The following is a 72089-nucleotide window of genomic DNA, read 5'->3' as shown; positions in this document are numbered from 1 at the left end:
GTAATTTCATTTTCCCTATGCAAAATCTGTACTTAATTTACCTTTATCTACTAAATGCACGAAAACAAAATCAGACCAATTAAGCGGAATGCATTCAAATAATAATTAACATTTTCAGATGGCAGCTTCTGAAACATTTGCAGCCTCATCGATTCTATACTTCAAGTGAATTGGACTAGGATAATTTAACATTGACGGAATAACCTCGATATTTGTTGACTATTCTATGACTGCATTTTCATCTTTGCTTTGATAATGATTAAAATAAAATGATATTGTAAGTTATTATTGGATACTTTCCCCATACGGCAAAGCTAGTACATGCCATGGACTCTATATACCAGCACGAAACGCTCGTTGCTAAATATGGTCACCGGAAATGACATCAATGGATTTCCACTGCAAGACGGTCACAAAATTTGACACTTGCAGTCTATCATACGAGTAGGGGAGTGGAGCTTCAATCACTTTCCATGCTTATTATTCTGGTCCACTTTCTACAACTTTTATTTTAGTCTCACCCTTAGTGCACAAAAGAAAGTTCTTGCATTGACAAAAGTTCGATAAGTCTCTTTCTCAACATTTTAGCTGCAGGTGCTCCTTCGCATGATCGCTGTGAATTACCGAATCGATTGCCATTCAGCAGGGTATTTAACTTCATGCATGTACTTGAATGGCAGGTTTTCCAACAGCTTTCTTTGTCTTACGGCGCACGTTCGCCGAACACGATAGCAATTTATCAGAGTTACTTCATTCTTTCTTGCTTAGAAAATAGCTTTCTAAACATACGAGTCGAAGTAATGAACTCGTTGCATATTTACATCGCATGAGTTTGGACATTTCAACAACTAAAATCTCGTTCCTGATCTCCGCACTAAATCTAAAACCATGCATATTCGTGTTGCAATTGAAGCTTTATTCCATAATGTTAGCTTATCGTATGATGTGCTGAAATTTCAACTTTTTAAGAAACATTTTATCATGAATTTAACTTTTTAATTTTCTCTAGATCTCACATTATTCCCTTTTCTTAATTTCTGATAATAAATAATTTTTTAATTTACTACTGAATCATCAGAAAATATAAGGAAACACTGTGCCCATTTATGTGATATCAGATAATCCTATTTCCATGGCGCTATTTTCTCGCCTTTTCTTCAAAAACGCTGAAAAATTACCAATCCACATCCTGGCGAAAATTCCTGGGAATTTTTCCGGAACTTCGCATCGCTATTAGAACAAAATTAGATGCACGTAGCGAGAAAATACACCAGGTTCAATATTAAAATTCCAAGCAAGGGCGTAACAAACTAACAGATATCTCATGATTGTTATACTGTTATGAAATGTATTTTTCGCCCCCAACTTAATTCGAATATAAGTAGCCACCTGCAGTTGATATCACTCCCTGTGCCCCAGAACCTAATGTTGCGAAGCCAATATTTCATTCAACATTACTACATCACTTGATCATGCGATTCGATCTATTGACGTAAAGTATATGTAAATCAGTTTAATCATCCTTAGCGTAACTACGATGTTTATCACTAATCGAGGAGGTGAGATACCTCCGTGTATAATCGGTGCATTGTCAGAATGTGTTGAACATCATACGCACAGCAAAGCGAATTTAAGGTTAAAAAAGTATTATAAAATTATTGAATATTCTTACCAGTGCAAGCTTTATGCAGTGACCAAAGCCCTTTGAATGAACTAATGAACCTTAACAGAAAATTCGCTTTCTTCAGATCTGGCGCAGATCAACTTACTATTAATAGTCAATTATCCTAAAAGAATAAATTAGATTTGAATACAATGTTGATCCTTTTCCGCCCATAATTCGATGCATGTTGTCAGTACATTGACGACGAAATCATTGCGGAAGCGCAGGGAAGCGATTGAACAGTTCCCACGTGATATTGAGTGTTGCGTAGTACAACTTCACTCTCAAACTTCTCCCTGGCATTAGGTCATATCGTTGCTTCAGACTGTGTCCCTAGCTATCGCTAAGAATTGATAAAAACATATCTTTACTCAATTCTCACCAAGAGAATCCACAATGCACAGAGCAGAGCAATAATTATAATCAAAGTGACCTCACAACGTATAAATTAAAATTTTGCTTCATTGGGTCTGCTGATTGTGTGACTGAAATAAAAATATTTAATGACCAATTCCTCAATTTAATTTTGTGAGATTTCATTTATGAAACCAATCTTAAAACAGCAATCACAGGAAATCATTAATAATATTTTCGTAGCAAACTCATTGTTTAGAAAAAACGAATATTCTCGGAAGGATCACAATGTAGGAAATTTTATAATGAAAAGACTTATCAGCCTGGGAACGACATAAACGTACACGACCAGCCTACGGGATATTTAGCTACATTTTGGTAGCTAATAGAATAAAATATCAATAACACAAAATACAACTGAAATAAACTCGAAGCTGAACTTTAATAATGACTATGAATTGCCAAGCATATGACAAATCAATTAAGATCAGAATCATTAGATGTAAATTTGTGAAATTCAAATTATTAACAACACGTATTGCCAGTCCTACGATTAACTCTTAGGCGGAATCAGTAGAACAAATTCATATTCAGGTCTCGTAGAAACCTTCTATCTATACTCGTATTGATACAACTCCGCCAAAGGATCTCATTCCACCATCATTCGACGAAAGCAAAATTTTCCCCTACCTTCTACAGACTCATTCATTCTAAAAATAAGCTTTAGGGTTAAATCGAAAATAAAAGTAAAAATTTATCTTCAACTTAAGTGGCTTCCACGTACCGTGATTTCTTTTCATGCCTTTATAAACAGTTTCATTTTAAACTTACAGTTCCCAAACGCTTCCAATGTTGTGAGGAATCACAATGTAATGTTCGGTGTTGGTGACCGAGCAGACGACTTGCTTCCGTTGCCGCGCTGGCGAATCAAATGATCGTGACAACCGGGGACTGATATATATGCACGGTATTCCGGTCGCATGGAATCTTCATTCTCGCGTTTCACTTTCTATGAAGGATATTACAGGCTTAAGGGTGTGTGTGTGTGTCAAGCGCTTGTGCAGCGCGTTACGGAAGGCGTTAGATCGTAAACAGTTAACAGTTATGTTAATAAAAACGGTTATCAGTGATTTTCGATCATTAACTGAGAAGAGCATATCAGAGAATTTTATTTCGTGTGTGAATAACGATATTTAATAATTCTTCTCTGTCATGTTCTATATTATTGAGTAGCTCTAAGCGAGAACAAATGTTTTGTGTCATAGTCGCTAAATAGAAGAATATGAAGACAAATATTGGAATTCTCGAATTAAGATGACCTTACTAGTCCATCCTCTGGACAGAATTTCGGTAATTTCCTCTGCAGAATTGCGTCATTCAGCCCAGAGAGCCGCGGAAGTTTCTTGTAAAGTCTCGAGCAATAATCATCACTTGCTGACGATTGCTGGCGGCTTCTAAGAATATCATCACGTAGGCGAATGATTTGTCATGGTCTATTTAGGAACTGCCGGGGCCGTGATGGGATGTTACGTTCACATCATACCGAGCGCCGTATGTGTTGCAATGTGTCCTCACTGCGGTATTATTATAATACGCGTATTATCTTACACGCAACTGACGTTTTAAACGAATGCGCAGTACAAAGATTTTTTAGAGTCAAATCAATCTGTTCTCGATGCAAGGCTGCAGATATTTCAAATTGTACTCAAATAGAGAAATGACTTTATCATCAAAACTGTTATATTTTATATGATATATGTTTATTCATGTATATTTACATTCCATCAGGAGTAATTTTACGGCTCTAATCCTTGTCACTTCAGACCCGAGAAAATACAGAAGATTAGTTGCTTATTAAGAAGTGGGATGAATTCACGAACGAAATAAATTCATCCAGAATGGGATTAATTTTAATACATAATTTTACTGTTTGTTTCTCGTTTTATGCTACATTTGCAAAAAAATGCGGTAAAATTCATGATTTTGTATAAGAGTTGTTGTTAAATGGTACCTACTAAGGGTACTGTTTAGTGTTTAGTCAAATAAATTTTTTACATTGACCGTTTCAGAAATCTTGCTTGAACTGTACATCCTCGATACGCGCTGTGACAGAAAAATGCATCACATTTTAAAACTTCCTTTGTTTAATTAAGTAGACATCCAAAACCAAAGCAGGAAACGCAGTCGTACTTCATCCATGGTCGTACTATTGTCCCAATCATGAGAGCAAGTCGGTAATTACATTCTGCAACCCAACTGTAAATTTTTATTTAATATTTTTTTTGGTAGGGTCATTATTTTTTCACTTGTTCACGGGTTAGAAAGGGAGGCTCTATGATACGTCAAATATCTTTATTTAAATGTAGCAAAGAACTTTCCATGTCTCGCATTTTTAACTTTCTCTTGGCAAAACGTTCATACTGTCACACAAACGCGAAGTTTTGCCTCAACTTAAATGGCAGGTAGATTGAAATAACAAATATAATATTGTGAATATTTCATTTGCTCGCAATGCGAATCATTAATTCACAAAGATGAATAAGGTGACACATATGAGCATGCTGCCATTTGTTTATAAACTGAATGGCTAGTAAAGCTTCAGTGGCGGGTAAGCGGTCCATTCAACACCTACAAAGATCACCGATACCATAAGGCAGAACAAAGGCTCCTTGGCTTCCACTACCAGGTATTGATCGATTAGTTTTCAGCAAGTGAATGAATTCACTATAAGGTTTACTAGGAAAATGTTGAAAAATTTCCTTCACGGAACTGAGAGGCCATAAGGGTACGCACACAGTGAAAGTAGGTTGCCGGCGTGCTGGTTACCTGCTCAGGCTGGCGCCTGAAACCATAGAATACAGAAGCCTATTCGTACAGGTTTTCACTGTGAACACTTACATTATTATCCTATGTTCATTCTTGTGGCAGGTTGAAACCATAGCATACAGAAGCCTATTCGTACAGGTTTTCACTGTGAACACTTACATTATTATCCTATGTTCATTTTGTGGCAGGTTGGAGCAAGTTGCCCGCGCGGGCAAATCTGCTTTCACTGTGTACGTACCCTAAGACATGGCCTATTGGAGCATATGCTCAGCGTTCGCACCACCGATTGTTGTCCTGATGCAGGGCAGTTAGAAGATCCAAATAACGTCTTGACTGCAACATTGTGAGATTACATGCGCAGTGAGCACGCAGGTTAACGCAACACGTAATGTGTGACGTCATGTACAGCAACGCAATAGAGAAGAGAGCCCCCTTGTTGCTTTACCTACATGATATCTTCAGCTGCAGGGAATCAGAATGAGAGCGTATTTTAAATTACACTCCATATATCGGACAGGAAAGTGAAAGACAACCGTACTTTTTTAAAATAATCTATTAGTGTTCTTTTCTATAACAAAAGTTCCCTCGCATTCTGTCCACTTTCATGAGCAGATGGACGCATGAAACACACGAACTTTTCACAATATAATTACGGTACACCGACGGAAGTTGGGCCTCACGTTTGCGTATCGAAGATACGAGGCGTTCGGCATTGCTTCCTTTGGGTCGTCCACTCGTCCTTACATATATATTTTGACAAATCAACTAGTTACGAAGTAAAATGTTCAATTGGCCAAAGAAACGAACTTTTGTAGAAATTTGATCCCAAAAGGGGATAACGATTAATAGAATGATTAATATCGAAACACTCGACCACAAACTAGATAGAAGAAACAATACCTTCATCGTATCCAGGTTCGTCATACAAATAAATTGGAATAATAACATAAATGTGTTTCATTCCAGTTCAAAACGATTTACAAATTATTTCATGAGCAAATAGTGATGTCAATTAATAGTGGAAGTGTTTCGACAAAGGATAGATCGCTTCTAAGTTAATATGCAAATAACGAGCAGTCACATAAAAAAAATTAGGGAACGATCGAACCATGATGTGCAATATTAAGATTGACGTAATATTTGAAGATCATAATAAAAATGGATCGACAGTCGCGACAGCAACGAAGATCAAGCGAATGAGTATGGGAGGTATAGACATCAAGATTTTCGTCATCCACAATTAGTCTGCGGAGCAGCTCGCCCGGATCCAGCAAGTGCTCAAGATATAAGCGGCTATTACAAATAGACGTTCGAACACAGTAAAAATTAATCATAAATAAGGAAAGCATTTCACGATAGGCCTCTTGAATTACTTAAACTAATATATAGTGTAAAAAGAGAACAATAGAGCTTGAAAGCAGTGAGATTTGTACTGATTATTATCGCTTCACTTGCATCACCTCTAAGCACGCCTGAGCTTCTAGTAAGAACCCTCGTTCAATCCAGTAAAGATGGCAGTATCGGCAGAAATATCAAGAACTATATTAGCAACACAGTTCAACATAATTATTAAACGATAAACGATACGATTTATACACAATACGAAGCGAGCACTTGCAAAGACAACTCAAATACCGATATCGTCAAATGTATTTACTATTGAAACAGCTTGATCGCGAAGCCGATGAGATAGAAATTTTCACGAATGTAGAAATAATTTTACCCTAACATTCAATAACTTTAAGAATAGATAAAACTTGCTATTAGCTAGTAGCGTCAAAGCAATGGACGTCTGTAAATTATCATTAGCCATTGTTATCTATCACAAATTATTTGTCTGGTTTATTTCAGGGAATAGGCACACAATCATACAGACTATGCTTGGACTTCTTAAGAGTTTCTAAGAGATAAATTATCTTAATAAATAGTCACGAACTTGCATCAATTTCTTCTGTCTGCAGTTAAGTGCGTGAACTTCCAAGGAATGAAATTCTAACAAAATGAAATTGAAAGAAATGATTTGTTTGCACTATAATTTGAAGAGAAATAACACAAAATTACGGCAGGTGCATACGAAACAAACCAACAAATTTAACTAAAAATTTCAATCATAGCAGCAAACAATCTACTGAGCAGTCTGAACAAATAGATCACAAAATTCAAAATATTGTTCTTAAATTCAAGAGAAATTTATGAAAAACCAAGCAACGTGCAAAAAGAATTGAGAAACGTCTCGTAAAACAAAGTCTTTGCCAAAAAAGCCCTGAACATAAGAAAAGATATCCGTAAACAAGTCAACGTATGTACAGGTAATTACAACTCACCTAGACCAGGAGCAAAAAGAGCGACTGCACGACTACCACAGCAAGAAATGTACCTTAGAATTTGTCGCATTACGGCTATGGTAGTAACACCGTGAACCTCTTGTCATAGCCAAATAAAATAGCAAATTGACGGGAATAATACCAATAAACAGTCGGTTCATAATATACACGCATGAAACTGTCTCCAGTACCAGCGCACTTCGCAGCGAGTATTAAATAGCAGCTGCGGTGACGAGGAGTGTCAATCATTCACAGGATTCGGCTGTAGTTTACGCCGGTTTCTAACTAACAAACACACCACAACACAACTCAATATTGAAATTGTTCTCGTCACTCTTTTAACAACTCTGGAATCGAGCCTATTATCAGATCAATTTAAAATGAATAATAGTGGTCAAATCTCTGCTATAAAAATAGTTCAAAACATAGTATTTGTCAACCTAAAAGTACAGCTACATAGAAACACTAACTCAATGCCCTTTATTTCGACACTTTATACAAAAATGTGCTCGTACCAATCACTTACAAACATTAATGTTGATATTTTCGACACCCAAAGAAGAAAATATGAAACCATTAGCTAGACTTCCAGAAACCTGGAGGTTAAATACCGTATAAATGGCATGCCATGCCACCTTGGAGATAGATCACAAGGAGATAAATGCAATGAGCAAATCGTTGCATTTCAATGATACAAGCCATGAATAAAACATTGCTTCAATAAAGATTCATCAGAACAGTAACATCTGCGATAATGAAGTGCGCAGAAATTCAGAATTGTTCCCGTCTCGCAAAAAGCAGACAGGAAGAAGTAGAACTTATTGATTCAATTATTTAAGCGTCATCGCAGTGAACAAGCTCATCTTAGTTGGATCTATTAATAAATGCGTAAGAAGCGCATCAAGACACTGTTAAACTTCACCTTACCAGTTAGAGTTTCGCAATCTATGCTCGCTCTTCTTCAGTGCAGGCTATTTTCGGACTGCAGTCAGATTTATATAATATATGATAAAATTTTCTGCCAACGTCCAGGGATTTCAATCACAATCAATTTACGATAAGATTGGCTCCGGTTGAATTCAATCATCAAGATCGAGAGGAAGAAACAAGATGCAGTGAACATAGTAGAAATATAAAATAAATAAATATGATATGCAGAAACCGATTGGCATATCAATCAAATTTCTAATAGGGAACTATAATAAAGGGGCAGTTTCATTAACCGCTCTAACAGCCCTCGTAGAGGACAAAATTGTAAGTAGTATCAACATCAAGATCTTAAAGTCGGACGACAGAATTAAGCGACACGCTACTTAGATATATCTAATATGAAACGCCGTTCATCTGAATTACAGTTGGGCTTTCTACCTGCTGTAAGAGTTCAAGAACGAGACAAGGTATTTTTTCAACATAATAAAGTGTGAAATCTATGAGAGTTTCTTCAGCATAGTACTGATAGTACAACTACAGCGATTTGAATTCACCAAAATACATTAATATCATTTGCACACAAGTTTCCTGCATTATCAACGTAAAAAGCACAGTCGCGGAAAATTTTTCTAACCAAGATGGAAACATGGATACAATGAAACTTTTTGTAAAATCGTGTATAGATTTTTGAACCCGATAGTGGATTTCAATTTAGTGCATTCATTTCACACAGACAGATGACGGTAAAATTGGCGTTCAAATAGACGAGATAATAAGTTAGGGATTCCTCGCTCGGTAAGTGGTATCTGTAGGCTGAATGATATAGGTACTTCAATTAGATTAGTACTAGAACCAGGTCTAATTAAAGAAAAATTTAGAGGCGAGCTAAAGGACGGCAATTTGATTTAGAAAACATGGAAAATAATGTAATTTGAAGCACAAACAAATATATATATATATATAAAAAGAAAATATAGATGAGGGACTTTGTCGAAGATCAGCTTCAGGATTAAAATGAAACTAATGAATGAAAGCTAGAAACGGTCAACAAACGGCTCTAGCAAACTTTGTATCTACGGTCTGTTTATATTCAAACTAACATTTTCATACAACACTTGGCGGAGCTCAAATAAAGTCGAAGAAGTCAGAGAGGCCCTCCGTTGTGTCAAGTGAGAAGGTGTAATCATTGTGGTCCATGGGAGGCTCTAAGGTTAAGAAGGGAGGGGGAGTGCTCGCTGAGCCGAAGCCAAGATCTTCAGAGCCTGGAAAAAAGAACATAGGTAAGTCATATTTACAACGCACACAGGGTCCTGGCAACCAACAACAACAACAACAGCGCACATTTGACCTAAACGAGATCGTAATCAATACTTCACAACAGCTTTCTTGCAATGCTAACAAGCAACGTGAGCAACTTTTGCTTGCTATTAAGAATCAAAAATACACTATAGCGTCACCAAAAATAATCGGAAGCCAAGAAATTAAGGTAATCCCGTTCAAGAATAAATTGCAGGCACGACTCCTCGACCTTTAGTTATCATTTCTTCTTTGGTTGAAGTTTCCATTCCGATGTAGAAAACGATTTCAATTCATTTTCTGGCTTCATCCTAGTGCTAAGACTTAGTAAAATGTCGCAAAATTCAAGGCTGTGGCATCTGACGCGGTAGGAGATGGCGAGGTTCATGCTAGGAGATCAGCTGGGGTGACCATGCTGAATCCACTGGTGCTACGGAAGCAAGGCACACACCACCAGCAGATACAACGCGGTCACCGCCAGCAATTTGATCCAGCGCGATATTTCTTGGAGGACTGAGCGCCATGCAATCCAGGAGCTCAGTCACGTGTCGACGACTTTCTCTTCAAATAATATTTTCATTGCATCTCGAAGCTTGATCAGTGACGGGCATCGATCAGATTGATCACTCAACATGAATTGACATGATGTCATCAGTAAACGAAGAGCGTTACTATCGTCATTTCAATGCAACACGATTGTCAAATAAAGCTATTTCTAAATGCAAGACAGTAGACTGTTGGCTGTGGCAGCAAGCATGAAGGTACAGTTACTGTGATATGGAACAGCACACACAGCACAGAGACTGTACCCGCACACTCATTGTCTGGAAGTTACACAAGAAGAGGCAGTAGCGTTGATCGAGTAGGAGTTCTGGATACATGCAAGGGCCAGAAGTCATAGATGCCGGCAAAATTTTCAAATACGAGTAGACCCTCCCGAGTTCCAGAGACTATTGGGAAGTCAATTGACATTATCCTTTTATTCCAGCGATGATCGAAAAATGTTCACTGAAGCATGTGTGATGATTTGCTTCTTTTCAAAACCTTCTGGTCGCCAGCGCGTCGCGAGATTTCATCAATTCTCTCAAACTCCAAAATCAACAGGAAGATGCTCACTAAGTAATCTCCGTCATGATTAGGGAGAAATAGAGCATAAACAATATAAAATAAATTAGAAACTCTTCTAAAAAATACTTAACATTCCCTTTTTGTGTACATATTTTCTTATATTTCACCTTTTGCAAAAATTCTTTCGTAATTACAACATTCAGACAAGCATGATGCTTTTAGAAGCTAAGATATTTTGGTTTATCCCACTTACCAGGATCGTCTGAATTAAGAAAGCCATAGGGTTCAGGAAGGAGCAGGTCGAGGGCATTAGAATCACCAGCTCCGAACATGGTCGCGAAGACGTCGTCGGTGAGCAAGTCATCCGCACAAACGCCCTCGTCCTCCGCCAGCTCTACCTTGACACAGCCTCCTTTGGACGGCGACCACGAACTCTATAACAGGAGATGAGACATCACACCAGAGCCGATTTTTAGAAACTAACATATTAGGCAATATAAATTAACGATACACAAGTTTCAACATCTTGCGCCGTGAACCTGGAACCGAGGCGGCATTTGAATAGCGAATGTAAACTATGTAAAAATAGGCGGAATTAGATGAGAATCCTCCAGTCATTGAGATTTACATTTTAAGTAACTTTGAAAAATCATAATAAAGTTATGATAAAAATACTGTAGGCTTTCTGAAATAAATTAATGAACAGGGTCAGTAACGGACAAACTAGCTGAAAATTTTACAATAGACTATACAACATGCATTATGTATAGCTATATAGTTACTTTACATATGTTAAAGATATGAGGAGCTGAATAGAAGAGGATACATTAGACTGGAGAAAATACGCACAAAAATAAAATCTTGTAGATCAATCATTGTGGAATAAATTCATTCAAAACATGCCCAGACTCAAAAAACATTTTGAATCACAAGAATTCACGATTTAACTTTATAATGACGCATCGCATACATACGGCATCACATCATTGCATCTAAATATTATTCAGTTGAAAGGACAATAGGAAAACATTCAATAACAGGCATTCTACTAAAGACATTCATTGCATCTGTTCACCTTTTTGGGTGTAACTCTTCTCCTGCAGGGCTTTTTACTGGGCGGCGTGAACGCGTCATCAGGAATCAATGAACGTTTTTTGGGAGTAATGCTAGATGGTGACGGGACAGGCAAGCCAAAAACAGCGTCGCTGGAACCAGCCATCCCAGGCAATGCTCCCGGTGAACGAAGTGGCGATCTTAACGCCAAATCACCAGATCCAACATTAAGATTTAAATAAGCGAATGATGAAGAGGCAATAGGAGAACTTTTCGGTGACTGTATACAGTCATCAATACGAGACGAAGTGGATGCTTCACTGGAAGCTTTGTCTTGACATCTCCGAGACTCGTCACTGGTTGGTGAAGCAGTGCTAGCATTAGGTGCGAGTTGTGACAGGGCTGTGAGAGTAGCGAAGTTGTGCTTGTAGGAACTCATGCCTTCCAACCAACTAGGCTTGCCTTCATACATGTGCACAACAGTTGGGCGCCCGTACGTGCACAGTTGCAGTGATAAGGGCTGAAGAAATAAACAAACATTCATTACTTTCTGGAGGTATTAAAAACAGAGTTGCAAATTAAGTACTGAATCGACTAAAATGATTTTGCTCATGAAAAACATTCATACATTAAAATGATACATACTTATAAATAGGCATCAAATGCTGACATCATCATATGGGTATTACACTTAGATCATTTACTTGCTGGCATATATACTAGAAACTTCGCTGTGCAATGGGAACTTGCTGGCATATAAACTAGAAAGTTCTGTGTGCAATACAAAGCGGATTTATTTTAAGTTTCCATAAATACTGACGAGCTCTTGTAAGTTGGCCGAGACTCCCAAGGTACTGCCTGCTGGTGGGCTGACCATGAAGACGGTGCTGTTATGATAAAGTTGCTTCACGTCGCAGTGATCCATGTAGGCGAACCGCCGATCCGTTTCAAAGTCCGATGCTAAATTACTGCCTGGAATATCAGATGTTGAGTTGAATTGGAATGGCAACTCTAGCAATAAAATTATATTAGTAATATTGACCATTAACTGAGTAATCATGTGACCGGGCAACATGGTCCTACTCGACACTAGCACACGGTTACACAGTTCATGTACTATTTATATCCGCCTTTTAAAACAGCTGGAAAAAGTTGGTAGAATGGTTCCTTTATCCACAAGGACGAATGAAGGTAAAAGATCAGTTATTCTAGTCCTATATGTTGTCTTTAGAACGTAGAAACATCAAATCCAACGTAAGGAATTAAGGACAAATAAATATATACTAATATGAATGCAATGATGCAGCGATGATTACAAGGTGACATCTCAGGCCCACAGAAACCAAATGCGTTGCTACAAAAGCTTAGAGTGAATAGAAAGACTAACACTGAAACTTACTCAGCTGCTGAATTAGGCAATCAAGCTTCTCTTCTTGTTTCCTCAATCTCTCGACATCAGCTTCTACTTCTCTGGTATTACTAGGAGCCGACCTAGGGAAATGCAAATCAAAAAATCAAATGAATCAAAAACCGAGTAGGTATATTAAAAAATCAATCAACATTCAGATAAATATTGTCAAGTACGAATATATTATAGTCATGAATGTGAATTATCTAGATGGCACAAATTATAGGTTTGCATAAAGTTAGATCTCCAGTGGAACGCTATAAATACAGCATTATTCAATCTAATTAGTTGTAGACCAAGTAAACCTGCCTTCAAAGCCCTAAGACAAAAGCCCCTAAGTTTGATATTCCTACAACTAAAAACTAATATTTCCGTAGACGATTCCAACGCATACATAATAATATTTCCAAATACCTCAACAACTGAAGAATTCCACGTCAAAATCTCAAAAACATTAAGAGCACAGACGAATTTTGTTAGGCTTCACCTCTCCTAAGAGGTTTTTGGGATCATAATTCATGTCATGACAAGCTAAAAGGTTCCATTTTATCTTAAAACGTAAAATTTAGATGAACTCTGGAGTGCCACATACGAAATAAATGAGACGACAAATTAGTCAAAACAAAATTGTTTGATGAACAAACAGTCAAACTTCAATGATGGTGGTCTGCAATAATATATATTTATTGAAAAAATGGTAGGAGTTCAATTGAGTAATGAGTAAACACGAGAATGTCAGGACATACCAATTATTTACATACTCACATTAATTGTACATTATTTTTGAATTTCTTATTGACTAGTCCAATGCCTTCCAGCACATTGGTGATGTCGTAAATTCTCCTTTTCTGAACCTGAAGAACTTCGGAAGCCTGTCGAAGGAAGGATGAATGAGTTTTCAGGAAAATTTTAATGGGTTAGATTACAAAAAAAAATCAATTGCCAGTGTTGCTCATAAAAAAAGTCAAAGAGTTAGCAAAATTTTTCAAAAATAAAATATGCCAGGAAAACCGAGAAAAAAATTATTGTTGGAAAACAGCCAAAATAACATAAAAGTAGCAGGGGAATAACCCTTAAATCATGTAAAGTGAAATTAACGCTAACTTACGAGTGCAGTTGTCTAAAAAAAAAAAACGTATAATGAATATGAAAAACACTGCTTCATATACATTACAAATATGAAATATTTGTACGAGGACGCTAAATATACAAGGCAAAACAGTACGCCCAATACATAAAGAGAATAACCGAGTTGCATGAGGATATTACCAGCTTGAGATCAACGGTGCCGTCAGCGGAGTTGTGAAGTAAGGCCAGGAACTCTTTGGTAAGTTTGCCGAGAGACGTGTCATAGCGAGAAGGCTTGCCAGGCGAGGCTGTTCAAACAAACATAGATCACGACATTCAGTGCTTGTGCAATCATGGTAGTAAGAGTATAAGATATGAGGCAGCATTTCCATGTTACTAGGCATAAATAATAAGCTTTGTCAATTGAGGAAACAGAATGTCTGTAATATGAAGCTGCCAGAAATCTTTATGCACAAATGGGATCATACCCAACACTCTAAATACACCCTATTGAGTAATAGGTATTTATTACTATTTAACAAGCATAAATGTGAAGAAAATACTAAATGTTCATTTCTATTACTTCTTTGTGCATCTAGCAAATTCAATCATAAAAATTTTAACGCTAATGTCAGCTTGTCCTAACCATTGGCAAACATTACATAACAATTACGAGCGAAATATTGCGGTAACTATAAAGAAAATCATTAATTCACCAAAAAATGTTTTTACCCACACACGACGACGACCCTCACCGTTATTTTTTGCCCGATGCTGCGCCAGCAAGGCAGGAGTGAGGGGAGAGGGAGAGGAGCAGTGTGGGGATGCGACACGGGACGTCACGCTCCGCCGCGGGGTTTTGCTGGGGGTGCGGAAACCGTCCGCATCAACGATGCCTGCCACGAGCGACGGGGCCTCCTCCAGCACCAGGCGTCTCTTGACGCTCTGTTAAGAGGCACACATTAGTACCTACATACATAAAAACGTTATGGAAATTTTGGGATAAAAGAAACAGAGCTTTGTAACATAAAAAAGTTATGGAAATTTTGGGATAGAAGAAACAGAGCTTTGTAATCTAAAAACGTTATGGAAATTTTGAGATAGAAGAAACAGAGCTTTGTAACCTAAAAACGTTATGGAAATTTTGAGATAGAAGAAACAGAGCTTTGTAACCTAAAAATGTTATGGAAACTTTGGAATAAAAGAAACGGAGCTTTGTAACATGAAAATATTATGGAAATTTTGGAATAGAAGAAACAAAGTTTTGTAAAAGAGCCATTATTTATAAATAATGTTAGGAAATTATTCTCTTCAGGAAGCAGATGGAGATGTATGGCTAACAAATGTTATTTCAGACGGTGTAAATTTTTTATAAACATCAGGGAAAATATAAGGATAACCAGCAAGTAGTCATTGACAGTTAACATCTCAAAGAGCAATAGTAATATATACCTACCAATCTTGCAAATCACTGCAATCTAAGAGCTTGCTTCTTGGTCTACTTTGTGGTGGCACAACGTAACAATATATTATTCAATCATACTAGCACCTGGGCACATTTATATATTTATTTTAAATAAACTTTTACTTTTTCAATTTTCAGTTCATGTTCATACAAGAATGAAATTTCAATTATATTATTTTTATTAGATACTGCATGTTCACTAATTCTATTGATTGATTAAAGAAAAAGTTTATTTTGTAAGTTATAGTATTACAGTAATTATTTCAATCATAATAACATCTCTGCAATCTTTTCAACTTATTTTAACAATCATAAATTTATAATTTTGAAACCAATTTCTTAGCAAAATAAAATATTACAGGGTTATTCTGAATAAAAAGCTGACTAATAGCCGGCAGCATGACATCCAGTGGTGAGAAGTCTACCCTCTGCATCCTAGAGTCTCTTGATAACCTCAGTATGCAATTTTGATTCAACACTCTCGAGATACAATGTTGATGATACTATTTTATACAATGATACTATTTGTATCCAGATGCATAACTGGAGTTTGCATAACAGGATGAAATGCATTTTTTTTCCTTTTTTCCTATCAACTTGAGTGTCCTTGTCAGATCTAATTCTACATAAAAACGTAGCAAAAAATCTTACAGATTATTCCTGAACTGATTCAACTGATATTGAATCCTATGAGTGCATCATGCTCCAAACCTCAAACTCGAGCATCACTGACCTGAGCTTTGAGGGGTGTAGCAGTGGAGGATGCAGGGGAAACATGCCCACTGCTGGGGGTGTGTGGGGTACTGAGAGGAACTGTGAGGCCATAGCCATGGTCAAGCAGCTGAGTATAGGTGAGTCCATCACAAGGCAGGGAATACTCAGGAGCTTCACTCACCACACCTCCCTCCCCTCCATACAGCCTTTCCATCACCCCATACACTGCCAACAAAATATTCACAGTTAATTAAATGACAAGCTAATCATCAACACAGTATTAATAAACCAACTGAACAATAAAAAAATGGGCATGAATAAATATATATATATCATGTCAATATATATATATATATATTTATACATTTATATAAGTCATGCTGAAATCACAGAATTACCGATTCTATGGAATTGGCAGCTAGTTTGCGGAATCTGTAGAATCAGCATTTGTTGCCGATTCAGAAATTTGGACATCAAGAGTTAGAATACTGGTACAAACTGACAGAGTTAAAAGAGGTTAGAACAAGTTCAGTCAAGTTCCTTTATATTAAAATATTTTTAAAAATTTTGGCTGACTGACCCAACCCCGTATTCTTATAGTATAGAAATGCCGATTCTACAGATTCAGCAAACTGGCTGTTGATTCCGTAGAATCTGCAATTTCACAATTTTGGCACAACATATATACCTATATTAGTATAGGCTGGCAGAATTTCTTCTCTTAAGCAAGATTTGTTAAAGACCAGAAAATTAGTTTTATTTATTAGATTTTTGTTAGTTTTTTCAATAAGTCGTACTAAATTCTTTGTAGGTGTTGGAAGGTTGAAAATTAAATTACTGATAGACATTTTTAATATTGAACAACATTTCGAATGTACAACATCAGGGTTGGCAATGATTGAATTACTTGATATTTTTATAAAAAAATCATGATTTTTTATTTTTTTTTTTAATTTTTTCATATATTCAAATATATTGAGTGGCAGTCTTTAATTTATATTGAGGTATGGTTATTCATGGTTTAGTATAAAAGTACTATGAATGACAAATTGGTATTTAAACTTGTTGCCTTTAGTGTGTATTAGGTTCCAATAAATTGAATGTTTTTGGTACAGAGGCATCAAGTTTAAATGTGTTAGCTAGCTTATACAGGGTGGGGCAGAACTGATTGAACAGTTTTGAGGCAAAATAGAAGAGTAATGGAGGTACATAAAGAAGAAAGTTTATTTTCCTCAAGATTAGCATAACATACCATTTAAAATACTTATGTTTTGAAAACAATATCAGGAAGATGGGGTTTGTTAGCTGCATCACACTGTTGGAGTCGTTCTCAGAAGTTTTCTATAGCATGTTCACACATGGCAAGGTATGGCCATAACCTCTGCTGCAATAATCCATCCCCTTAGCTGTGGTAGGGTGTGAGGGCGACTTCTGAACCCCTTTCTTTTAGATGTCCCCAAAGAAAGATATTGCAAATGCTCAAATCAGGTGACCTCACAGGCCACTGTAAATCACCCCTCAGATTCTGGGACTCTGGGAATATGCGTTTCAAAACATTGAGTGACATTTGGGCTGTGTGAGCTGTAGCCCCATCCTGCTGGAACCACAAGTCTGTCTCCCAATGCTTTATTTTCAACAATGTTTTCGTCCATCATGGGCTGCAAGAAATTTTGCAACATTGCAGCATAGCGATCGGAATTCACTGTTACGGTTACTCCCTACTCTGAGAATGACTCCAACAGTGTGTTGCTGCAAATGGCCCCCATCTTCCAGATATTGTTTTCAAAACATAAATATTCTAAATGATACGTTATGCTAACCTCTAGGAAAATGAACTTTCTTCTTTATGTACCTACCTCCATTACTCTTTTATTTTCCCTCAAAACTGCTCAATCAGTTCTCCCCCACCCTGTATATTGAGGGGTTGAGATTGTATTGACCTTTTAGGCAATTAGAAAGATTTTCCACCCTAAAACGAGTATTCTAAGTAAAATATTTAATTTCAATCTTTAAATATGTGAATTTAAAACTAGAAACAAGACAATTACAATTAAAAGACTATATATAAAATAATTAAATGCAGTGAATGGATATAAAATATTTGAATTGTGCACATGTTTATTTCAAACAGTATAGTCAAATGGGGTAAGACAGGATCGCAGCCTTCATGGGGTAAGAAAGGACCAGCCCATGGCGTGCATTCTAATTGCACTGAATTCAATTTGACAAAAGAATATGTTAGAGCAATCATTGCCGGTCATTTCAGTGTTTGTGGCAACCCTCTTCTGCAAATAATGAATTTCTGGCTAATTTTTAAAGAAAACCAATGTAAGGAAGTGTCACAAAATAGTTAACCCTGTTTGGGAAATAAGCTCTGTCTAATGACAAAAAATTTTTTGGCCAGGTTTGTGGATGTAGGCAGGTAACCTCAAGTAATAGGCAACTTTTTAGACATACTAGGCATTCCTACCTGCTACCATCACTGCCTGACATGTATTCCAAAATGGGGTAAAAAAGGACCAGACATGGGGTAAGACGGGACCACTAAATGATCCTGTTTTACCACAAAAATGGTCCTGTCTTACCCCACAAATGGTCCTCTATTACCCTACAGTTTATCAAAAATAGTTTTTAAATGAATATATTATTGTATACATGGAGAATTTTGGTCAAAATTTTAATCCTTTGCTCAAACTGCATTATAACTTGTTAGCTTTTTTAATTAGAGAAATTTAGTGCACTATTTTAAACTTTCATCAAAGGGATATAGAAAATAGGGATGTCTATCCCCATTAGTGAGCTGCAGAACTATGTGCAAGATTGGCTGGGGGAAAAAATCACTGTGTGAAACATGAAAACTAATTATGATCACAACTCTGTGAGAGGGCATGAGCTATGTTTGAAGAAGTGCACCACAAATGCAGTTAGCAAGAAAACGCATGACATCTGACACTTTTTATTACTGACACTTTATTACTGACATCTGACACTTTATTTTTATTGCCAATTTGATAAATTTTTCAGACAATGACACTAATGCAATGCAATATACATGAAGCATTTAGCAGTGCTCTACAATGAACCAAAGCCAACCCACTATTACTATGTTTAACAAAGTTTTCTCGTGACAAAAACTTCAATGTGACTGATATTAGAGTTGACTTCCCACAACGTAAAACAGTAACAAGTAATTGTTTAATCAAATAATGTGTTTCTAGATGGATAATATTGAATATCAGGTTTGTACTTTTATTAAAAACCTTGTAACATAAGAATTACCTGTTGGTCCTTTCTTACCCCAGCCAGGTCCCATCTTACCCCAATGGGGTAAGATGGGACCAGCTCACTTTTTTTAATCTGTACAGAAAACTATGTTAGATGCAAAACGTCTGAGTTGTAGCTTAGAAGCCCATTGCATAACTACACCTTGTAATAGGTTTAGGGTTTTTAGTTAATCACGGTATAGATGCTACAGGCTTGTTAGTGATTTCGGTCCTGTCTTACCCCATCTGACTATAAGGAATGAGTCACTTGTGATATTCCCGATAAGGAATGAGTCACTTGTGATATTCCCAATAAGGTATATATTAGATTTTCTTATAACTTGAGTCTCATTTCAAGTCGTATGAGGTTTGGTTATCATTCAGTTTATGTTTAGTATTGGTTTATTGGTCTGAATTAAATGGGAACAGTGCAGTCAGTCACTCAGTCACTACTAGTAAGTGTGTATAGAGGGTAGAGTCTTGTAGATTTATAGGACATAAAACTAGTACATAGATCTATTGATAGTGCTGTGCACTGTGCTATCAGCTACCTATCTGTAGAGATGCAAAAAAAAAACGTTTTTTTTCCAGAGTGTTTTTTTTAGTAAAAAAAACTTTTTTTATGTGTTTTTTTTTGTTTTTTATTGTTTTTTTTTTCTTTCGTGTATTTATTTGGGATCAATATATCTATACCCTTAATATACATTGAAATGATGTGTTTTTAAATCTTATTTAACATATCTCATGTGTGATTTATAATTTATCAAGCCTAATACTTCTAGTTCAAAGCTTAAAAGGGTAAATAAACAAATTTTTCATTTCCTTATTGTACTCAAAAATCAAAGTATGCAAAAAATACAAAAAATAAATATATTCAAAGCATTCCATTTTCAGTCACTCAACATGACCTATGAGTCTAAGACTATGACTCAGTCCCTCCCAACCAGATACCAGACTCTGATATCAAAATCTGTAGAAAAAATAAAAGCATCTAAAAAAAGTACTCCATTTCAAGTAAACATATTGAAGTCACTTGTGGTATGTGACGTGGGTCACGTGCCTCATCGAGTCGGCATCACTCACCATGACTCGTGAGGCATGATTCACTCAGAGTCACTATCACTTATCACTGTATCACCAAGACTTGGAAGAGTATCTTCTAGTTGATCTCCATCAGGGTCATGAACATCATCCATGTCCATATGGCTGTCAGTGTCACTGTCTGACTCGTTTTGATGCTCTTGGTTTAAGCCTGCAGTTGTTAACAATTGCGGCCATTTTTCTGAGGCTGATGGCAATGCAGCAGGTTCATTATCGGCATCGTCGATCAATTGTAGGTTATGCCCTATATACACCAATTTGCCCGCCCTCTCTGCTGTCAATCTATTCCGCTTCGCTGAGTGCACGTGCGAGGCAGCCTGCACCTGCTACGTTTATTGAAAGATGAGGCAATAGGCAAGTAGCTATGATGCAATACAAATGACTTCACTGTCATTCAATGATATTAGGAATTTTAAGATACAGCATAGACCTGTCACCTATCATCCTGTGGCCCTCAGGTAAAGTGATTATGGATTTATTTGCATTTATTTATGTTTTTCTAAAAAAAACAATAAAAAACATGTTTTTTTTAAGCTGATGTTTTTTATTAAAAAAAACTTGTTTTTTATTAAAAAAACATGAGTGTTTTTTTTTACGTCGCATCTCTACCTATCTGTTATGTGACTCTTCAATGTTTAGAAGATCTGCATTCCTTAAGTGTTTTAGTATATTGAAGCCAGTTAAATGGTCAATATTTAGCTCATTATTTCTCCATACAAACTTTACAAAGCAAATGAATAGACTTACCAATAATTGTTTACCCAAAAATCCCTAAGTGGTAAACACCACCTTGGCCTGTTGGCCATTATTGAAAGCAATAAGTGCCCTTTTTAGCCATCCATTATGATCCATATACTGTTATTGTTAGTAGGCTAATTGCAACATAAAAAATAATACTTCAAATAGACAAAAAAGTTGGAATAAAAAAAATCATGAAGAATAAAAAAAATCATTGATTTTTTATTTTTTTGAAAAAATAAAAAAAATCACCAACCCTGTACAACATTCATTTTCAAGTTAAAGACGCATCGAGTAACAAAATTTGGGTTGGCATATGTATGAAATCAAGTAAATTGGATACCATTCAAATAATGCTAAAATTTTGATAATGTGATACTACAGGAAGATTTTACAAGTGCATAAAAACTACTCAGAAAACAATCTCAAAGTTCTGCCGAAGCCGGCGGTTTGAAGGTTGATAGCTGGAGTCCTCTCCTTAATGATGAGGACCTCAGCTATTGCCAGTCGTATGGGATCGGGGCATCGCATGCCGCATAATGATACTACTGGTGCATTCTTCCAATATCGGGCGAGTGATGGTCTTGTTGTGGGCCTCCTTAAAGTGATTCCTTGGTCCTCTGGACTGAAGGTGGCAGGTGAGACGTCGGCTTAGAGTTGTGGTTGTGAGCCCAATGTAGTCCATATTAGGAAGAAGTCTACAACCTTCTTTATTGCAAGAAAATTTATAGACTACATTTGTCTCTTGGAGAGGTCCAGTTCTTTTGCAAGGGTTATTGTTCATGACAAGATTCCAAATTTTCATGTTTCTATAGTAGATCAGCAGTTTCATTTTGTTTTTATTTGAGTTGTTCACAATGTTGTTGTGAACAACTCAAATAACAACAAAATGAAACTGCTGATCTACTATAGAAACATGAGAATTAGGAATTTTGTCATGAACAATAACCCTTGCAAAAGAACAAAACTTTTGAATTTTTTATTTTGAATACTTTTTTTAATTTGTGCATGGTTTGTCATATATATGGGGGAGATGGGGGGCAGGGAAAATGTGGAAAAATGGGAAAAACGCGCATAAAAAAAACTATGGGGAAAATGAAAAAAGTGATGGGTTGGTTGATAGGTATAGTCTTTACGAATCGAATGATACGTGTCTCAATGTTGTAGGACCATATTTGTAGGAGATAGATTTTCTATAGTACCCGTTTTTGGCCGTTTTCTATGAATATCATGTTTTCTATCAATCTTTTCAAAAAATTCATATGAGCAAAATGTTATTTTTTACATTTTACATGTTTATGTGAAGTTTCACGATGATCGGATAATAACTGTATAAGTTTTTATGGAGGGTAGCCGGTCCCCTTTAGCCATTCCTGAAGGCCATAACTGCCCTTTTTAGCCATCCAAATACTGTTATTGTAAATAGGCTAATTGCAACATAAAAAAACATTTCATAAGACAAAAAAGCTGAAAAAATATGATAACAGATTTGCAGGCATTTAAGTGAAAAAAGATGTTCAAGAACAGAAAGGTTAGTAATGTAAAACTATTCATTCATATAAATAGTTACAATTGCTAATAGATTGATTATGTATTATTTACCAACATATATCTACTATTTTTAGCGCATTTTTTCATTTGTGGAAAAAAAATGTGCTATTGTGCTCGTCATGTTTGTCGGTCTGTCTGTCCATTTCACGTTTTCCTCAGCAAGAAAATGCGCTCTCTGTCACTCACTGCAGTGAGGTGAGTATCAAGTTATATTTTTTCATAAAAGCTTAGGTAATTCTATCTACTTCAAAATATCAGTTTTAATGTAAATACTGGCAATACAATTAGATAATCTTTTAAAAACATTGGACAACATCTTGAAATAAATTTTAAAAAATAGCCCATCAACTGAATGATAGCCCATCAACTTTGCAACTTGAAAAACTTTGCACCCTTTACACCATCTCTGAAAATTGATGGAATGCAAATTCTTGCTACAAATACTATTGGATTATATATGGGAAGTTCCAAATTTATCCAACATAACAGCAAACATATAGTAACTCACCTGATAGTCTGATGTAGTCCAAGAGGATGGAAGATAAGCAGATGACTCACACATTCATTGCTTCAATAAGTCAGAAATTTATGGCAAATTTCTAATCAAAGACACATAAATTGATTAGTACTTCTCAGTCACTTGCCAATAATTGCCTGAAAAAGCAAGTCATTCAATTCAAGTTATTCAACTTGAACAGAGGCAATGGGCTCTGAGCCTGTAAGCCATAGCTGGCATAGCATAATAAAATATATTAGTCAAATCAAAACAATTTTTATAACTTAAAACCATAAAATTTTAATTGGGAGATAACCCAATCAAATTAGCAACTCAATTAAGACAACTGAATAAGCTTGAAGTTGAACTTGTATTAGTTGAAACTTGAAGTTTGAACTTGTATTGTAGACAGACAAGGCAAAGGCAGTGACAGCAAATAAGTGATGTCAAATCAGCAAGTTGCGAAATGCGAACTGACATTGCTCTCTTCACTAGGCTCAGACTAGGACTGAAATAATTTTAGGTATTAGGCTTGAAATTATACTCATAGTTATAGCAATGCTGGTCAAACTCAAATGACTCAAATCCAAATACATTAATCCAGTTGTTTCACAGCCACACCGGATCATCTTTTACCTCAACTCATTAGTCAATAGTGAATACCGAATCCCAGTGTCCCACTCTAGCATCTAGCCTATTTGAAATTGGAAGAAATAGCTACCTAGTCATAAAGAAAAAGAATGAAATGCATAAACAATGAAGACTTTATTTGCTACCACTACCAATAACTAGGGTTTTTTTTAGCAAGGCTAGCCTAGCAAGTTGAGTGGCAGCAACCTAACAATAAGTAAAAGGATAGGTAGGCCTATCACCAATTAGGTGATACCTAATAACCATCTTTGATCTTTCTCAATCTTTTTTAAGGTACCTAATCCAACAGTTGGTACTATCTCCGTTTGCTGAAATATATAACAGTTAAAACTAAAATAAGATAAATTACCTTGGCTGTTGAAATTTATTTTGGATAGATATAATGCATGTACACAACCATTGGCATTTGCAAAGCCAAGACTGAAAAAGAAACTAAGTTCCCTTCACGCCCATAATACCATATCATATCAATGAAATCATCTCGTCTAAATCACACATGAATGCGAGATACCTAACATCAAAAAGCGCCAAATGAAGTATAATAGTAATTGAATATTCCTCAGTGGTTTTTGTAACCAAGAAACAGGAGAAGAAAGACTATTATCTTCGTAAATTTTAGCGAAGAGTCAGTCCGTCCCATCTTGACAAGCAGCTCCTCGAAAAGCAGCTTCCGGATATAACCAACTGCTTACCAACCTCAAGTTAGTAAAAATACACATCAACTGCCGTTTTAGGCATTCAGAAAACTTGGCAAATAATTTAACTCTCATGTAAGTGATTAGTGATAAACCACCATCGTGTCAAATTGCATCGTTTCTCATTCATCCACTTGCAAACTAAGCAACTCCAACTGCATTACCTAGAAGTCAGCATTAAATACCCATAGTATAAATAAATTTTATTCAGAACTTGTACAACCAATAGACAGTATTATTTATCAATATTCTTCCATTAAGAATATGCTTAGCAAGATTTCAAGGACGAATGCAATGAAATTAAAAGGCTAACCCACGCGGCTCCATCGGAGAGGAAGCCGCCATCACGAGATCGCTGCCCGCCAAAATTTAGTTGTCGCAATTCCACACCAATTAAGTAAATTTTAGGCAAAAATAAAACACCTCGCATATTGTTTACTTTGATGAACTCTTCTACGCTTATTCAGGAGCAATTCTGGTTCAAAATATTACCAACACTTTCACATAAACTTAATAATCCGGTGAGCACTTTCCACTGTGTTTGTCAAGGCTTTCGGGAAAAGCAAGTGGCGCCAAAACGAATTCAAGCTCTGGATGAATTTCCCGCCAATGCACAGCCACTGATAGAAGCACTGTTTATTTAAGATTTGAACTTCTGTTCCCCAAATAAATTTTTTATAAGCTTTTTTTGAAAGAATTGCATTGTTAGTCAAACATAAAAGGATTTATATCTCAAATATATTATGCAATAGCGAAAATACGCAGGTATCTTCACATTATAGTGCATGCTGCCACCAGTAGACGGCGCTAGGTGCAAATTTAAAGCCACGAAAATGCATTTGACAAAGGAAAACATGCTTTTAATTAGGATTGCCTTTACAAATAATTTAAATGCACGTGGAGAAGTATTCTCAGATATACTTGCACAATTTACAATGATTATTTTTATGTCATGATATTTATTTATAATATAATGGAGAAAAATACATGGCTGCTAACATAAGCAAAATTGCTAAATTCTATCATAGGAGCCTATAGAGTTATGAAAAATTATTTTACCATCATTGAAAAAATTGCGCATTGAGTTGCAATGTAAACTCCTAAACCGGGAGGATACGATTACTCCGATAGTGCTTTGAACTTTGGTGAGTTGTAATGTAAATCCCTAAACCGGGGGCACGATTACCCCAATAGAATGCTTCAAACTTGGTGAGCGATAAGCTTAAGTAAGCTATTCTTTTGACGTTTCTGCATTTCTTACGGTTGTTAATTGTATTTCTTATTATATAAATTTTTTATGTAAGCTTCAATTTCTGACCAGTTATTTACTTTATCAGCCGAATGATGTACAGCGCAGTTTTTTCCAAACGCACAACTCAACACATTCATCGATTACACTTGTTCGAAATCTAGTCTAGCTCCCTTAAGTCCAGCTGATGCAGCATTGCTCACGATTCGTGACCCAAATGTAATGTATGACGGTATGACCCAAACGTAATAATGAAAAAACTGCAAAATGCACTTCATGCCCAACTGAGTTTGAGCCGGTAAGTTCCATATTAATTGAAAATAAATTAAAACACGCGTACTAGCTAATAACAAAAATTTACACACATTCCGTGGTGTCAGTTGTCGAAATAAGTCTCAAAAGTTGAGATGGCACCACTAAATCCTGAAATCGATGTGGCTGTAGACATCAAATATTGGCGCGGGACATTCAGGCCATCAGTATTTTCCATGTGAATTTTTCTGCATGTTGTTGTTGTAATTGCCCATCCTGCCAGTGGCGACTAGGGAGGGGGGAGCGGTTGTGGTGCCCAAGTGACAACAGGCAACACTGCATCACACTTGAAATCAGAGAACCGCTATCTAGATCGAGATTGTAAGACCAGTCGTCACTCTGAGGTCACCATTGAAGAGGAGTAGAACGGAAACAATTTTTTTTATCTGCGTTTTAATTACTCCTACTTCTTAGACCTCAAATGAGGTCTACACTGAATTTATCGTGGAATTTTCACTGTTCCCTTTACCACGTTTTACTGATTGTTTATCGATAGGAAAATTCCACGATAAATTCAGTGTAGACCTCATCCGAGGTCTACGAAGTAGGAGGAGTAATTGTACGGAATATTGTTTCCGTTCTACTCCTCTTCAGGGTGACAGGTCAGTTTTTCCGGGCACTCTGTACCACTGGTAGTTCTACGACCATCACTGGCTCGCTGACCCGCCAGAACCATTTGATTGCATTACACAACACCCTGGACAAGCCAGGTACTCATTAACCGGGGGCACGATTACCCCAATAGAATGCTTCAAACTTGGTGAGCGATAAGCTTAAGTAAGCTATTCTTTTGACGTTTCTGCATTTCTTACGGTTGTTAATTGTATTTCTTATTATATAAATTTTTTATGTAAGCTTCAATTTCTGACCAGTTATTTACTTTATCAGCCGAATGATGTACAGCGCAGTTTTTTCCAAACGCACAACTCAACACATTCATCGATTACACTTGTTCGAAATCTAGTCTAGCTCCTCAAGTCCAGCTGATGCAGCATTGCTCACGATTCGTGACCCAAATGTAATGTATGACGGTATGACCCAAACGTAATAATGAAAAAACTGCAAAATGCACTTCATGCCCAACTGAGTTTGAGCCGGTAAGTTCCATATTAATTGAAAATAAATTAAAACACGCGTACTAGCTAATAACAAAAATTTACACACATTCCGTGGTGTCAGTTGTCGAAATAAGTCTCAAAAGTTGAGATGGCACCACTAAATCCTGAAATCGATGTGGCTGTAGACATCAAATATTGGCGCGGGACATTTAGGCCATCAGTATTTTACATGTGAATTTTTCTGCATGTTGTTGTTGTAATTGCCCATCAAGCCAGTGGCGACTAGGGAGGGGGGAGCGGTTGTGGTGCCCAAGTGACAACAGGCAACACTGCATCACACTTGAAATCAGAGAACCGCTATCTAGATCGAGATTGTAAGACCAGTCGTCACTCTGAGGTCACCATTGAAGAGGAGTAGAACGGAAACAATTTTTTTTATCTGCGTTTTAATTACTCCTACTTCTTAGACCTCAAATGAGGTCTACACTGAATTTATCGTGGAATTTTCACTGTTCCCTTTACCACGTTTTACTGATTGTTTATCGATAGGAAAATTCCACGATAAATTCAGTGTAGACCTCATCTGAGGTCTACGAAGTACGAGGAGTAATTAAAACGCAAATAAAAAAATTGTTTCCGTTCTACTCCTCTTCAGGGTGACAGGTCAGTTTTTCCGGGCACTCTGTACCACTGGTAGTTCTACGACCATCACTGGCTCGCTGACCCGCCAGAACCATTTGATTGCATTACACAACACCCTGGACAAGCCAGGTACTCATTCATCAACCAGAGTTGAATGAATGGCTGAGTTGACCATGAGCTGAGCTTCCCGGTAGACCTTGTCCTAAGTGGGACTCGAACCCGGGCGCTGGGTGCGAGAGACAGTCTCTCGCCACTGCACCACACAGCTGCAATTTTTCTGCATTGTCTTGTGCAGTAATTCTCCAGCAAATATTTTAATGTTCATTGCTTCGAGCAATTAATAACATATAACGCACTTTCAACGCGGAGAAAACATGTAAGATTATAACTAAAATCCCTTCAATATAAAAAGCCTCGCTTCAGAAATATTCTGGCGCTGAAAGGAAAATGAAAGTCGAACTTCAAATCATCATGAACATTGAATAAATAAAACAATAATGGAGTGTTGCTTCGGATACAAACAAAATCTTGTAGTACGGCTTGCACATTAAATGAGGCAGGCAAAAACACAAGCTGACTCAAAAGTGTAAACTTTTATTAAACAAAATGTAAGAATTGTTTTAAATTAGGGATTTGTTCAACTGAAATTACCACACATTGCCGAGCAGGCATCATTGACATGAACAGGCCTAAACTGCGCTCTAGACAACTTTCACCAGTAGAATGGGATAATATTGATACGACTTAGCCAACATAGGAGATTGTGGATAAAGTAGACATTATAAATTGTGATTACTAGTTGCATAGATATAGTAAGACAAGTTCTTAATAGCCTTGAGTAAAAAGTAGAGACGAACGAAATAGATAAAAGTAAAAAATAGAGACAAACGGAATCAAATTTCGTTCAAGGCGCATAAGCATGATTTTTGGTACGTAGCAATATATGACATTCATGAATAGGCACACAGACAACTATTGAGAATTACTGCCAGCCAAAGCTTTCCGCAATCACACAATTGCTCAGAAAGGACATTTCAGTCACCCAGAGTATACATTTAATTCGTTCAAAGCAAAATTGTACGTACACGGAAAACTAAATATTCGTTGCAGCAACCAAGCTATGGAGGCAAGTAAAAAAATAATGGTGGAGAAACTCAATTCTAGGAGAATAAATGAGTAAAACGAAGTACACGTATCTCACAACAAATGTATGAAGTTTGAGTCCACATGTTTAATAGGAAGTTCAGTCTTCCTACAGAGAAGATGACTTCACTTGAAAGAGAGACGTCTGGAACCAACAATGCTTTCACTTGTCAAAATTAGAAATAAACCAAAAAATATTCAAGTTATTCAAATGCTGGATAACAATCCAACATTAAATGATAATTAAGCTAATTATCAAAGCAAGCTCAAGCTGACTCAAAACAGCATCATTGGTAGCTGACCGTGAGAGCGAGCATACAATGCAAATTCAGCTAAGACTAGGAAAGGCAGCACCGCATATTTGATCAGATTTACAATAAGAACACTGAACAAATATATTTTTATTCCGTACCAATTCCGTATTGCTCTGTAAAATGTTTCCAAGATAACATACTTATATATGTCGTGCCATAATCGCGGAATTGCCAATTCTATAAATCGGCAGCCAGTTTTCCGAATGTGTAGAATCAGCATTTCTTTGCTGATTCAGAAAATCGGACGTTAGAGTTGTAACATAAATCAACAGTTAGAGTTAGAAAAGATTAGGCCAAGTTCCTTTTTCATTCAAATATAAAAAAAATGGCTGACTGACCTAACCCCAGATTCCTCTGGTATAGAAATGCTGATTCTACCGGTTCGGCAAACTGGCTGCGATTCCATTGAATTGGCAATTCCGCGATTTTGGCACTACACATATATATACATATCAAAAAAAAAAAAGCTTTAAGAAAAACAAACCGCGGGATGGGGAGCTACCACGCAGCTCCTGGAAAAACAAGCCTTGAGTTCATTTCCACACCTTCTAAAAATTAATTTGAACTTGGATTAAAAAAGGTAAAAAGAAACAAGAATCGGTCGCAGTAATATAAACGTCTAGGTTTCAAAATGAATAGAACAACTTGCACTCCGCGCGAATTGAGACTAAAGTTTCAGAGATTTGTCATCTGACAATGCCTGCCAAGAAATAGCGATGGTACATTTAACGGTCGTAAAGCTAGTGTACTTAACAGCGCGAATTAAGACTAAAGGTTTAAGTTTTGAGAGACACTTTTTGGCAAGCTTGTCATCTGACAATGCCTGCCAAGAACTTGTCGAGGTCGTACTCGTCGTGATACTGTGAGTGCTCCCACAGTTCAGGCAGGCTCTCAATCACAGCTTTGGGGGCTCCGGTCCCCAGCATCTCGATGGCTTGGTCTCCGCTAGCACACTCCTTCTTCTTATTCGAATTTTCCAATGAAAAGAGGTCCAAAATCTGAATGGAAATGGACATTATTATTTAACATTATGGTTTATCAAACAGCTTAGAATACACTTGCTGCCAAAAGAGTGGCCCACAACAAGAAATTTCAAACAAATTACACTACAAGTATGTGCTAGATGATACGAAAGGTTGCGATCGCGACCATACAAGAAAATAACCAACAACTGGCATTTCCATACATAATTTGTGGCTTTTGTGCAAAAATTGTTAACCTGTTCAGTTCCCATGCTGGTGATGTTGGCGTTGTCATGGCTGATGATGGTGTTAGCGGTCATCATTTTGAATTTTTGCAGCCTGTGGTGGTTAGACGAAAAGAGTTAGTATTTGATGAAATAATTTATCAACTATTTCCTGGCTCAAGAATAAACACAAAAGAAATTTGACAAACATCGCTGAACGAAAGTATCATCAAATCAAAAATAGATACTTTTAAACATAGATTTTGTTGCAATCGACAAATTCAAGGCACAATACTCGCCCCATTATTTTCTCTTCCAATGTGTTGCGGGTGATGAGTCGGTACACAGTGACGACCCTCTTTTGGCCTATCCTGTGCGCACGATCCATTGCCTGCAGGTCCGTCATGGGGTTCCAGTCGTGTTCCACGAATATTACCTGCGTGCACAGAGACCATAGTCGTCACAGAATGGATGCATGTCATTGAAACCACGACTAACGCTGCGGGAACTGCGAGCAGCTCACCGATAACTACATATACTGTAGTGATTGCCATAATAAATCTAAAAAAACAGGATGAACTACAAGTACTGCAGTAAGTGTTGTAGGGAGTGCCGCAAAAACAAGCCTAGGAAGTGGTTCACATGACGTACGGTGTCAGCAGCAGTGAGGTTGAGGCCGAGCCCGCCGACTTGAGTGGTGAGCAACATGACGTCTATGGAAGGGTCTTCATTGAAGCGCTGCACCAGACCGTGGCGCAGCCCTGCTGGTACAGACCCGTCCAGCCGCACGTACGTCACGCTGGGCATATGTATCCTGAGAAATAAAAGAAGAGCTTCCAATAACTTCCATGTGAATAATTCAAGTTCATGGTATCATGATTGAGAAATTGAATTAGCAATGCTCGCGCCAACACATCATTGCAAAGTATTAAAAGTATTTACATACATTGTACCAAAGAAGCTTAACTTGAATGGAAAATCGTTGTAAGTGGTCAACAAAAATGGTGGTCTTGCCAAAATGTCTGATATTACAGAAGCAAGACTCACTTAAACAGATCGTTTTCAATAATATCGAGCATATTGCGAAGCTGGCAGAAGATGAGAGCTCGGTGGGGAGCTATCACGCAGCTCACGTCCACAGCAGGAGTCGAGTTACAGCTACTGTTAGACGTTCCGATTCCGCACTCCAGCAACAGCTCCCTGATGGTGGAAGTTTGTGGCTGATTTTATGTCCTACTAACTAGAAACATTGAAATGTTCGCATTTTCACGTCAAGTTCGCAAAAATTAGTGTGATGCAGTCTGAATTTATAAATGCTCGCCAAATATTTTATAAAAGGCCCTAATTCAGTGATCTTTGTTGTTTTACCAATGTTAACACGTCGACTCCGAAGTGGTACATAAGCGTACCACAAAATGTATTTCTCCAGGACGTAGTGGTACATAATTCAGGTTGCCTAAAATCGGCCAAATCCGAGAGCAAAATAGACCAAAAAAGGCCGATAACTCAATATATACTAGTTTATTTGTAGATTCCGCTATGAAAATTCCATTTATTTTTTTTTTTTTTTTTGCAGTACTTAAAATTTAATTCGGAAGTACCCCTATCATAAATTTTAGCCGGCCAACGCAATTGTGAAAAACTAAATCACAGAATTTGTCCGGAAAAAATGACCGTCTGGCAACTCTGTTTAATAACGGTACAAAAGATGAAATAATAGTACAAGATGAAGCAATCGGAGTAAAAGGGTTAAGTACTAAGGCATTGTTTTATCAACATTAAGACAAACCTGCTAATAGGCCAATATTGTGTCACCTACTAGTAATACAACAGTATCATATATTCATTGGAGAATGAATCCAGAGACGAGTCTCATAACCGAGAAACAGCAAAAGAGTTCCCGGACATATCAATAAACGCAGCATACCATTAAGATACTCACTTGAGAGCAGGAAGCTTAGCAGCAAAGGAAATATTGTGTAGCTGGGAAGGAGTTACGCCCACGCGCTTGAGCAGTGCCGCATAGCGAGGGTGTTGTGGTCGCAGAACCAGCGCGGGATGGTTGCACACAAGGCGCAAATATTGAAGGGCCTGAGAAAGTAGACACGACCATTTCGAATAATTATGATATGCGTTACCTGATAAATATACAAACGTGTTTAGTAAACATAACACCGGACATAGGCAATGTAACGGATTTTAATCGACTTCCTTATCACACACTGTGCGGCTGGCATTTTAGTTAAAAAATATAACTCCGTACTCACTGCAGTGAGTGACAGAGAGCGCAATTTCTCGTCGACGAAAATTTGAGTTCACGGACAGACGGACGGATAGACAGACGGATATGGCAAGCACAATAGTGCATTTTTTCCATAAATGAGAAAATGCGCTAAAAAGAGTAAAATTACGTTCGTTACACTTGAATTTTCAAAACGAGACTCCAGAATGTCATGAATCAATACTTTTCCATATAAAAAGAGACTGTTCAAGTGAATTTCGAACAAAAACGTCATAACAACCTGGAAGACGTGGGTTTTGGGCACGTGATCATCTTGGAAATCTTCACCCTGGGAGTTAACGAAGTCTTCATAAAGGACTCTCTGCACGGAGCTCAGTTCACAGTAGTAGTCTTGCATGATCTTGGGTGGCAGTTCCTGCAGTACGTCCTCCTTCAGTCGGCGCATCATAAAAGGCAGCGCTTGCCTGTGCAGCGCCTCCATGGCTACCACGCCCGCTTCTTGCTCGCTGAGCGACGCTTTCACGTCGCGAGATGCCAGGATGGGGCGAACGTACCTACCAAACATGCTCATTTCTAACATAACATATTTTCAAACAAGATTTTAGGTTACAATAATATCCAATGATAAAAACCAATGCGTTGATGATTCAAACTATCACACAACCATTCCATGTTTCACTGATTTCCGAACACTCAACAGATAATCTACAGACTCCACCGGAAAGCAAGATAATCTATATTCTAGAAGAATATCAGTAAGAGTTTGCACTACATCGAAGTTTAGGTTGCTGCAACACGGATGCGCACATGACGCTTTAGCACAGCACTCACTTTAAAGTGAACTGGCGTTCGGTTCCGAGATAGCCAGGCATGAGGAAGTCGAAGAGAGACCAGAGTTCCAAAACGTTGTTCTGTATGGGCGTCCCGGACAAGATGAGGCGGTGGCGACCTGTCAGGCGTTTGATTGCTTGGTATGCCTAGCGGGAGAAAAATCAACGTCAAGGAAAAATGGGTTTTATTCACAGAAAAAAAAACAATAACTTAATGAATCATACACAACGTATCGTATGTTCAAATAATAACGCCCAAAAAAATTTTTAAAATGGTAATAATGAATGCTGATTAATGTCGATTATCAACCAGGAATTGCTTACTTTTGTTTTCGTGTTCTTTATGATATGTCCTTCATCTAGGACAATGTAGAGCCATTGGAAGGTGGAGAAAAATTCTATGTCGTTGCGAACAATATCGTAAGACGCCACCACCAAGTTGTGGGAGGAGAACTTCTCGCGCAACCTGAACGAGAGGAAACATAAGCGTGGGCAGTAGAAAAATAACCAAATCTGCTGAAGTAATGTTTACCTCTTCAAACCACCTAAATTCAAGTGGCAGAGGCGCCAAAAGGAAAGAAGTATTCCATAAAAGCTGTACATAAAGTCTCTAAACAGCATGAAAAAATGAATTCAACTCATTTCGATTGGATGGAGAAACTTCTAGAGATGTCTATGATGAGAAGCATTGAGAGTTTCAGATTCTCCATTCACATCAAAAAATACTTTACTGAATAGATTTAATTCTAGACAACAAAGATGAAGATTTCATAGGATTAAAACAATGGCTAGGTGAGGACTAACTTGATCCGTTCAGCAGGCACGCCGGTGAAGTTGAGAGGCTTGATCAGATCGTCAGTAACAAACTTCTTCACCTCATAGACCCAGTGACCGCTGAGGGTGGGGGGACAAACCACCAAGGATTGCAGTAAAGGCTTGTAGCTCTCACCACAAGCCTGAGTTGCGCACGAAGCATGTCGTTAGCAAACCCGACGAATTAAGAACCTTGAACATTACACGAGAGAAATAACTCCCTCAGCATTAAATGAAATTTTCAGCAATGAGGTCCCAAAATTTTAGCCCTAACCAACATTAGGAATAAAGGCTTCAAAAATAAAAGCGTGTGCAAGTTAGACTGACATAAAACTATTTATAGCTGATAAATATTTGAGCCAATAACAGTTCATAATTCGAAACAATGTTGATTTCTCAGAAGAATTTGCTTGTTTCCTCCAGAAATTACTAAAAAAAATTCCCACAGGGAATGGCGAGGAATTTAATTGCACGTGAAAGAAGTTAAAGTAAAAAAATTGTTATTTTGTCAGAGCAGCGCACACGAAATCAGGGAGAGCAATAAAAGCCTTTTAATCGCCTAATAAAAACAAGACCTGTTGCCGCGTGCGGTGCTCATGGTGGGTGGCGGCAAGGATGCAGATGGTCTGGAGGGTCTTGCCCAGTCCCATGTCATCACACAAGATGCCGTGCACGCCGAAGTCACGTAGAAATGCCAGCCAGTTTACACCAGCCTGCTTAACCAAATTTCTTGAAGAACTTCTACTGTCATAATATTTAGAGATGATTCTAAATTAGACATGTATATCTCAAATATTTATATTCAATTCAAAACAAGAAAGCCAAAAGACGCCTTCACACAAATGGAGCTACGTCACCTCACGGAATATGAACCTCGTAGCAGACATGTAAAGCCCTGTTTTCACAACAGTATGCTAGCTTGAACCTCGTTAGAATGCTGGTACCGACCTGCTGATATTGGCGCAGCTCGCAACTAACGCGCACAGGTAGAGGGTAGTGGTGAGCTCTCTTGCCATCCATAAGTTGCTTCAGGAACTCGCGGTGGTGGAGGCGCTGCTGGCAAAGATGCTCCGGCATGTCAGGCGGATCAGGTACACATCCGTCCAGTGGCAGCAGCCGCACCAGCGACGCAAACACTTCACTGCCAGCAGCACGCACGCTCTTGTCCGAGTCGCTGCTGCTGCCTGAAATTGTACAATACCGCTTACAGGATGCACTCTCCAGAGTCCAGTTATAATATCTATTTTCCATGGTTAACTACTACCGCATGAATCGTTTGATTTAATTATTGGTCTTAAAATTTAAAGAACAACTGACAGATGAACGGACTTGTGACATTATTTGTTTCATTAGGAGGTGACATTGAATGTTTTAAATTTGCAATTCTGGAAGTGCCTTTGATAACCAAATGGATAGCTATGAAGTGTACGCCAGGAGTAAAGTATGATTTGACAAGAGTAGTAAATGAGATTTTTTAACTGAAAACGCTTTGAGAAATTTGTGTATCTTAAGAAGACATTAGCAAGTATCGAGTTAAATACTGACCGAGCAGAGGTACAAGAAGAAGAACAACATAAGGCAGGATGTCCAAGTCGAGCTTCTTGACGATCATGTAGAAGCACTCGACAGCTCCCTGTCTCCTGACGATGCTGTGTACATCACTAAGAGCAGGCAGCAGATGTTCCAGGAGGTACACCATCACGGACAAAGGCCGCACACTCACTAGACATGAGAGCGCCCGAGCTGCCATGTGGCGCACGGCGCAGTAGCGGTGATACAACAGCAGCTCCAGAGACCCAAGATGATCGCATATCTGAACCGCAACAAGCTCACGTTTAATATTTATTTTCAACAGTCACCTTATTAGTTCACTTGTGATAATCACATAATATCGAAACGAAATTCAAGAAAAATCAGCAGGTAAACTGATAGAGGTAAACTGGTTCAACTTAATTAAAAGTGAAATATCTATCAACCCAGCGGATGAACAGGATGATCACAATACTTGGGCCTTACTTTAAAAATTCCCCAAGTACACGTAGCTGCCGATTTTTTGCCAATTATTGGCGATAATATGCTTACCTATGATTGGCAATTTTAGCTAGAAAAACCGTCAGTTATTGGCTGCTGATGAGTTATTACGAGCTCTAATTATTTTCGATAGTAAGGCCCACGGTTTCTTACCAGGACAAATTTTAAAGCCTGACCTGGTCCAGCAGTTCCGGCACGAGATCGGGGATGACGACCTCCAGCAGCTGCAGCCAGTTTATGATGTCCTGAGCCTTGACGTCGCCGTTCGGAGAGGAGCAGTTCCTTTCATGGCGATTGGGGCCGTCAGAGGTGGTGGCTTGGCCGGGATTGAGGGTACTGTTGTTGGGGACATCGTTGCGGCTGAGGATATTAGCAACAGAGAAAGGACAATGTGCTAAAGGTGATGACGCAGGGACTGTTTTCTTTTTCCTAGCATCTATTGGCAGAGAAGAGACATCCGACTTTCCAGCCTGGCTGACGATGGGTTTGTGCAGAGAATCAGGAGTCACGAGTGGCTTGTAGATCGTCCCCCAAAGCACTGGTAACCGCTCAGGAAGTGATGAACCAAAACCACGAACCAAATGTTGTATTGCAAGACCGCAGCCTCTTCTTTGTATGAATATTTTAGCCAACTCCTAGAACACAATTCGGAGATATACGAAGAATTAGTTAGGATAACAGCAACAACAGATATTGACTTTGACGTGTGACGCCTTTTTTACATTATTATCAAAAAATATTCTCATGTGTTACTCTAACAAGTTATTGAGAGGCATAGTTTGAATAAGCATTCATCAGGCAAATATCTGATTCCAACTGATTTTTGATGCGGATGTTGCCATCTTCAGCTACAAATAGCACGTTCACTCCCAACCGTTCTTTCATATTTACACAAACATGGAATTTAAAATATTATATTATTGATGGAGAATTAGATTATGAACCAACAACTTCGCTGGTTGTGATTATTAAAATTACAAACATATTGTTCAATTTTAATAAATTCAAATTCGATCTAAAAATTATCAGTTTGAAAGTTATCGTTTGCACATGTATAACAAGTGCAAAAATTCAAGTGCATAAGAAATATCTTAATGTCTCTCTAGTGCATAATCAGAACGCAGAGCGCTAAAAAAATTCCAAAATGTATAACAACTTTGATGCATTTCAGCAAATAAATGGTTAGATAACGCCCCCGATAGTCTAGAATAAGCTCCTGGCGGATTCAAACGACTCACCGCTTCCGAGCGTTTAGTACTGTTGGCATGAGCAGCAGGTTCAGTAGCAGCAGGAGTGGTGATTTCAGGCTTGGGGTTGGCGGGCGGACGCCCTCTCCGGCGCTTCACGACGCTATTACCACCGTCGCCCTGCTGCTGCGGGGCGGCTTCAGCCACCGCCGGAGTGGCATTGACATCGACTGATTCCTGGGCACAAAAACCAATGTTACAAATAAAACGAATATTTTTCCAGATTAGATATAACGTGTGGAATCAAACATAGAATACGATGGATTTAAATGAGGTCGTGCATTACAACGACGTTTAGTCTTAAACCAATTTTTCGAGTAGACTATCAAAGCCAGGTAAAGTTTTAGATTCACAATGAAACGACTAAGTTTGTTTGCTTAAAAGATAAAACCAGTTCCAATATTCTGATTAGAGAACAGGAATTGGGAATTATAATTTTGATTGCAATTCAGGATAATAGCAAGAGGAATAAAGAATGTGGGGAAAATCTACCTTTATGGTAAGTTTAAAAAAGTTTCAAGTTTCTATTTGAGATCATTTCAAGTCTTCATTTGAGACCGCAAGTATACAGCAATGACTGGTATATATTGAAATTGCCGCTAGGGGGACAAGGTGGGGCTTGTGAGAGGCTGTTATCTAACACGAAGGGCTCCAAGAGAGAGATAGTCCTCGTGATAAGAGCCTAACCAGAAAATTAGGGACCATCACAACCGCAACATCCCTCTAAAAAACACACACACACAACAAACAAACACAAACCGTACAACTAAAACAACAACAATATCATAAACAACATATACCAAATTCATCAATCACTTTGGCGCAATCTTTTCTCTCCACAAACACACCAATTCACTCACTTCAAACAACCCCACCACACACTCTCCATCATTCACATAATACAATATATTCGCATCTGGCAGGCCTGGAACATGGTGAATGGCGCCAAAAGTACAAATTTCGTGAGAGGTACGGAAGTTAGATTGCAGTCCTCGTCCTCGTCCAGATAGGATTTCTGTACTAGGGGCGGGGGTTCGTTTTAGTGATTTTCTTCGAAACTTTTTTCGAGTCCCCACGCGTGTAACGAGCGAGCGTGTGGTGAGCTAGTGCGGCGGTGTTCAAACGCCAGGGTGATAGTACGGGAACGCTAGAACGTCATAGCAAGGTTAGTTAGTTTAGTGGCCAGATGTTTACTAGCGCTACAGCTATTGAGCTATCTCGTACCGAAAGTCAAGATGAACATCACCAACAGGGTGGAAGGTCTCAGTTATGGAAAGTTTCTTAAACGTCATAGCAAAGAAGTACTCGTGTTGCCGACGAGGATTCGACTGGAGATAATAAGTGCCCGTCACCGCTAAAGACAACATAAAGCCACGTTTCTATGAGAGGATTGGAATCTACTGCCGCAAGTACGGCATGAAGTCGCCACTCAGCGCGTTCATTTAGCCAGCCACTGCTGAGAAAACCGAAGTCTCATTTCAACAAGTTAAGGTGGAACCAGAGCAGTCATGGACCGACAGCTTGCTCAGTAGACCGGGCGATATATTTAGACAGAGTGTCTTGCTGTTTATTTAGGGATTTAATTATCTGGTTTAGGGAGATAACCTAAGCCATCTGGCAAATTGATGTCCAGACCATGTCCAGTCGTGAATCACACTGTGTTAGATTTGCCGATCTCGAAATAACTGTGTTTGGATATTCCCCCGTTTTTTTCCAGATACCGCCCAAGGTTATCCGCCAAGTCTAGATTTCAAAACTGACGAACTAGGGTTGAGGATACCGACCTAGAAATAACGTAACGTTAGAACAGACCACATTTTAATCAAAAACTGTTCTTATTTCGGTTTTAAAGTACAACAAGTGTTTCATTTTCCTTCTGTGAACTCGATTAGTTCCTGTTTTTGCAGAAATAGTTTGCTATAGAAATAGAAATATTATGTTAAGTAAACAGTGTCAACATATTTTGCTTCTTTTGACTATGCAATGACGACGTGTGTCCCAGGAGTTACCTCGTGTTGGCTCTTAATGAAGAAGACTCCATCAAACTTGTCGTCGTGTGGGCGCACCTCGGCAAGCTGTCAGGAGCAGAGCAGCGCGTTACCGACACCGTGTCAGGATACAAGAATAAACCTGAACTACCTGAACCTGTCATAAACATTATAGATTCAACATAAAAAATGTCCGCACTACACAACTAAAAATCAACGAAATTTTCAGGATTACACGCAGCATGAAAATGAAATTCAATGACTTACATGCGCAATGTTTGGCGTGTGGGCGGTATCAACACAGTAGTAGGACGTGAGATTTTTCACCACCTTGGCATTCGTCCTCTCCCTCAGTGCACAAAACTCGAGCAGCACACTCAGGTCCCTGCCAGCGTTGCTCTGAAACATTTAAAATACTTGTAAGAGACTAGAATCTATAAAACAAATGTAGTAGTAAATTACAAGCGTACTCTCACTTGCCAATACAGCTCAAGCATGAAGGCTGCATGGATCAGCCTCCATATCACTTACCATGTGACCAGCACACGGTGCATATTAAACTCACCTGTAGCTCATGTGACCAGCACACGGTGCATACTAAACTCACCAGCAGCTCATGTGACCAGCACACGGTGCATACTAAACTCACCTGCAGCTCATGTGACCAGCACACGACGCATACTAAACTCACCTGCAGCTCATGTGACCAGCACACGGTGCATACTAAACTCACCTGCAGTTCCTCATTGTCCTGGTATTTGATGACGTCCATGAGCGGCTTCACCACAGGATTGAGCTTGGCAGGCACGAGCCCCATACACACCAGCGCGCCGGCAGCCTTCCCTCGGACTCTGTACCCCATGAGGATTTACGTTATTTGGATGAACCATTAAAACGAGTTTATGAACGTAGGTTTTTCTATTGCGAAAATTTAGAGCTTAATTTATCCGCAGGACACATAAAAACAACATCTAATACAAATTTTATATGTAAAAAGATTTATGTATTTCACATATATTGATGAAAATATACTTGGGTCAAAAATCAAAATAAATTATAATTCCACAGTTGATGTAATCAATAAAATTCAAGGCAAATCTAAAAATCCTTAGAACTGGAGATTCTTTGCCTAAACGACCAACACATTAACAGGTCCGCATCTATTTGTGTGAGCAATTAAAATACATGCAATTATTGAGCAAAAATAAGTCGTTCCAATTTATCTAAAATCAATAAGCATAATTGCGAACAAGTCTATGTGATGGATACAATCCTCTAATAAATAAGCAGGTTATTAGACTGAACCAGTAGCTGGCACATCAAGAGGTCTTGCGTATACTCACGCGAGCACATGGGCCTCCTGGATGGATGTGGTGGAGGCGAGAGAAGACTGCACGGTGCGGCGTCGCGTCTCCAACATGTCACGGACCTTCACACGCAGCTTGGACGACTGCAGCTCTTCCTGCACCCACTGGCCGAGCACCGCCTCACCCATCTAAAAGAATTGGAGGAACGAGAATGCAACATAGATTAGAAGCAGTTTTATGGTTGTTGTTTTACACAAACATTTTGCCGACTTGATTAGAACCCGTTGCTTTGTACTCTGACGTAAACCCATATGGTCAAGGAAGTTTTTACCGAAAATAATTCTAAAGCGAAATGATCAGTCGTTCTTTTATTTAGCAGTATTGGATGCTAGTGACGAAAAAAATCACAGTTGACAACGAAATCTTTGTCAAGTTAGGGTTGCTGCAGACATCTGAAATGAACTGGAACTAAGAAATTGAAATTCAAAAGACCCAAATTTTCTTTGCCTATGCAATATTGTCAACCTCCAAGAATGAAAAAGAAATGTCGCATAAAGAAAAGAGCTCCGATTTTTAATGCTTGAAATTTACACACAGCTTCCATGGTACCGTACAAAGAATTTAATTTCATATTTTACAATAAATGAATCGCATTTTCTGAAAACAACAAACCTGTAGAGTGGTTAATTAGGAATAAGATTGTTACGCTTACCTGATCCAGAGTGTAGACCGGGGCGAGGATGAGCTCATCTGCCACCCGCAAGCCGTAATGCCGCATCAGGGATAAGAAGTCCCGGACGTCGTGCTGGAGCCTGCCATACATCAATGTTACGTTAGCTCTAGTACTGACATAGTTCTCCAGAATGAATGGAATGTCTTTCAAAATTACAATCCACATATAAAAACATTTGTATTGTGAGACAAGGATATAAAAACGAAACAGAAAAGAAACTCATGTTCATCATTTGGAAACGATGCAGATTTAATACTGTAGAGGGAAATGCACATTTTATAGATGCTTCATATATTTATGTATTGTAGCCAAAGTGAATCTGACATCAGCCCGATGTTTCCGGATCGTATTTTAAGTACTAGGTACTTTATCGTACTAGGTTTTGTGATCACCTGCTAATGAAGTAGGACTAATATCTTCGTCTCTTATGACTTAACCTTCAATGTTAATTGAGTAAAGTTGAATCTGTACTAATTTAGGGATTTTAGGCGACTGAAAATTTTATCAAGTTTAATTTATTGAGCGTTTGTTCCTCTGTTGGCGTTGAATCGCGAAGAATATGATGAACCAAATGGGTTATTGCGGACAGCTTATAGTCACGGGTTACGCCCAGTTGATACAAGCACCTGTAACAATAGCAGTTAAGCAATTATGTACATTAAACACCGGCTAACATTTTAAGGACACTCACTTGGTGAAAGCGACAGCGATCTCGTCATAATATAGTGGCTCTGACAGGCAGTTGAGAAGTGCATCATAAAGCTCTTGCATAACCGATGTTCTGCAGGTTGCACTTCCGTCGGCCTCATTGCCACAGTCATTACTCCCAGAAACAATACCTATCGCTTGGTTGCTATCAAGCTCAGAAGCACTACTGGCAGAATTTGTCTTGACGCTATCAAGACCATTAGGACTGGCCATGCTTTCACTGACATTCTTGCTCAGGCCCGCAGAAGCACCGGTGTTAGCGGCAGGCTCGGGTAGAACAGACGATATTTTCTGAGGCGTCGCAAATGCAATAAACTGGTGACTATCACAGAAAGAAAATGACGTCGTGGAATTGACAGCGCTCTGAGGTGGCTCGGAGGAAGACTCTTTGCTTGACCCAGACGACTGCAGCCGGCGCTCGTGGTGGTGGCGGGTGTGTGCTAGTGCCCAGTCCCTAGCGACGGAGGCTGCGTTGGTGCGGAGGTAGGCAGAGCGAGACGCGAGTTGGGACAGCAGAAGGCGCGTGTAACACTTCAGGGGCTCGTCAATGCTGCTGTATGCTACGCCACGCATGGGTTCACTAACGTACACTGAGAGCTCGCCTGCAAAATGTATAGTTGTTTGAATATTTAAAACTTACTACTAAAACTGAGGAGTTCATTGTGAAAGAATTTGCAACGTTTGACAGCGTCATTAGAAAATCAACAGTCTTAAATGTTTAACAGTGTCATTTAAAAACAGTCTTAAAGGCTACAAAAGATCCGGCAGAGCGATTTAAAAAATCCAAAGAAAATATAAAAATTTTAAGTTTCTTCATAACAAACTAAAATACCAGATACACTATTGCACATCATGAGTGAAAATAGAAATATCTCGGTATGTTTTACACCAAGTCTCGATAACTACGCCCAGTATTAGGAAGATTATAATCACAAGCCAATATGACAACGTAATAGACGATCTGAATTCATTTTTAAATAAATGCAAGATTAGCAAGATCGGACTTTTTATATTAAATTTAGAATGAAAAGCAACGCAGTTAAGCAAACTCACCGAGTAGTCTGGTTGAGTAAGTCTTGCACTGAGCCAGCTGCTCTTTCTTGCAATGCTGACTGCCTCCCACGAAGCACGGCAAGGAAGGGATGCTGGTAACATCGCCCGTTCCTGCCTCCCGACACAACTTGCCTTCAGTGCTCGCCTGAAAGTCGGAAAGGAACATTTCGTTACTCGCAAGCAAAAATTGTATATTCATTGACTAAGGTGCCCATATGGTAGTTCGACTACCATAAGAGCGATTGACTGCACACACAATGTACCTAGTATTGGATTAAACATTATGGTTGATTCATTGCTCCAGAATCTTTCTCGAGTCCATCAAAAACCGAAACTTAGCAACCACGTTGTAATTTACAAGGTGTCTTTCAGGATTCAACGAGAAATATGAGTTACCGTTGAAACAGAGAGCAAGAGGAGAGATGAGTCGAGGGGCACGGCACCAGGCGTGGCGGCGAGAGAGAGCCACAATGACACCATTGGACAGGCGCTCACCAGCACAGCGTTCAGAGAACATCGACGCAACACTTGCTGCCATACCTAAGAATAAATAAACTAGCTAAATATAATGTAATTACCAAATAATTGTCAAAAGAACGCATCCTTATTAATTCTTTATCCAAGTGTTAGTAATCAACTAATGGATTTACCGACAAATTATTAGATAAAATTGCACAGAGCTAAACAGTCCCTCATACCTGCTCAAGTAGCTTTAAATTCTTCAAACAAGTTTCCAACAAAGACCGCTGGAAAAGATGACGTAGTAGCGGGGAAAGAATTGGTTCACACCACTGCTGAAAAAGATGCTCACTCGGCGTCAATTCTTCACCAGTAGAAGTGACGATAACCTGAGGTTCTCTCCCAAGTGCAGGACTTGCTTCACAAGAAGTGATGGAAGCAGTTGAAGGTTTGGCAGTTCCTGAGAGTTCACAGCTTTGTACTTCAAAATTAACGCTACTACGACTAGACTCGCACTTCACTTCTAAACTAGGCGAGGTTGAACTACTGGCAGAACTGCATGGCTGAGAGGATGATGGGATTTCTGTTATGGTGCTTGAGATCTCATCGAATTGATTGAGCTTGACTTCAGATGGCAGATTTTGATGTTTAGGTTTGTGAGAGACTAGAGGAGCGTGAGTGGTCGGTTGAGGGAGAGTGAGGGCGAGCAGCGTGGTGAGGGCAGAGCGACGCACGCTGCTGCTCGCGTGGTACATCAGAGGGAACAACCGCGGCACCAACTCGCGCAGTCTGCCCTCCTCCAGACTGAACAGACAAGATGGCACATCAAATATTTGATCAAGTAGACAGATTCTTGTTCAATTGTACGTGAGTCATTTGCTTTCAATTATTTGGGAATATGAACAGTTCCCGGAGAGTTTAACATCATTTAATAATTCAATCCAAAGCATCATCGCATAAACAAATAATGATTTCAAGTATAGTATTATAGCAAAGTACCTATACAAGGACAAAGACATGCAATATTTGAATAAGAGACTACCTATCGTGATGTGCAAGATACGAATCCTACGTTCAAAAGCGAGAGAGATTATAAAATGAAATAGCACAAGGCAAAATACTAAATGAAGCAAAGAACCTACGCGTGAAGGGAAGCCTTGTGCTGCATTAGGTTAGCCAAGAGCAAGAGGAGCGCAGGCGTGAAGGCGGAGAGGTCGTCGACGTGCAGCAGGGACTGCCAGACTGTCGTTAGCAGCTCCTGCAGTTGAGGTTCTGATAGCCAGTCAACTAGAGACGACCTCACGTTAGCTCCTGCATCAACCAACGTTCCTCGGTCAGTCAAACGCTTTGCAGCCGCTATAACCTTTTCATTTCTAGATAGTTTTCCAGATGCTTGGTCACCACATTTGTCGAGCGTGAATGATGAATATCTTCTGAAAGCGGGTGCGGCAGTGGAGCTGGAGTTGCGCGGGTCGCAACACACTTTCAGACACTCTGCTGCCACCCCAACTACTTCGTCTGCCGCGTCCTTCAGACCTGCAACAGACCATAATAATGCATAGCAAAGAGACCTGATGTACATCACTTAATAACGTATAGCAGTTATTATTTACACAACAAAAAATTGATATCGACAACTTATTTGAGAAAATATAGGTACATTACTAAAGTTCAAAGATTATACACCATACAAACTTAGATTCATAATTTCATTAACTCGTCTCAACTACTATTTTGACCTTATCCATTCTTGGAAATCATTCGGATTTTTATTAAGCATCATGACTACTATGTAGCTATATTTTTGGCTTATTACTTAAATTATTCATTAATTTTGGCATCATTAAGCTGCTTGCCATTCGTTTTAACATGTCTCTAGCCTTAAGGGGAATTGTTAAATAATAATTTTTCTCTCAAATCTACAGGTGTCAGGCTGGCTGCAATTAAATAACCTACGAAAATGGTTAAAACCGTGCAAGACAGAAAATAGAGGCACCGTTTACAATGATCTGTCAATGCAGGAATTACAATTTGATCTGCAAGGGGTGGTTCTGCTGATGAGGTGCATGTTGGTGACACCCAGGACTGGGTGCTACCTAATGATATATAGCCAGTGAAATGACCTTGCTGATGAGATTGTGCTGCTGAAGACCACAAAAATGTAGGGATCATGATGTGAAGTTAGTATAGGATACCTGCATAGATGTGCGAGTATGCATGTGTGAGAAGAGAACTACGCATGTCCACGCGAGCAGCAAGGAGGTATTTGAGGCCGAGCAGCCCACCGTGCCGCACCGTCCAGTTAGATTGCCACAATAGCAAAACTTTTAGCAGCTTCACCACGTATACCACGTACTGCTGCTGCAGCTGTATACACGCAACACCTGCGAACACAAGTTCTGTGTAAAGTAACTTATGAAGAGGGTCGAAAATTTATTTAGGTTTAGTGAAAAGCGATCAATGCAGAATGAATATATTGAAAAAAAGGTACAATATAAATCTTAAAATACTCTTAACAAAACAGAAAAATACACCAAAAAAGACACATGAAGAGTGAAGCCTTCGATGAAAGCCCAAATCAAATAGGTAATCACAAATCACATTAAAGAACTGGCAAAGGAGCCTGAAGAAAGTTTCAACAATACTAATGTTGCAAGGCCCCACCAAAGAAAGATTTCTAACCTAAAGCTTGAGCGATGGTCTCCCTGACGGGAGCGACGACCTGGTCACCCAGGTAGTCCCCGAAGGTGTCGAGGGCGAGCACACACACCAGCCTGTAGCACACGCCCCACACCCACCACTGGTGACGGCTCTCCATCTGCTCGTAGCAACGCAATTATAAGGCCGCTCAATAATACATAGCCAAAATAGAAGAAAAATGGTACACAAGTGCAATGATTTTTTAATATTTACAAAATATTCAATGGAAGAAAAAACACAAATTAAATTATGAAGTAGCACAACTTTGAAATATGACAATTAAATGGGCAAAATTTTATTTTGAACATATTAATAACAGAATCATTCCATTGGGTCAGCTGTGATTTCAATTTTATTATTTTCAATACTGTCAGTGATAATTAACAATGCAGATAGGTATCCTTGTCCAGCATAAGATACAATTAAAACAACTCCCAAAGATTTAACCTCCCTATTATAAAGTGCACGCATCAACTCCTGCATAGGTATATAATTTCATCAGCAATAATGAATATTGCGGCAGCCAACAATAACTATACGTTTCATCTGCACATACTAACAATCTTTATGTTACATGCCAACGAGATCAAAGTAAACCATATGTTTCATCCGAGTCATCTCCATTTGTTAACAGGGCTCCACGTAACACATTAGCGACATCAAAGTAAACCATACATTTCATCTGACTCATCTCCATTTGTTAACAGAGCTCCACGTAACGCATTAACGAGGTCAAAGTAAACCATACATTTCATCTGAGTCATCTTCATTTGTTTACAGAGCTCCACGCAACACATTAACATCAAAGTACAAGTGACCTGCACTGCAGACAACTTGTTCATCTTGCCCCCACAGCCACCATGCTTGGCAAGGAGCTCTCTGAGGGCAGTGGCAGCGCCGTGGCGCGTCTCCCAGCACCCGTTGAACATCTCCTCCAGCAGGCGTTTGCTTAGCCAACACAAAGGCCATTCATCTTCTTCCTGCACGCAAGAACCATGGAAAACGATAGAATTAAGCAGGGTTTCAATTAAACACATTGCTCCAAACCTCAAGTCAAATGGTTAAGAGCAACCATATACGGTACACGCCAGAATATGCCGTGCTAGTGGCCAGGGTTGGCAATGATTAAATCAAAATAATTAAATCATGTGATTGAATCACTTGATTTTTTTATAAAAAATCATGATTTTTTTTTTATTTTTTCATATATTTAAATATATTGAGTGGCAGTCTTTAATTTATATTGAGGTATTGTTATTAATGGTTTAGTATAAATGTACTATGAATGACAAATTGGTATATAAACTTGTTGCTTTTAGTGTGTATTAGGTTCCAGTAAATTGAATGTTTTTGGTACAGAGGCATCAAGTGTGCAATACATTGTACGCAGCTAGCAGTTTAGCTAATTCTTATAAGGCTATAAGTAGTCTTTAACTATTTGACTATTTGTTATATATTGATTACAATATACAATTTAAATGTGTTACCTAGCTTATACAGGGTGGGGCAGAACTGATTGAGCAGTTTTGAGGTTAAATAAAAGAGTAATTCAGGTACATAAAGAAAAGTTTATTTTCCTCAAGATTAGCATAACAAACCATTTAAAATACTTATGTTTTGAAAACAATATCAGAAAGATGGGGTTGGTTAGCTGCATCAGACTGTTGGAGTCGTTCTCGGAAGGTTTCTACGGCACGTTTACACATATGGCGAGGTATGGCCATAACCTCTGCTGCAATAATCCGTTCCTTTAGCTGTGGTAGGGTGTGATGGCAACTTCTGAACACCCTTTCTTTTAGATGTCCCCAAAGAAAGAAATCGCAAATGCTCAAATCAGGGGACCTTGCAGGCCACTGTAAATCACCCGTCAGAGTCTGGGAACATGCGTTTCAAAACATTGAGTGACATTCGGGCTGTGTGAGCTGTAGCCCCATCCTGCTGGAAGGACACTTTTCCCAATGCTTCATTTTCAACAATAATTTTCATCCTGGGCTGCAAGAAATTTTGCAACATTGCAGCATAGCATTCGGAATTCAGTGTTACGGTTACTCCCTCCTCTGAGAACGACTCCAACAGTGTGTTGCAGCTAACGGCCCCCATCTTCCAGATTTTGTTTTCAAAACATAGGTATTCTAAATAGTATGTTATGCTAACCTCTAGGAAAATAAACTTTCTTCTTTATGTACCTCCATTACTCTTAATTTACCTCAAAACTGCTCAATCAGTTCTGCCCCACCCTGTATATTGAGAATTTGAGATTGTATTGACCTTTTAGGCAATTAGAAAGATTTTCCACCCTAATACGAGTATTCTAATTGAAATATTTAATTTCAATCTTTAAATATGTGAATTTAAAACTAGAAACAAAACAATTACAATTATAAGACTATGTATAAAATAATTAAATGCAGTGAATGGATATAAAATATTTGAATTGTGCACATGTTTATTTCAAACAGTGTTAGATTTTCTCATAACTTACGTCTCGTTTCAAGTCGTATGAGGTTTGTTTGGTTATCATTCAGTTTATGTTTAGTATTGGTTTATTGGTCTGAATTAAATGGGTACAGTGCAGTCAGTCAATCAGTCACTACTAGTCGGTGTGTATAGAGGGTAGAGTCTGGTAGATTTATTTGTGCACTGTGCTATCAGCTACAGTCACTACTAGTCGGTGTGTATAGAGGGTAGAATCTGGTAGATTTATAGGACATAAAACTAGTAGATCTATTGATAGTGCTGTGCACTGTGCTATCAGCTACCTATGTGACTCTTCAATGTTTAGAAGATCTGCATTCCTGAAGTGTTTTTGTATATTGAAGCCAGTTAAATGGTCAATAATTAGCTCATTACCTTGCCCCATACAAACTTTACAAAGCTAATCAATAGACTTATAATAATTGTTTACCCAAAAATCCCTAAGTTGTAAACACTACCTTAGCCTGTTGACCATTATTGAAGGCAATAAGTTCCCTTTTTAGCCATCCATTATGATCCATGTACTTTTATTGTTAGTAGGCTAATTGCAACATAAAAAATAACACTTCTGAAAGATAAAAAAACTGAAAAAATCAAATAAACCAAAAAAATCATGAAGAAATAAAAAAAAATCATTGATTTTTTATTTTTCTGTTTTTTTTAAATCAAAAAAATCGCCAACCCTGCTAGTGGCCTTGTTGTGTGGTGGAGTCCAAGTACTCGTATTTTCAGTCACTGCAAGGAAGCAAGAGTAGCAGTTGCTCAGGGGTTCTTGAACAATTAGCTGAGTGTTATTAATCTTTCGTAGGTATTCATATAAAGTAACCTGACAGTTGATCAAGAAGACAGTTAAACTTAAGTGAGAATTTCAGACTGGAATGAAGGGGCCAAACCATTAAAATAACGAGTAACTAAAATTCAGATGTCAACCCGTTCCTCTGTCTTTTTTCTCTATTAGTACCTGCTGTTTCCATTCCTTAATGAATTGTAATTGTTTAATTACTTCATTGAATTAATAAAACTGGCAATAGCACAAAAGATTAACCAAAATTGTGGCTTGGGATGGTTGTAAGGTGGAGACCATCAAACCATTATTTTGAAAACCCTGTCGCATTGAGTCACCTAACACTTTATACAAAGAGCTTCCAATAACATAGTGTGTAGGCAGTACTAACCACGGAAGAGCCAAATAACCCTCAACACGAGGTCAGTAGCATGATAATTAGTTGCAGTTAGCACTTGAAAGTAATACTGGCCACCACCACTACCACTGTCTTCTTGTTTTAACAACTCAGCTAGGCTACAATTCCAGTCTATTACTAAATAGACAAAAAAGGATAATCAAAAAAAGGATAAAGGATGTGCGCACTAAAAGGATAATCAAATGGCGCGCACAACGAATAGTGCGCTTATCAGCTGTAGTCTTCATTGAATTGACTTACAACATTTGATTACATTTGTATCAAGCAAAAAGTATAAGATACAATATCGTTCCTTATAAAGATTTACCTTTGTTACTTAACATGAGAGCAAGGAGTTAGGCAGATGATACATAATTCTTTCTCTAACTTAAAAATTCAGTATGTGAATAATCAATAGAATGGAAGAAATTTCAGGAAATTTGATTGAATAGCGTACCTATTGCTTCAAATGACAGTTGCCTCAGATGGCAACTGTCAACGACTTGAGACGAGCAGTTCATTTGCGAACTACGAATGCAAAAGAAGAGAAATTTTTTGAGAAGAAAATCTGGCTGAAAAACTGAAAAGCTTTATCATCCCTAAAACTACAATGAAACTTTCAGCTCATCGGTAAAGCGTAGAATAATAAAGAGAAAATCGATGCAACTTACCGTGACATCAGGTGTATTTTCAGCCTGTAATTTCACCCTCTTACAATCATCCTGGAAACAACATAAAAAGAGGCACAATTACATAAGTTAATGGCCTGGTCAAAACGCAGGAAGCAAATAACTCAAAATAATGCATCATAACATGCGAGTATATTGTCACTCAGCTTCTGAATGTAAACAAGCTTATTAAAGTTCACACTTGAGATGACAAAGCAGAGCAGCCCACTGATGTCAGTTAAAATTAAATAAGTTCAACAGTTGACATTAAAGTCAACAGTTGACATTAAAGTCAACATTTGACATTAAAGTTAACAATTGACATTAAAGTCAACCGTTGACATTAAAGTCAACCGTTGACATTAAAGTCAACATTTGACATTAAAGTTAACAGTTGACATTAAAGTCAACCGTTGACATTAAAATCAACAGTTGACATTCAAGTTAACAGTCAACATTCAAGTCAACTGTCAACATTGAAGAGAAGTTGACATATAATGGCAATGCAGAGCAGCCTGCAGTGAGCACATTTACTCACCAGAGGCTGAGGTGCGCCGCGCTTCCCTCGCAGGCTGCAGGGGTTGAGAGCGGGCACGTGCGACAGCAGATCTCTTGGCATCTCCTTCACTTCAGCATCCTGAATTGTACCACGCAATATTAGCTCATTCTTAGTTCCATCACTTGATATATAAGCAGCTTAACTGTGAGTTTATCGCCGTAAATTGGACTGCCTTTTCGGTAAAAAACCACATCATCATGCATGTTCATAGCAATCATACCAGTTCCAAACCAAGGTAATGTGAATTGAGGAAGGGCATATCCATTCAAAATCAATTAACAAAAAAAATCAGATCTAACTCCTATTTAGAAATTAATAAATTGTACATGATGTGGGTTACAATCAAGTTAATTTGATTCAAGAGTTAGCATTTTACACGTCTTATAGTGTAAATATTTCATATTATGCAAATGATAACAAATTCTCACCATTTGGTTAAATATTACGCAGTTATACCTACTATAATAGATATTTTTTTGAGTGAGCTTGTACCCATGTGTTATATTAAGCAAAAATGATATAATGTATTTATTGCAAGCTTTTCACTTCACCACTGCAGGAGCTTGGAAAATTCATTCTGGTAGAATAGGCCATCACAATATTGATCAGTGAACAAAATTAGAGAAAGATTGAGACAATAATTCTGATAATCATAGTTAATGAAATGGCAACATCTGAATAAGTTCTCTAAAGAATAATCCCAATTCTTTACTACATATTTCATGGCAGCTACAAGTTTAATCAGGAACAAACCAATGCAGTGCAGCTAGGTACCCCTAAGAGGTCATCGTTGGTGATGATGTTGCTGGTGTCGAGACCAAGAGACGCTGCTACATCCAAGCCAAGCTTCTTATTGAGCACAGAACGCTCCTTCTGCAGTCGAGTTGCTGCATCTTCTGAAAATCAAAACATGAATCTTTACAACTGATTATATCCATGCCACATTGTGCAGGAATGAGTTTTCTAGCCTTTCTATGCTAACTTCTGTGCATTTATCTAAACCTATCATCTCTTGTTAAACATCACGGGTCGCCTGCCGAAGACCACGACTGCCCTGGATGTAATGGACCATCATGATTCCTGCCTTCCNAGGCCCTCGGTCGAACGGCCACTTGTCGAAGGACGATAAATTTTGGAACAGAACTATGCTATCTGAAACCTAACCTCAGATGCGGTGAACGTAAAATTATGTAATTTAACGACGCCCGGAAGTCAGATTCGATCCGCGGCCAGGTGGTGCACGGCAGGTGGTGGTCAAGGCCGGAAGAGGACAAAACTGAGTGGTGCACGGCTGATTGGTGGATATCCGGAGAGATCCAAGGCTTATTGTGCACAAAATTAGTGGTGCACGGCTGCGCTCCCAAACATCACTATCAACTACCTACTGCGCACAGGTCAAGCAATAAACTTAATAAGTGAATGAATATCATGTCTCATGTCTTGCCAAGTGCTAGAGCGGGAAAGGTTTTGAGACACCAACTGCCCCATGCACTTCAGGAGTGCAGATGTAAGAGGTGAATAGTTTCCCTTGTCCAAGTCTGGATCTGTTAAAACTAACAAGTTAAAACCTAAATAACCCTTGAGATGCCCCAGTCAAGCAGAAGTGCTTTATTTACTCAAGATGGCTGAGAGCAGACGAGGTATAATTTTTAATAAAATATGTATATATATTGGCAGGCAATCATGAGCACAATGAGTTCAAGAAACCATACCTGTATTGTGAGCAATTTCATTTTGAGGGATCTCATCATGAGCCATGAGCTGATGTCCACACTCGAGCACCGTCTGCACAAGAGTGACACCATCTGAACAGATGATGCTCCAGTCACCCGTATATGTTGCATCTGTGACGAAAAATGCTGACATTAAAATGGCGGCAAATAAAAATTCTTGGCATCTTAAGCAAAGAAACAATAATAAACATTGATGAGGAACAGGAAGAAAATTATTTAGTTAAGGATATTATGAGCATATTAATATATGCATGCATTTACTCATCAAAAAGCAGTGCAGAAAAGAGGACATGAAACCAAGAAGAAACTCACTCTCTTTAATTGATGGCTGAGGTTCCCATGGAGGTATATTGGTTAGCACACAGCCCAGGGCAGTTCCAGCAGCCACTCTCGTGTCCCAGCTTTTGGAGAGAACTAGCAGCACAAGTCGCTCCAGGAGAGCACGAAGTTCCTTGGACTCGCTGGTGTAGCCCTTTACTACATCTCCAAGCTGACTGGCTGCTGCTTTGCGGGTGACAGCACTGCTGCTGCTCTCCAGCAAGATAAACAAGCGGTCTAGTCTGCAATTGACATAGTAGGCAATTGAATTAAAAATAAGAAAGATGACTAAATTAATAAGATTGAAGTAAGGAATGGAGTAAGCATAAAAGATGGCAGTTCAATTACACAGAAATTACACAGCACAATTGAACTCTAGTAAGTAGTAACTTGCCAAGAAATGATTTGATGACTGTAATGAATCTTTGTGAGCAGTTAAAATTCTATGGCATGACATGTTTTGAACATCAAAACAATTATGAGAGATCAAAGGAGCTTTATATATGTACTCAAATACTTCAAACTTGCTAATGATCATTTGAATCATACCAATATATGGAGCAAAATTTGAAGCCATGTATCTTACAACAAGCATGAACTAATGTCATCATTATGCAAGTTTAATTAACAAATATCATTAACACAAAATTGATATTTTGTAATTTAGAAATGGAGTTGGCAAGTGAGTTTGATTGGAGCACACCTTGTCCTTGGTGAAAAATGCTAAAACATTGTAGTTCTAGGGCTAAGAACTAATCAAGTTCCCTTAATTATTTGACTAATGGGCTGGTTCTTCACAATCCTGGACATGAACAAAAATTTCAGCAACTGTATTCCTTGACTGCAAGCTATGATTATGTACATGGGAAGTAAATTTTACACCAGTGAGGAGTGCAAAAGGCATTATATTTAACAGAGATGTGTGTATACAGACAGGAAAATATCTGCTTTCAGAGCTGAAAAGAAAATACGTTGCAATTCCTATTGAATTAAGATTTCTCATAGTAAAACTATACATGGAATCTCACTGAGAATGCATCATGTTATTGAACTATATTTCTAATTATCCAAAACATCTGACTCTTGAATCACAAAGTCATAGTAATCTGCTCAAGATCCTAAGTCATTATTCTCAACATATTGGATTGGAAAAACTAAATTTGCATCCAATATTTTCTGTCTAGACTGACTTCAAACTGCTGTGTTCTTCAGCCAAACACATGTAAAATACATTATAAAGATAGATCTTAACATGGATAAAAATGTGTTTATATTTATTGTGATAAAATTAGATACTTCATTGGAATATCCAATAGTCTTAGAAAAAATGCAATCTCCAAGTCATGACTTGATTCTTATTTCTTAGCAATTGATATCAGAATTCACTCATACATTTTGGAAGTTGGGAAAAAAATTAAATCCAAATTGAAATTGGCAACTCATTGGTATGATTAGTTTAGCCACATGGCATTACATTTTCACTTTATTTGAAAACAAGAAAAACCTTTTTGTATTTCAATTAAATGCAATTGAAACCTAATTTACACATTTTGTTTTTGGCAATTTAAATAAAAATTTCCTTGAACACTCTTGTGCCTGGTTCCAAAGAGTTTTACAACAGAAAAATGTTGATTTTAACAGTCCATGAAAAGGCATGAAGGCAAGATTAGAAAAATCTATCTCTAAACAAAAATATTCTAGCTTTCAGACAAGACACTCTGATAAATTTGAAATTGTGCTGCTTGCTAATGTATTTATAAAATGTGACATATTTCATCTGGCTAAGCATTTGCAGCTTCAACAATGGCAAAAAAAACTAGTCACAGCTACAGAAGTAGATGCATTTTTTGCATTTAATTAACCCAAATATTTGACAACCTTTAAATTTCAAATCAAACCTAGCAAGTGAGCCATTTAGGGCTAGTTTTGTATTCACACAAAATTTCAAACTCAAGTCTATCTGGAAAGACTGGAATAATGGGCAGAATTTTCCAAGAAAAATTGGCAGTTAAAATGAAAAAAAAGTCTGTTCACATAGGTAGACAATTTCATTTTCAAGCGTTTCTATTTATATGATTGTCCAATGTTTATTTCTTCTGATAAAAAATTATAAATAGGCTAGGCTACCTACACAATTTTGCTAACAACTTCTGGAATTTACTTAAAAAACAATTGCATTTCTCCCTATATTTTTTTGTAAAATTCTACCCAATATTTCAGATTGCCCAATTCACAACTGAAAAACTTTTTACCAATAAAAAATTTAAAAAGTTTGCAAATTGCAGGTAGGGTAAACGCGGTATATTCCGACACATTAAGGATGCATCGAGAAATTAAAAACTATAAAAAAATAACCGTATGCGTTACTTGAGTTCTGTTTGCTTTATGCGACTCGCAATACACCGTACTACACCCAAGCAATGATGAAACTTCACAAAATGTTGCCATATTTATTTAAAAGCCTTTAGAATGCAAACCTACAAAATCCCTATATTCCAACACTGTGTGTGGCATTATTCGGCACGTGATGAGGCGTATTCCGTCCGCGCTTCAAATTCTACTGATACGTAATGCCGTCATCCACGTGTTTGAATTCCGTTTGCTGTGTGAGCTGTATTGGAATACCACACAGCTTTGAATTAGAACACTAATGAATATTGAACACTACTTAATTATGCTTTTAATCAACAACTATTAAGCTTTTAATTAAGAAAATTTTAATTTTTGTACATAGCTTGGAACAATCTGTGTGTGTCCAATTCAAGTTGTGACGGAATTAGTTTTCATGTGTCTAAATCCATTTCTCAACTTAATCATCTATTAATTTATTTACCTCTTGAAATCAGCAAATACATGTATACTTAAAGGATTCCTAATATATTCACAGACGTATTTAAAAGTCTCAAACCATAATCTTCTTCCTATAGTTATACATAATACAAACAGTTATTCACTATTTGGTAGAGCAAGGTCAACTGTCAAATTTGACACATTTTTCGATGATCTCACTGGGTAGCGTGCATTGTCTCTCATTGGACCTCAATATTTTCCCGCTAGATGGCCAAGACCTAGTGCTTTGGCAGAAGTTCGATGCGCAAATGTATGACGTCACCATTTCAACCATCAACAAACGCATGGAACTAAAACAAAGCTTAATATAAAGGAAAAACTAAAGAGGTGACGGAATTACCCACAATGTCGGAATATACCGCGTTTACCCTAGGTAAAGAATTGATAAATAACTTGACAAATCCATGCTTCACCATAGCTTAGAAACTTAAATACTTTTCACTCCAGCAAATAGCAATAGCAATAACTTAACAAGCCTACAAAGTAGGCTACAAGGCAATGATATTTGAAAAGGAATAAGCAGTTATATGTGCTCCATTGAAAAATATTCTACAGCTTCAGATCTTTCATGATAGCTATCATGAATCATGATTATATTGATGACATGCCAAGAAATAGCTAGGCAAGAATTACTCAAATTTTCCTCACAAATTCTAGCACTTCCAGGTTGCCAGTTGCTGCAACATAAATATCAAATTCAAGATTTCAGTGATCTTATTGCTAGAATTGAACTGTGCATACAAAATTATTGTGAAGCAGGCTGCCTTCATCTGATCTGAGAGAATTTGCCTTTTTCATAATACCAAATATTTCTCTGAAAGTCTGAAAGCTTCAAGATTCCACGTAGGCTAGCTAGTATCCTAACATTCCTATCAAAAATGCACACTGCACAGCATTACTTGGCAGGTAAATTAAACATTTCGCCATAATTTGTATAGGCTAGCTACACATTGAGATTAAATTTCAAATTTTTCTTCTAAAATAGAGATGAAATTAAGGAAGAATTCAACTTGAAAATTGATGCGATGGTTTCGTACAAATACCGTACCTGCTACTCATATCTTATAAATAATGCAAGGGAGGATCCCAGCACAGCAAAAAGTAGGTACAAGGATAAAGACGACTTTTAACTCTTTGTACTAATTAATCCAACGTTTATTCAAGATAAATAATACACTAATGCATCGAAAGTTAAGTGTTGATGCGGCTAGTCTATATTCACATGAACATTATTACTAAATGATGAGAATTCGATAAAAAAGTAAGTAAGCTATTTCACGCCACACTTATAAATGTACAACATAGAAGACCCTACCTCTGTCGAGATCATTTTTATACTGTGAAGAGCTAGGTGGAACACTCAGGTTTTGCTGCCACCCGCGGCTTCTGATTGGCCGAGAGATATTTAGACGCATGCGCAGTACATACGTTTGCAGGGGAGCAATTTAAACGTTTGGTTAATAGCTTAGAACCTTCAACAAAGAAAATAAAGGCTTGTTCACTATAAAGAAAATTAGATATCGAAATTACATGTGTTTTTTCTAATATCTAGCAGGCCACATGTACCGCCAGTTTTATTTTATCTAACCGAAAATTACCCACTCTCAAAAAATTTCATACTTAAATATTATTTATAGGTCATATGCTTTTGCCACTACACTGGGGCTGGCAAATTAATTTGAGGTCCTTGCAAGCAACCGTTATACATGATACCGTTTTGAAAGCTTTGGGATGAATTTTTGGGAGTAATTTTCATCGCAGGTTTTATGCGCATAAATTTGTCAAATCATCGTCAATTTTGGTTACATTAAAGACGCAGCTATATGTTCATAATACGCTCATGCAAGCGCTGTCAGGGTTTGCCGGCTTCATTCCAATTAGCACGCTAAACGCGTAGTTTTAGCAAGTTTTTACAAGTACCTATTTCAACATAACATTATTTTAGCAACGGTTTATAGATTCGAAACCCTCACGAAACCCTCAGCTCGTAATATATTCAACACTTGATTTACACTTCTCCGTGATCGCCAGCCAGCTCGTCTCGGGTTCAAACGTAGAACGCATCGCGCAACCGAACAAAACAAAAGTCAGTCAATGCTTAATTAATGAATTCGCATGAAATTCGGAACAAAACTAATCAATCTAATTACGTCGAAATTTGAATTGTTTTATATGCATATGTCACTTATGTATAATTTAAAACGAAAAATTTAACTTTTTCACAACCGAAATGTTCGTTCTAATTGGAAACGAAGCGACCTTATAATCTGTTACGATTTCAATTTTAGCGTATTGATAATAAATAATCTGCTATGTTTAGAATTCCGTGTAAATCCATTTAGAATTGATGGACTTATGAATGGTTCGGTTGAGCACCGGTTACGTTAGGGGTTTGTATGATATACTAGTACCTATTATAAAGTGAAGTAGGCGCTGAGGAATAGGCCTAATATGGTCTGTCGCCGATTCTTGTAGAATAGAATAGAATAGAAGTGTCGGCATTGAAGAAATAGGCCCATGGCCTGTTGCCGATTCTTGAACTTTTCGTGACTTGATTCACAAAGGATCCGGCCATAAAGGATCCAGCCATAACTGACGATTAATTGAGATAGCAGCTGGACTTATTGTCTGGTCAGTAATTTGCTATGCATTTTAAGACTAAACATATGCTCCTGCATAGCTTCGTCTAGTCTGTTTTTGAAGATGTTCATACTCGGAGCTTCAACGATGCTATCTGGGAGGCTGTTCCACATGTCTGTGACTCGAAGCGAGAAGAAATGTTGTCGCACGGATGTGTTCCAACGCTGTTTTTTTTTTAGTTTATAGCCGTGGCCCCTGGTTTTGGTTGGTTGGTTGTACTTTTCTTGAAGTGTTCACAGGAGATCTAAAAATAGGTCCTTTGACCTGATCTATTCAAACTGACGATAGTTTGAAATAATTACCAGACTTCCACCAGGTCCGATTTGGTGCTAGGCATTACAAGATTGAACACATATTTTCTCCATATACTGTATCTAGTCTGTTCATGAACGCGTTCATACTCAGAGCGTCAACGATGCAATCAGGGAGGCTGTTCCACACGTTGGTGACTCGAAGCGAGAAGAAATGTCGTCACGTGGGTGACTGGCAACGCCGCTTTTAGCGCATTTTCTCATTTATGGAAAAAATGTACTATTGTGCTCGCCATGTCCGTCTGTCTGTCCGCCCGTCCGTGACCTCAAGTTTTCGTCGACGAGAAAATGCGCGAGTTGCGGTGCGATTGATCGTTTTGCATTCATTCCGCTCTTATGTTAACCCAATCAAAGAGAGTTCTGTCCTAACCGTTGAGGCAAGAGGTTCTTTGTGCTGAGCTCCCGTGACAGTAGCCGGCTTCGGCCGGCTGCTACGTCATTGTTCTGGAACTATCTTTCTCGAACTTCGAAAATGCTCTGCTGTCCCGCTCCGAGGCGTTGAGCCGGCGAATGGTACGACCAGCTAAATGCTCCCAGCATCAAACTGCAAAATTCGTTACGAAGATTTTAAGTTGCCTCCATGTGTGGTTAGTGCCCCTGGTTTCGTGGTTAGTGCCCCCAGGTGAGTGGTTAGTGTCCCCAGGTGAGTGGTTGGTGTCCCCAGGTAGTGGTTAGTGTCCCCAGGCGAGTGGTTAGTGTCCCCAGGTAGTGGTTAGTGTCCCCAGGTAGTTAACAAAATTCAGTCAAATTCCTTGAACTGTTCTGACATGGGGCCGCATTGAACCAGTCTTCAGAGGCTCCCATAAATTCCAATTAAAGAAAAAGAGAAAATGCGCTCTCTGTCACTCACTGCAGTGATCAAGTAGAGAGTTATTAGCGCTTTTTCTCATATATGGAAAAAATGCACTATTGTGCTCGACATGTCCGTCTGTCTGTCTGCCTGTCCGTCCGTCCGTGACCTCAAGGTTTCGTCGACGAGAAAATGCGCTCTCTGTGACTCACTGCTGTGAGTACTGAGTTGTATTTTTTAAGTTTATAGCCGTGGCCCCAGGTGTTGATTCTTGTTTCGAAGCTAGCAATCCTTCTGGGACCTTGTTTAAACAGTGGGTTTACTTGTATACTTCAATGAGGCCCCCACGCAGACGTCGATAACAGAGGCATGGAATCTTCATCTATTTGATAAGACTTGCCCTTCAAGCCAGGAATTATCCTTGTTGCACGTCTGTGAACACTATCTAATCATTTTTTCAAATTTCGGTGACCACACGGAGTTTCCAAACTCTAGCTTCGGGCGCACGACAGAAGCTGACGAGCTGACGCTGACCGGACCTAGCTTTTAAAAACTTCCGTTGAGGTGGCAGCAGCGCAACACAGGTCGACTGCCGCAAAATTTGGATTAAACCATGGGTGAACCATGGGGTTATATCTAGTTTCCCAAATTCCCACTGATATAATAACCTTGATGGCAGAGCTGGGAGTGCATATAGTTATCACTTTTCTGCTAAAGATTTGTAAATTCATTGGTAATTTCTGTGCTTACAGCGCTGTTTCGCAATACAGTCAGCCATTTTAGTGCGAGACACCCCAAAATTTCACTTTGAATTAGATTAATCCTACTGCGCTCCCTAAAATTTGTTTTGTGGATAATTTGACTGTAACAGGGTAGCCTTAGTACCTTGGTAGTACTGTTGGATACGTAGCCGTGCACCATCAAATTTGTGCACCAATCAGCCTTGAAAGGAACGCCTAACATATTTCCGGATGACCACCAATCAGCCACGTATTGACTCTGCCGTTAGTAACCAGCGCATGATTTCCTCTTTCTTTCAATTTTAGTAGCTTCACGCCGCCATATTCTGAAGCGAATAGCCGAGAGAGCAATGGTTGTCTACCGCTGAACGTTGCATCGAACCATCACTTCATACCCTGACTTTAGCTCAAACTGTAACTTGCGGACAAAGTACTTCGACCAACCAGCCCAGTTTGCCTGTGGAACTGCATGCATCCTGTTGTGCACCACCAGACGATCACTTTTAGCTCACAACATCCAGGGTTAGGTTTCAGAAAGCATAGTTGTGTTCCAAAATCTATCGTCCGCCGACGAGTGACTTCCGAAGCTTCGCTAAATTACGTAACTTTTAGCTCACAGCATCTGAGGTTAGGTTTCAGATAGCAAAGTTCTGTTCCAAAATTTATCGTCCTACGACGCGTGGCCGTTCGACCGTGGGCTGATTCGACACACGGGACAGATTTGGACGGCTCCGGCGCGCTCCATCAGGGTGGTGTAAAATTTTTTCGCGTATTGGCAGACGACGCTGGGCCATACGACGTCAGGCTATTTTCCTGTGGGCTGATTGGTCTAATAATGAATGTGATCATTCATTCAATGAATGTGATTCAATGTGGGATTCAATGAATGTGATCAGTCTGGTGGCGTGCGGCTGATAATGTTACAGTCAAGAAGTGTTGTAGGTTACGTTCTTTAGGGAAGGGATCATGATAGTCCATTCGACGCACGGCAGTGGTGGTCTCCGACAGGCGCCCGTTCTGTTCTTAGGTTATTTTGACAAATGATTTTTTTTAGAAAATTGCTTTAGACAAGGAATGTATTACTTGGTTCTATTTCTATAAGGTATTTAGCTCGGTATGTTAGGTAATAAATATTTTCTGAGCATTTAAAAGTTTTGATAAATTTATAGGAGTGATTTTCAATGTTCACTTTAGCCCCGTAGTGACTACGTAATCTGTCTACCGCAGAAATGGGTTTGCAAAGAACTCATTTCCATGTGCTATTTATAAATATTTGTAGCAGCCACCCTTACTTCTTGATTTGGTCCACTCAAGAAATAGATCACTTTTTGTCAACATGTTTAGTTAAATTTTCTTCTGATCAGTCCATCACCAGCTCTGTAACCGAAAGCAGCATAACTAGCTCATCGTCTTTCAACTAAGCATCTGCCTCACCTTTGTGCATCTCGTCAGCTTCTGATCCCGCATTAGCTACCTGGTGATCTGTACATATTCTTCCGACAATGCAACCTCTTTCTAGCGCGGTCGAAAAGCTTCATAGTTGTTAAGTGGCACTCGAATCCGAATAAAAGTAATTCTGACCACTAACTAGCATTATACGTTTTTTTACGATCGGCAAGTCAAGTATAATTCGCTGTAGGCTGGCGATTAATGAGGCATTGACCGTAATTCAGCAGAATTTAGATCGTAATCATAGTGAAATTGGTATAATAATTGATTTTTGAAAGAAAGTCATCAGAGTAAATGTGCGCACAGTAAACTGTTATAACTACATTTCATATAGAAATTTCTCATTAATGTTGGACGGGTCCATTTTCGTCCTTTTTGTGAGCCAAATTGTTCTTTTTCTCTTGGCTCCATCTGGGCAGCTTTATCCCGTGAAGTAGCCATGTCCCGGCTTTCATTTATCCCGTGATAAAGCCGATCATGGACGATTTAGGACGAATGATCCCTATTCCAATTACAAACGAAGACGCCGTTCGGGTTTCCATTGCTGCAATCGCGGATCAAAATGTTTCGCAATTGTGAACTGTTGCAACGCCATCACTATAGGGATTGCTTCGAGTTCTTGGAGGGGAAAGTTACTGTAAAACCTTCCACTGTCAGACTGCTGAATCTTGAGATAGAAGAGGGCAGGCTGATTTTACGTGGGAGATAACGTCATGTTTCTTTGCAACAGATGCCCATTTCCATTGCTCCTACTCCGCAAATGTCATTTTACGGTTTTGTCAAATTCTTTGTATAATTTCCAAAGTCTTCATGCCGAAGTAAACCACGTTTTGATCTCTATTAGAGATAAGTATTGGATACGGAGTGGTAGACAGCGTGTAAAGAACGTCCTCATAGCATGCATTATTAGTAAACTTTACCTTGCTAGACTATCCTTAGTATCCTTGGTATTTGTTTGGGACATAGCAGTCCCAGGCCACGATGGATCGCCGCCTCTGATCATCGTTCATCCGCCGACATTTGGGCCACCTGATGCACGATGCTGTTGCTTGCTTCTCGCCGCTGGTAGTGTTGCAGGGGAAGTCGATCTGGAATTGTGCTCAGGAACACGTCTAGCTGTCCCTTTAAGGCCTCCAGGGTGAACTCCCCCTCTCTTAGATCCCTTGGTAGGGCGTTGAACAGCCTTGGTCCTGCCACGGAGAGTGATCCTTCTCGCAGGGATTGAAATCTGACTGCGGATCTGTTAAGCAGGGGAGGGATTTTGCACAGTCTCCCCCTTCTCTCGTTGTCAAGCGACCTGTTGTCGCCGCTTAACCTTACTACCGCGTTGTTGAGGCTAATTCTTCCAGCACGGTTGGGGATGATAATATAGGGGAATATAAGGGCTATGTACGTTAAAGATGGAGAGCAAGTGGAATACTTGGTGAACGTCTTAAATTTGCTTGTGAACAATGGACAAATTGTGTTTATTACTGTATATTTCACTTGCAAAATTTTTTCAACAACCTTGGTGTTCACAAGATTTCGAAAAAATAAAACAAATTTGTACACTTTTCAAGCTAACGTCAAAGTATTCTGTACAATAACCCACAAAGACTATACATTTGTCCGAGTCGATCTATCGAAGTCCTTCTTCTGGTTATAGTTAATTCGCCGTGCTTGACCGGCGAATTCAATCGTTCTTGACGTCTCGGGCAGGGAGCAATCTGTCTGTGACACGCAGGCCACCATGAGGCAGTGGGCATGGCTGCCAATAGTCTGCAGAAATGAAATGCGTTTTGAAGAACAATTAAAAGAATATGCCCAAAATAGGTCAAGGGACTATTTGAATCTATTAGAATATTCACGATGCTCAATTACTATATACATGAATGACCTGAATGGTCTATGTTATAAATGAAAATTAGCTGAAACACAGCATCTATTTCATTCCTAATGAATGACGGAGGGCGACAAAGGCGGCGGACCAGCGTGACCATGGACTACGAAGTCAAAGTAATAAGGTCATACAAAATTAGACTCTCTGCTCATCTGGCAGTGGTTCGTAGTCGACGATAATTACAGGCGGGATCTCCTGCAGATCTGCATCTGGCAGCGGTTCGTTGTCGACGATAGTTACAGGTGGGATTCGTTCCGATCTGCAATCTGAAATTGATATGAGTAAGTGTACTGAATAGTAATTGGTTCCATTTAATTACGCTACCGTATTTGGGCTGGGCTTGAGAAAATGGATGAAAATATTAGAGAACACATGAATATCAACAAAAATTTCTAAGAACATTGCAGTTCCTAACGTTATTCAGCGTAAATCTAATTCTTAAGTTAAAGTAATTAACTTCGTCGCTAATTTTCTATAAAAGAACCCACATAGATTGTACCTCTCGTCTAAGACCGCTGATCTCGTCACCCTGCCGCACCACTTGAATTTGCAGCTCCAGCGCCCGTTCTTGCAGATCTGTCACCTGAAATACAAAGGAGTAAATGTACTATTGGTACAGAGATGGCACATACATGTATATTGTGAAAAAACTTCAAACCTTCAACTTTTTCAATGTTGAAAAGAATTTGCCCATGTATCGCCAAAAGTGCACCCACAACTGCACGTCATCACTCATAAGTTTATTGTGTAAAGTGTATTTTTAGGTAGCTTTCTTAAATTTGCTATTGACAAGGGAAAAAATGCGATTATTACTTTATATTTCACTTATTTAAAAAAACTAAGTTTCCAGCAACCTTGGTGTTAGAAAGTTTACGGAAAAAAATCAAATTGTGCACTTTTCAAACGTCGAAGTATTCTGTACAAGAACCCACAAAGAATGTACCTCTCGTCTGAGACGATCTATCAAGAAATCCTTCGGGCTGTAATTGATTTGCCGAGCCTGGTTCGCAAAATCGATCGTTCTTGCGATCGGGCAGGCAGTTGTCGGCAGGCGACACGCAGGCCACCATCAGACAGTGGGAATGGCTGCCATGCGAGCAGAAAAGAAATATGTTGTGAAGAACAATAACAAGAATATACAAAAATATAAAATTGGAAACTTGTAAAATTAATTGGACTATTCAAGACATTTAATTACTATGTCTCTAATGTACTATGTTACACGTAAGAAATTACAAATTAGCTGAAACATAGCATCAATTTCATTCCTAAAATAAAGACAATTCCGACCTTGACCTAAGAAGGCTATTCTTAATAAAGTCTGACCTTTTTGCAGTACAATTAGCTTCGATTCTCTGTATGGGATACTCTCGAGTTTCGCTGCGTGGGCCCTGACTACTTGTCCAAGAGCTAGAAGACCCTTGTTAATACCGATGGTTTCCTTTAGCTGATTCCCCTCCACGCCCACGCTACACTTAAGTGTAGCTTTAGTAATTCTTCCGTTTTACCTTTACTCACTACCTCGCCAGTTGCTTCCTCTAAGGAGTTGAGTTGAACGCTTTGAACCCGGGCTAAAGGGTAACAGAGGGGTTTTGTGAACGGATTATTGAATTGTGCGTTAATACCTTTGATGGTTACACGGGTTCCTCATCGCAAGTGCTTACGCCGCGGAGGCTCCTACGAGACATAGAAAGCATGCCGTCCTTAGTGAGTCAAAAACTCGCGTCATGCTAGGTAGGGATATTAATACAGACTTATCTCAAATGTTGCCTTGCTTTGCATTCTAAATTCAAGACATAGACAAATTGTTCATTGTTCGGTATTCGGATTGTCCTTTCAATTTTTAGCGCATTTTCTCATTTATGGAAAAATGCACTATTGTGCTCGCCATGTCCGTCTGTCTGTCTGTCCGTCCTTCCGTGACCTCGAGTTTTGTCGACGAGAAATGCGCTCTCTGTCACTCACTGCAGTGAGTACTGAGTTATATTTTTTATGATTATTGTGAATAATTTAAATCCCTCGTTTGAAATTTAGAAAAATCTCCAACTTCCATGGATAAGTGATCTTGGTCTGAAGTTACGTGGTAGTTATTTGGTTAAGAATTTGGCCAGTTATAATCCGCAACATTTCTTGTAATTCGATGTAGGCAACTTTCCTTTTTTCTTCTATTTGTAATTTGGAGATTAAGGCCAACTCAGATTTAAACTGAGTCTCAAGACGGCACGCCTGATGGTCCCCGTTTTACCATCACCGGAGCCACATTCTGCCGCTTTCAGCGATTTAATCAAATCCTCTCAGAAGTATCGCCGTTCCTCGAGATAGTGTAGCGTAGGTAGGGCAGCTTTACATTACAGTTGGATTATGGCTTAACGTCGCCTTCAATTTTGCTGACAGGGTCTGGTCAATGTAAAAATATATCTTGGGTACGATGGGTATAAATTTTATTAACCAGCTAAGTGGAGTCACTCTCGTCGCTAGTTATTCGCAATTTGTTGCAGACTTCAAGCAGACTTTCCCCTCTCTGTAGGTTTAATAATTTTGTAGTACAATATCTTGATCATCAGGAAAATTCTTGAGTGCGTCTAGCACAGTGCGTTTCCTAGCATTCTTGCGCTATATTAAAAAAATATTCTCGAGTGTTTACATACATACTTTCAACTATCCTCACATACTTTTCATTCACACCAATTTTGTCCAACATCTGCCACAACAATTTTCTGTTAACTCTATAACACGCTTTTTCTATATCTATGAACGCCAAATAGACTCCTATCATCTCTCCTCATTCTTTCAATCAATTCATTCACAAAATGTAAGTTATCTTCTGTCACACCTGAAGCCATTCTGCTCCTCACTAAGTATTCTTTCACGCTCCATGCATACATATATTTGCATTCGCTCATTCATAACTGCACAGAAAATCTTGTTACAGGTGTCGGTAAGAGCAATTGGTTTTTAGTTTTTCAGTCCCTTCTTTGTCCTGTGGACTCCCTTGTGCAAAAAAGTTACCCGGCTTTCATTCCACGATCAGGTACACTTAGAATAGAATAGAAGTGTAGGCGTTGAAGAAATAGGCCCATGGCCAATATCATCTGGGACTCAGATGATATTCAACCATCGAACGTAACACGGTGGCAGCAGACGGTATTAATTAATTGTGTAGATTGAAGAAAGCAACTCGCAACCCACCTACACGAAAATAGCGGCATTGAAAATGCCCGACCGCATGAATTTCGGGAAAAACGCAGTGAAGAATTGAAAAATTTTAAAATAACGCTGGGGGGAAATCATGATTACGGACTTCAGCTCAATCTCCACAGTAAAGCAGAGAGCACTTTTCATTCAATGCCTTGACGATGACGCCCTGGATGCATACAACACATTCTAACTGGCTGAAGACGCGATAGTCAACCAGATTATTCGAGCGTTCGACAACTTCATCAGCGGAGAAGCTAACGAAACATACAAACGTTTTATGTTCTTTCATTAGGGTACGCACACAGTGAAAGCAGGTTTGCCCGCGCGGGCAACCTGCTCCAACCTGCCACAAGAATGAACATAGGATAATAATGTAAGTGTTCACAGTGAAAACCTGTACGAATAGGCTTCTGTACTCTATGGTTTCAGGCGCCAGTCTGAGCAGGTAACCAGCACGCTGGCAACCTGCTTTCACTGTCTGCGTACCCTAATTAGTCGTGATTTCCCTATTTTCTATGCGCCTTGGTGTGTACACTGCATCCATATCGATGTCGTTAGCGTATCGGATATGCTTTGCATGCACTCAACAAACTTAATCAAGGCGATCCTTCTATGTTTTTTGTTAACGCCATCTTGCTATTATGGCTGCCCAACTCGTCATCGCCATCTTGCTATTGCCATCGCCCAAAAAAATCAAATGCCCCATAATCACTGGACTCAGTCTCGGTTCGCAGCGACTTGGCATCCGCGCCACCCCGAGAGTGCCAAACATCCCGCAAATACTTAGATGAGTCGTGCCACTGCTTTTGTTGTTTGTGGTGCACTTTAAGAACCACGTCCTTTTGTGTACAAAATTTTGTCTTGTATGTAACTCTGTTAGATTGGATCTCGATGACTTCGTACGGTCCACCGTACTTCCGGTCTAATTTATACGAAACCTTGTGGCCACAAGTGAATCTGAGAAAATAACCCAATATAAAGATGTCTCGCTTACATCTAGTATCAAAGCATGTAATATGGCGATCAACTCAGCCGAAAGGTTGCCATGTCTGGGGATAAAGCTTCCATACAACAGCTCTTGATTGTGATGCTATGAATATAAACCACTGGCTGTAGATGGACTGTCCGTCAATCGCAACCCATCACAGTAGATTGCCTTGTACCCAGAGTAATGTTCCCTAACATGAGCAGAAAAAACAGTCGAGTCAGTCAAGCCAGAGACAAAGCGGAAATTAAGACAAATAAGATGAGCCACACAAGTCCACAGGGGGGACAGGATCAAATGCTGGTATAAAGGGATGGCGATAACAAACAGGTAGCCCCAGGTCGGTGAGCGGCTGACTGCCGAGGGCCTCGGCTGAGCACTGATGAAGAACCACCACAAACAGCTGCCGCGGTTTGATCCACGGCCGGACGATACTGCAGCCTTACACATGAACTGGCAGTCAAGTATTGCAGTCTCAGGGCCAGTGGGGGAACATGGGCCACAATACTAAGTGAGATTACTGGTGTAGTCCGGCCCAGAACAAGTCTCAGACAAGCATTTTGAAGTGAAGTGTCTAATTTTGATAATTGAGCAGAGAATGCAGTCTGATAAGGGACACTCACATAGTCTATCTTAGCTCTGATAGAAGCACAGTAAAATAGACGAAGGAATGGACAGCTGACACCCCCGTTAGGTGATGCCAAGTTTTTAAACAAGTCCATACGGCGAATTACATCAGTGCGAAGGCAACGCCAATGTGGCCACCACGGCGAGGAGCATCCAATATCATTCTTAGTAACTTATGCTGTTGTTCATATCTAAGTGGTTGTTGACCAAATCTCAAAACTGGCACATTTACACGCTTATGAGTAAAATATTGAAAGACGCTTTTCTGTGCATTTACTACAAACCCCCAAGTTGTGCAGTTTGTCTTAAATAATACGTTCAAGTATTGCTGTGAGAGACTTGGCTGCTCCCATCGTTGAGAACCGGACACAAACTGTTATGTCATCAGCATATGACAGCACATTGACCCGAGAAGGGGTACGTTTTATTTTGTTGAGGAACGCTAAGTAAAACCAAAAAGACGTCTGTGTTGCAAATGTATGCAAACTTCAGTACGTCTGTTCGGAAGAATTGGTTCCGGAAAGTTCTCGGAGTACACTTGAATAAAAGCCGAATGACTAAAGTGGGTACACTCTGAAATTTGGTGGTATATGGTATATAGGCTACATACCTACATACCATGTGGGCGCTAGAGTACATCTATCGAAGAACCTTCAAGGATACTTCAAGCAGCAGAATAAAATAGTTATTCGTGCGCTAATTTTCACTACCGCATTTTATTCGTAATTTGTGCAACTCTCCCTCCCCCCTCAGCCCACGAACTTCTCCGGCCCGCGAAGGTTTTAGAAAGCTTGCTTGGACCTTGGTGAAAAAAGTTTAGAGGCCCCTGCTCTAGAGCACCATAACTTTAAAACAAAAAAGATACTTTGGTCCGATACAAGGGACACCAAACATTTCTAAATCATTCTTCTAGTATTAGATATAAGAAATTAAAACCCAAAAAGTAAGTGAAACTTTCGTAGATTAAGGCATGGCCTAACCCCCCGTTATCGCTCTTTCCAGGCTCCGTTATCGCTCTTTCATAGGCTTAGGCTCTTCTATGGCAATAAATATTCTGTGGTTCAAGATAAATATTCCTGCTTACCTCCCCACTTCGCAGTCACTTTAGATCTTTCAAAGTCCTTGTCTAGGCCTGCGGTGCGTTCTAAAGGGTCAAGACTAATAATACACTTTTTCAAGAATCGTCAATAATATGTAAATATTGATAATTAAGCTGGTCGTACGTACATGAGCGTCATGCGTTAAGATGATTAAGAAGAGATAATCGTAATCATATTTCAAAATAAGAAGAGAATTAATGCATAAACACCCAAATTAAATATAAAATTTTCAATTTACCACCAGATGAACGATTATTTTAATGCAAATCATTGAATTAGATGAGCTGAAATACGTACAACATCTTAAATTTTATACGTTCATGATACTATGCAATCATTGGAGTATTCCAGTCGATGTGGAAATTTTCCATGTCAAAAATTCATTAATTACGGTTAAGAAATGTAGTTAATAAGGGCATGTCATTCTATTGCTGTAGATTTTTTTTAATTTTAATTATAAATAGTAGCCCGTAACAGTACAATGAACATCGCTTACTAATTTGTAATATTACATCAAACTAGGCCCGCTGAATTATTATCATACTAAATTACTGATTAAAATTACCTTTACTGTGATTGCAAAAATGATTATTTATCTAATAAAAAAGCATATATAAATAATAATTTGTTCAGTAACTCAAATTATCTCGAAAATAAAACCATATCATAAGCATATCAATTTCAATTGCACATGACGGCTATCGTTATGGGCCGCAACACCCATTAAATCTCTACGCTCACTGCATAGGTCGCGTCAGTTGTCATGGCGACTATGAAAGGAAAAATAGTAACAATCGTCGAGACAAAACAGGTACGGAATACTGGCGTCGATCAACGTGTGTAAATAATAGGATATTGGCTCTTCGTTGCCGGCGACGTGACCATGGCAATGATTGATGATATTCTGCACTATGCATTGGTCCGTAATTCTGGTCCGTGGGACTGCATATGACACTCAATAATCACTGAAAACCAATTCTGCTCTGCAGACTTCATCAGCCTCTGAGATGGGAAATACAAAATTGATGTGCTTGCAGAGATTAATGGTCACCATAGTGACAACTGTCGCCTAGTAAATCCTCCATTAGTGCGATAACGAAGCAATTCGGAAGTTTTTCTCCTCATAAACTGAACAGAGATAATGTCTTCACCAACAAAGTTTTCAACTCTGCGTGGTTCTAAAAGAAGCAAATGAACTGAAAGAGTAAATCGGGATCAAACTCATTACACATAAAAAGAAAATACTTAGAAGGGAACCGAAAGACTCTTTCCATAACTTCCATTTCAACTCGTACTCCTGCGTCTATTTACATGAAATCAACAGGGGACCAGACTTCTTCGGGGATAGAAATTCGAGAACATCGTCACTTTTAATGGACACTTCAGTCAAATTTTAAAATTTTAATGTAACCTGCTATACGTGCTTTCACTGGCAATATGCGTGTTCTGTTACTCTTACATCTCCGTATACGCAAAATATTATTATACTTGCAATAAAATTGACGTTCATTTCTCGATATTCTCTATAATATTTCTTCTCACAATTGTAAGATGACAATGTTGATACCATTTGTCCCTTGATATTTCCTGATTGATGTCTTCCTTGTCGAAAGATAAGATCCTTCACATGCGATATGTTCATGAGCATTTCCTTGTATTAACTTTTCCAGTTTATCAAGTCACGCCCTTGGTGACGTCAATTCGCGAAGCTATATGAGCTCTGCCCAAACGCGGAAACCCCAGTCTTGGGCCGAGAACCGTCGTGTAAACGCCCATACTCCTGTCTTTAACAACCAGGACAGTAACTCTAAATTAACGTCAGAGTAGAAGATACACTCTAGACTTATCTATACTCCAACTGGACGCCGAAGACAGCTGTGTTAAAGCTCCAACTTATTAACTGATTA

The 72089-nt window shown here is 38.8% G+C and overlaps 3 protein-coding genes across 5 annotated transcripts in view; all 3 read right to left on the bottom strand.

Moving 5' to 3' along the window:
- The window catches only part of LOC108678483, a 5894-nt gene extending 2961 nt beyond the window's left edge, over positions 1–2933 (bottom strand). The window contains exon 1 of the mRNA XM_018166931.2: positions 2849–2933. The gene's annotated coding sequence lies outside the window, so the exon portion shown is untranslated. The remainder of the gene's footprint in view (positions 1–2848) is intronic.
- A 2445-nt stretch (positions 2934–5378) lies between these two features.
- On the bottom strand, positions 5379–23546 carry LOC108678507 (transcription factor E2F4). The gene is made up of 10 exons (XM_018166960.2): positions 23331–23546; positions 16189–16394; positions 14746–14935; positions 14192–14298; positions 13688–13794; positions 12914–13005; positions 12335–12486; positions 11537–12034; positions 10715–10895; positions 5379–9359 (listed from the first exon to the last, which is right to left on the bottom strand). The coding sequence occupies exons 2-10, from the start codon at positions 16381–16383 to the stop codon at positions 9223–9225; spliced, it is 1659 nt and encodes a 552-aa protein (XP_018022449.1). The 5' UTR covers positions 16384–16394; positions 23331–23546; the 3' UTR covers positions 5379–9222.
- A 6271-nt stretch (positions 23547–29817) lies between these two features.
- Positions 29818–57765, bottom strand: LOC108678491 (TATA-binding protein-associated factor 172). Of its 3 annotated transcripts, none has more exons than XM_018166941.2 (34): positions 57512–57765; positions 53608–53855; positions 53275–53406; positions 52316–52458; positions 51542–51640; positions 51007–51057; positions 47498–47659; positions 46662–46797; positions 46175–46363; positions 45122–45515; positions 44219–44783; positions 43917–44060; positions 43521–43665; positions 42451–43069; positions 41739–41838; positions 41063–41214; positions 40453–40570; positions 39987–40118; positions 39741–39806; positions 37723–37908; positions 36661–37119; positions 35999–36266; positions 35402–35637; positions 35029–35166; positions 34445–34596; positions 33965–34106; positions 33642–33787; positions 33091–33364; positions 32511–32659; positions 31616–31768; positions 31220–31382; positions 30868–31004; positions 30602–30683; positions 29818–30380 (listed from the first exon to the last, which is right to left on the bottom strand). In XM_018166941.2, the coding sequence occupies exons 1-34, from the start codon at positions 57520–57522 to the stop codon at positions 30192–30194; spliced, it is 6480 nt and encodes a 2159-aa protein (XP_018022430.1). In that variant the 5' UTR covers positions 57523–57765; the 3' UTR covers positions 29818–30191. The 3 variants fall into 3 exon arrangements, with proteins under 3 accessions (XP_018022430.1, XP_047740627.1, XP_018022438.1); XM_047884671.1 differs by having other exon boundaries at positions 52337–52458; XM_018166949.2 differs by having other exon boundaries at positions 52316–52455.
- Between the last annotated feature and the right edge of the window lie 14324 nt (positions 57766–72089).

This window comes from Hyalella azteca, unplaced genomic scaffold (assembly GCF_000764305.2).
Source record: "Hyalella azteca isolate HAZT.00-mixed unplaced genomic scaffold, Hazt_2.0.2 contig15838, whole genome shotgun sequence".
In the NCBI taxonomy this organism is placed as follows: domain Eukaryota; kingdom Metazoa; phylum Arthropoda; class Malacostraca; order Amphipoda; family Hyalellidae; genus Hyalella; species Hyalella azteca.
This window is presented reverse-complemented; position numbering and strand designations above follow the sequence as displayed.

What these genes read in the sequence shown, in the direction of transcription:
- LOC108678507 (XM_018166960.2), bottom strand. Translation starts at nt 16,383, where the DNA reads ATGGAAAGGCTGTATGGAGGGGAGGGAGGTGTGGTGAGTGAAGCTCCT. An exon ending in GCATCGGGCAAAAAATAACG is followed by an intron (nt 14,299 to 14,745) that starts GTGAGGGTCGTC and finishes TTGTTTGAACAG; the next exon opens with CCTCGCCTGGCAAGCCTTCT. An exon ending in GCACCGTTGATCTCAAGCTG is followed by an intron (nt 13,795 to 14,191) that starts GTAATATCCTCA and finishes TTCCTTCGACAG; the next exon opens with GCTTCCGAAGTTCTTCAGGT.
- LOC108678491 (XM_018166941.2), bottom strand. An exon ending in ATCGCTGTCGCTTTCACCAA is followed by an intron (nt 41,839 to 42,450) that starts GTGAGTGTCCTT and finishes GATGTATGGCAG; the next exon opens with GCTCCAGCACGACGTCCGGG. An exon ending in TGCCGGAACTGCTGGACCAG is followed by an intron (nt 36,267 to 36,660) that starts GTCAGGCTTTAA and finishes GTTGCGGTTCAG; the next exon opens with ATATGCGATCATCTTGGGTC.